Here is a 72,089-nt window from a genome sequence, read left to right as displayed (position 1 = left end):
AGCAAGCGATTTGGCTCCTGTGAATTATCCTGTATTTATTGAGTCGCACATTATGATCTGGTTGTTTTACGATATGACATTTTATTGCCGCCAATTCAACAAACGGGCTACCATTCTGTCCCGGTGGCCTTCATTGTATTCTCTGCAAGTATTCCTATCCGTATGTGTATTTTAGAAGTATGCATTTTAAGGATTGCCTATTAAAGCCACAATCAGCCCGTCTGAAGGTATTGGAGGGTAAAGTGCGTAGATAAGTGGGACGAGGAGGGTGTCCTTGCTGACTTGGACGAGGGTGTCCTTGCTGACTTGGATGTCCGTCAGTGACGCTCCAAACGGGAGGCATCAAGCTGGAGTCTCGGCTATAAGTAGATGTGCAACCTCGATGCTCTTTGTACACACAACCACGAGATTAGCAGGATGATATAAACTCCGTGTTGTCTTTCATCTGCATATTATGAAAAAGAAGATGCAAATCAAGTCATAATTTGTCCATGACGCTCATAATTGGAGTTAGAAAATTGAAATGATCCACCTGAGTTTCTGAATGTTCCAATCTTTGCATGAATACCGCTGGATAGAAATGAACCTCATTCCGACTGGCGTGGCCTCCAGAACCGGAATGCTTCCAGCCGTAATTACTTCCCGTTCACATTTTTGCACCAACCGAATTATGCATTCAGGCATCAGTGATCGGAATCGAAACTTCACAGTAGACGGAGAACGCCAACGTGAGCGGCGCAAAAAAGTCAAAGGAATAAAAAAATTGGAATTTCATTTATTTGGAAATTACAATTTTGATTGAAGTCTTCTGAAAAGACTGGGCAAAAATAAATACACCCCCCCACCCCCACTCCAAGGATTTTTATCCTCTTCTTGACTTCAATTTTGACATCAATTAATAGTTATTAAATTAAACCGACCGACAGAGGTTGTGTTGTCGCAGCTCATCAAACGTTGATGAGCAGCGAGAACAAACGCTTCTTATTTACTTTTGCCCTGTTTTTTGCACCTCAACTCGGTCGGTGACATTCCCGTTGCCTCGACGACCATCCTGACATTTCCAACAGCGTGTAAAGACATGATTTCTCACACACACACACACACTGAAAAAAAATATTAAGCATAACAAGATCTATACATATGTTGCCGGAACTCTGGCTGCTCTAAATAATATGGGAGTTTTACAAATGACTGCATATTCTGACATTATTTCTGTAACCCTAAAAATACCTGCAGGGTGAACAAATGTCAGCTGCAGCATAAGCTCCACTATTGACATTCAGATCGCAGCAGACTCAGCCGTGGAAGCAGCCGGTCACGGTAATACTTAGCCTGCTGCATTAGTCACTCGGTCCTGAAGTCATGAATTGTTACGGCAGGCTAATCTCTGTCCTCGAGGCACTTCAGCAAAAAAAAAAAATGCACCTGTTAAAAAAAAGAAATCCCCATCCGTGTAATTCTGAATTGTAAAAAGATAATCTAATATTTCGTAACAGTTTGGGGGATTATATTGGATTGTCTGTTGCTGGAAGGTTGTACTGTCACTCATTTGGTAACGCAGCTGATTTCCTGGGGGAAATGACGAAGCTGCTAGAAACCGTGAAAGCGCTCACCTGTCCGGCGTGAAACGTGCAAAAAGCAATCTGTGCAGACAGTCGCGGAAAACTGTCCCAGTTTTAATTTAAAAACAGCTGACGGACTTCCAGATAGAGGACATTACATCATGTGGCCTAATTTGTTTTAGTGATTTTCCCCGCAGTAGTTCTGGGTTGCTTCTTTTCTAGATGAAGAATGAATGAGTAGCTGAGCTGAGGCTGAGCTTGAATGCACAAATGGCTGGTTCCAGTTGACTTTAAAGATTAAAAGTGATTATTATTACATGTATTTGGTGGAGATGCAGCTGCGATTTTATATATTTTTTTGATGTTCTAAATTCCACAACACAACCTGTTTTTGAAAACCTTTCTTTTTTTTTCCTGTGGAAGTCAACTCTGTGCCCTTGAGCACAAAGGAGCAAAAACTTACTTTTTCATTTTGATCAGCAGAATGTTCTTCTCCATTTAACCCATTAACTTGCATACTAAGAAACATGTGACGCCATTATAAGATGCGTAGAACGCCTTGACCTGAGGTGATGAGCGATGTTTGGTGACGGGTTTCACTGCACAATAAGATTACACGAACGCGGCGCGAAGATCGATATTCTTTAGCGTCTTTGTCGGTTGGATTCAAAGCAGTTATTGCGTTTGGAATCTTTATTTATGTGCAGGTGAAACGTCTTAAACAATTTTGACTAAACTGTATTGATTCGCCATTGACCAATCTTAGCATGAAATGTAGCGTGGAAATTAGTTTTATTAGCTTGACTTAAATACTCGACTCCTAATCTGGCATCGGATTCGAGTCGACAACATGGACCGTCTAATAATTCCCTTTTTCTCAAAACAACAAAACAGAAAATGCCAGCTGTGATTTATTTTGGTAGCATAAACGTCAGCATGCTAACATGCTAAAATAAGGCTGTGAACGTGGCAAACTTTACACCTGCCCCACATCGGCATGCTAACAGCCTCATCATGTCAATGTTACCATCTCTGACTCTCACGCAACCTTTTACCCTCTGTTTTGTTTGACAGTTTAAATACCGAAATGTTTGCATATTTTCAAGCACAAATAGCCCCCAGTTTTAGAAGACAGGGAAAAGGGAAAAGCCACAAAGGGATGTAAAGCCTCCAGGGATAAACACGGAGCGATATGGCGGATCAGTGGTTGCCTCGGAACGGGGAGGTCCTCTGTTCAAACCGGAGCGTTATCCCTCGACAGCCTGGCAACCTGTCCGCCGTGCAAAATCGGGGTAGACTCTGCTTCCCTGCAACCCTTTAGAAGATTAGCAAAACAAAGACAGGATTGGAATACATGGGCAACATTTAATTATTAATGATTGTTTGTGTAGATTCTCTAAATAACAGTAATTAAGCTGAACAGGTGGGTGTAATAAACGAGACGCATTTCCGCTTTCTACTGTTTAACATTGCTTTTCTATTCAGAGTGCGTTTCCTGCTCTGCAACTTGGGAGATTTTATTTTATTTTATTGCCTCAGCCATGACGATGCTGCCAGGCCGGAGACTGAATGTCAGTCCGGACAATAGAGATGGTAAAACCCAATTGAAACTTTCAATCTCCCACCCGCTGATAAGAACAGAAGACCGTCTGCGAGGGGAGGAGGAAGGATGGAGCTCCCTTTCCTTGACGGCCAAGTGTCAGTAACAGCATGATCTCCATTAGGCGGCTGAGAAAAACAACATGGGCGGGGGGCACAGCTCCTGCAGCTCGGCTCAATACATTTTCTGCTGAAGAAGGTGAAGAGAGGAAAGCTTTTATTATTTACCGTGTTTTGCGAAGGCTGCTTGATTGGTGAGTATGTGGGGCTGGATTGACATAAAGCCACACGGACATGTCCAGCCTGGCTCAACAGCGCTTATCTTATTGTGGGGGGGGGGGTTAGGGTCCAGTTTGGGTGTAGGTAGGTTTGAAGAGGGCAGAAAAGAGAGGGAACCAATCAGGTGGCAGAGACCGAGGTCAAAGGGGTCCCCAACCTTTTTCCTGCCACGGATCGGTTTCATGCTGGTATTTATTTATTTATTTCTGAATGGGGGGGGGGGGGGGTTAATAAATAAGAGAGACTATGTCTCTCGGCTGACGTAGAGGAAAGTCCTCTCCAGAGACAAACGCAGGCATTTGAAAGGACACTGATGCTAGCGATGAGACCTGGCTAACACGGCTAACACTTGGCATTCCAGTTCACCGCGAAGGTGTCGGAGGCTCCGTTCTCGGTGCAGACTGGGCTAATCATTTGTCATGCACCTCGTGTTTTGCACACGGCGGGGGCACTGTCACATTGAAATAAGAGCCTTCCCCTAGTGTCGCGTCGTGTCACGTCACGGCGCCGCAGGCATTGAGATGTCCTTTAATTGGACAAACTGTGCCAAGGCTGAATGATAAGAAGCAGGCAGTAAATGTAACTTGTTATTTTCCCACCCCAAAAAGAAGTGTCCAACAGACTGATCATTATTTGGGCTGTTGAGTGCTCCAGGAAATGCTGTTTACCAGACATGTTGAGGAGTCAGTCAGGGGCCAATGCGAGGCTCCGGCTCTCCAACAACACAACACATGAAAGGAGCCGGGGGTTTTCGGGTTCACATATGCTCCCAGCCTCTGATGTTACCGTGCCCATCAGTGTATTGATCCGAGGACCCTTATCAAGCAGAGCATCTGAAGTTATCCGGGCGGAGGGGATTGATTTAACAGCTCTCTTTCCCTTCCAAGTTCCTTTTTTGATCCGAGTGTGGCCTCTCCCGTTTGTGTTCCATTATCAGCCGAGCTGTCTTCATCTCACTTTCTCCCCCTCATGTCGAGATTGTGGCAGCGCCGGTCTCTTCGGGGGTTGCTAAGCGCCACCGGAAATGTCTTTTACCTTATTCTGTCAGGCGGTGACGGATCCGGTTGGAGAAACGGAGCGTCTTTAGCGAAGTTTGCGACCCATTTAAAAAATCCAGGCGAGCCCATCAGCATATTCACGAGTCGCGCCGCCTGTTGCTCTTACATTTGTGTAATCTTTTATTGATGCACCTTATGTAACTATTGCATCATAGATTACAAAGAATGCAAATGTGGAGACATCAGTATCATCAGAATAAATGGACTAATTGCAATAGCTGCACCGTCTCCGGTTGTTTCGCGATGACAAGCACGCACCGCGCCATCGCTTCCTCGCAGCTGCACAAAGACGACATCGACAGCGATAACAAACGCCGGCCGGGGCCATCATCCTTCGAGCGGGAGACAAATCGTAAGCCATAACCGGTGCTGATGCTCTAAGTGCTCGTCCAGCGCCGTCAATCGTCAACCGGATGAATCGTTTGCCCAACAAGCCATTTATCTGAGGGCTACGGTCGGATTGCATTTCAGTTTTGCTGGTGTAAATGTGAATGAACGCAAATGAAACCGCTTCACTCTCAGATTAGCATCTTATTGTGGCGCAGCAGGACCGTCTGACATGTCGAAGGGGCGGGGGGGCTGTAACCGACACTATCTCGCTGCTCTGATCAAACCTGCTCGCCGCAATCCGTGTTAGCCGTCAGTGAGAAAGAAAATGTTCGTCTTCAGTTCTGGGCTTCAATAATAATAATACTAATAAAGTGCAGACCTCCGCCAAGCATCTCAGCCCCCCTATATTGTGATTTTAAATTATTATCCAGCATTTCTTTTATATTTATTTTTAGATTCCTTAACCGTGAAAACAAACCTTTATCAGCTGGATTCACGTTAATCTCATTATTTAGCAATTTCAGTAATGGGGGTTTCTCCTGGATCTATAGATCCAGAGGTTTTGAAGATACAACAAATCCATTTGTCCACCACTGACTTGGAGTACAACTGTTGAACTGTTCCCGCTAACCCTCTTCGGCTAAGTCGCGCCGTCTCTTTTCACACAAGAGAAAATAAACAACGATTCCTGCTCCAGCCGTGTAATCCTCCGGCAGACACGGGGCGCCGAGAGCCAGATTTCCCTGCGAGATGAAAGCGTGTCGATGGCTGGCGGAGAGATTTTTTCGGTCGCTCTAGGAAAAAGTGAACGTCGTTCAGGATTCTCCGAGGGTTCCAAACACTCGACGCCGGCGTTCTCCTTCCTGGGGAAGCCTGCTGCGCACGGCTACACGATGCGTGCTGCGTTAGGAGGCATTAAGAGCTCAGAGAATAAAACAGATTGATGGGAAATTAACCAATTATTATATTTAATGGAGTTTAATATGCTTCTTCGATACACAGTCAATTAGAGCTGGTTATTTTTACACCAGATGTTTGATGAATCATTCAGCAATAATGATAGGAACCATATTTTGAATGGCATTTTTAAGATTTGATGGGAATGAAGTAAAATGCGCCGTGATTCCTTCGCAGCGCTCATCCCACGATGAACTTGACTTCTCGAGTGGAGGAGTGGGATTACAAAAGTAATCATTAATTTTTTTGGACCCATGATCTTTTACTTTCTTTGAAGAACTCTGAGAGCCAGTTGTTCAGAATCTCTCATTCCAATCCCATGAGTTGGAATTTAACTAGGGTTTAATTCGCTGGTGAGGGACAGTCAGACCTTTTTTTAAACCTTTTTCCAACACTGGCCTGTATTCGAAGCGGGTTCACATAACTGCAAATTCTTCTGATTTTTAAGTATTATTCAAACTTTTTATTTTTTATTGCTGTGGCGGTAAAATCTTCCTGCTTTCAATTATTATTTCGTCTCTACCTGAAATAAATTTGACAAAAACAGCCTCTGCGATTATCTATCTTTATAGTGCATCACTAGTAAAATGCATTCCTGAATGTCAAAGTTGGATTTTGTTTTTGTTGGTCGAGTTTGTGCTTTTTAATTTTCCACATTGCTTTTCGCACGATGCGGCATTTGGCCATTCGCTCTTTATTCAAATGCGCGGTGCCAGAACTCGGGGGAAGAGCTGGTCGTATTAATCCACCAGAGCGGTTCAAGGTGGAGGTCAGGAATCTGGCAGTGCCGTAGATGAGCAGAAAAAGCTTCAGCACGAATGCCTCGGCCAGAGTTGAACCTTCACTTTATTCTTTCTTCGAGGTTTAAAATGCGATGCTTCGCACAACGCAGCCACAGCCAGAGCAGTTCAATATTTGTGTTATAACATCGTGACCGAACAGATAATTAGAAAGACGATTTCCATAATTGCATTTGACATTTGAGTGAATCTATAACTGTGGTTGTTTTTAGACTCATCTATGCTTTGACCCAACAATCAAAGCAGGGCGAGAAGCGAGCCTCAACATGGACAAAAATCACTGTGGAAAACGCAGTTTTAAATGTTGCATTATTATTAAAAATGTGCTTTACTGCAACGTTAACAAAATATTCAAAGTGACCCATAATCCAGGATCTCTTCTGGATCATCACCAACATGGAATCACCTGTTCCTGGTAACATTCCCAACATTTCCTGAAGATTTCATCAAGATCCGTCTCACTATCTGAGTTATCGTGCAGACAGACAGACGCTGTCACAAACACAACCTCCTCGGCGGAGGTAACATTTTGCCTCCCTCGGCGGAGGTAACATTTTGCCTCCCGCGTGAGGACTGAGAGAGTTTATGTGCTGTGAGGCTGATGAGGAGACGAGCAGCAGGTGTGCTGAGCAGCACAGGTGACGTGGATGAGCGTGGCCGGCGGAGCTACGTAGAGCTGAGATGCAGTAGATATCGTATCAAGCAAAAAATAAATAAATGTATCATCCCTGCAGACACAGCTCTGGCTCTCCTGCTCTGATTGACACCACCGACAACTGAATTTAAATTACAGCCGGTCTTTAAAACAATATAAACTTTGAAACCATCCTCTTAATTAAATTACTAAACACAACTCTGATTGCGTTTGAGCAAAAGCAACTCGGCATTAGTGCCAGGTGTTTTTAACGGAGCGCCGGCGGTGACATAGATGGATGAGCTGCATCAATACGATGATGGAGCTAACAGCGTGAGGCAAATGATAACGTGTATTTATTCAGTATTTGACAACAGTTCTCTACAACGCAATTAAGTTTTTAATATTTCAACACTGCCGTGAAACACATTTCTCTAGTCCCCCTCACATGTGGAATTAAAATTGAACGAGGGCCTGGGTGAAAGCCAGGATATTTTTTTTGTTGTTGTTCAAGAGCAGAGAGCCCATGTGGGGGGGCCCCCACCCGCCCGAGAGTGCTCGGCCTTTTTGTTCGCTTCGGGTGCATGAAAACGTCTGAACTTTTCAAAAGAGATGCTGTAGGGGGGGGTCATCGCTGTCCATGTTTTTCAGGCAGACGGTCATTAAATCCAGCTGGATCCATCCGCCCGCACCTCGGTTACAAGGAAAATGGAAGAAGAAGAAGCTTCTGCTGGTGTCTGTCCATCCTCGGCTTTATTAGACTTAAAATAGAGACAGAAAATCCCCTTTGTGGGAGCGGATCTGCTCGATATTGCTGTTTTATCACCATACGAGCTGTAAGTATGTCGTCCTGTGTAGTCAACCCTTTGTTGACAAAGCATTAAATTAGCAGCTACACGAAACACTTAGCTTTTTTTCTTTTTTGGGGGGTATCCTCTCACTACGATGCTCCTGCCAGCGCATTGCTGCCAGAAAACGCAATGTGGACAGGAGCCCTGAGGAGCGCTCGCTGGCGAGCTGCTTCCTGGTTGCACTGTTCTCTGAATTGGTTTGATGTCACTTATTTAAAAAATCATCACATTCAGTCTTTTAATCTTGAGCAGTTTGGGGACACATTTTAAAGTTTATTCCCCCCCCCCCCCAAAAAAAATGTTTTGGAGACACGGAAAACAAAAGTCGAACAAGTCCGGCAGCTGTACAGAAACACTTTGGAATTAGTGGGAAAAATACAGTCATTAGGAGTCAGATCAATGCTGGTCACTACGACCGTATTTGCAAACCCGCTTCAGAACTTCCAGCTAATCGATGCACAGCGGCGGGATGATCTTTGAATTGATTGCAGCTCTACAGAGAAAGCAAACCGAACACTAACGACATCATTGATGATAATGTTTTTGGAGAGGGGAAAACATGACATCATTCAGTGTCTGATTGTGGCCGAAAAGAGGAAAATGCACGTCCGAGATGAGACGGCGTTCCCACCGTCGCTCGGGGGAGCGTTTAGTTTGCTCAGCATTGCTAAGAATACAAATGGATTCTAAGCCGTGATCTTTATTTTCAGCATTAGCATACACGCCACCGTATTACCCCGGCTGTGTCAGGGTGTTTGTAGATTATTGAACATTTGCATAAAAAATAAGTACGGCTGCCTTCCGGTTTCACCTCACACGAGGGATCATCCGAGAGCCGTGACAAATCTTCAGCTTTGTTCATTGACCCCGTGGGGTCAATTATGTTTGCCGCGAGAAGACACGGAGAGCGCCGCGGGTTCAGAAGGCCGCACTGGTGGCATGTTGATCGATGGCGGGGATGCTTATCAGGCACGGTGCGTTACAGATACCTAATTGCACATTGATCTCCTTTGCTGTATCATTAATTGTAAATCCAAGCTCAATCACAAACTCCACACCCGACGTGCCATACTCTAAAACTCAAACGCCATTCGCTAGCGGCTCCAGATTGGTTTTCAATACAGGAGTTAACGATAGGGTCTCGCTACCAGTGTTGAGCATCACGCATGACGATTTAAAGGTCAAGCTTGACCGTTAGCAGCACAGTGACGGCATCAAGATCTCCACACGGTTTGGTTTTTAGCTTGCCAGCTAGCTGACATCTCGGAAAGGGACATTGGAAAAGCTGAAGCTAAAGGCTAATGTGTGCTATGTGTTCTTTTACATCCCACAACTTAGAATAGTTTTTTATTGTCATTACAAGTGCATAAAAGATAGTACATAAAGAAAAAATAATGTGTATTTTTCTCTTACCATAAAATACAATATTTTATGGGAATGTAGAGCTCTCCAAATATGTCACTGATCCAGGGTGGATATTATAATTAAATTGTCCGTTTGGCCATGTTAGCCAACGTTAGCATTAGCATCAGTACATCATTAATACATTTTAATATGCACAGTAATTAAAATAAGAACATGGCACATCATTTGAATAAATGATTAATAATCTGATGAACTTTCTTACTTTTATAAGCAAACATGATGCAAACATCCTTCAAGAAACCGTCTGTTCTTTCTCCCTGAGCTCCACGGCTGCATTATAAACACCTTCGGCAAATAAAAAAGCTTTCCCCTGAGCTTTTATTTGAATATACGCGCAGTAAAACCAGACAGGGTTTAAGGCGGCGCGTAGCTGTAAGGCTAACGACAGTCCTCCCTCTGGCAACAGGGTGGATAACTAAACAGCCGGATTCTCGGCAGCCTGGAGAGACGCTTGCCCAAAGGATAAACTCCTCCAGGAAGCCTTTGGAAGAAATTGCTTATTAAATAAGGTAGAGTGGAGATAAAGATGTCAGCAGTAATAATGCTTTTCATTTTGGCTCTGATCTTATTTGTTCAGAGAGGAGGATGGCGAGCCGAGCCGACTCACCGAGTTGGCATAAGGGGTTCTCCCAACCGCTGAGAGACTGATCTGTCAGCGGATGCATGACTACGCCGTCCTTGTGAAGACTAGCTCGTATAGCGGAACTGCAGACGAGGCGATTTCTTTTGAACACACTTAATACACGAGAAAAGCACTCAGGGAGCGCAGACCTCCGCCAAGCAGCTCATTCCCCTCTTACCTGGATTTACACCGTACACATGGTGATCTGGATCAACAACAAAAGGTTCTAAATTGTTCTTGGTTTCTTTATACGTCAACCATGAAAAGTTAACGTGAATCGTGGTTGATTATTTATTAATTTAAAAATCTGTAAATAAATTAAGTAAATGGGAAAATCCGGGTTTTTTGTATCATGACAGTATCTGCAATCCGTATCGGATCCGGATCAAATTTGGTGGAAAGATAGAAGTCCCCACCCTACATGACTGTGTCAAACTCCATAAACCGGGATATTGTGTGTGTGTGGGGAGGGGGGGGTGGGGTTACTTTTTGGTTTATTGTGTTTATCTCAGGCAAACATATATAACAATATTCACATATCATATGTATTTGTTTTATGGCTGCTCCTCTTATTCACAGGCTTTTCATTGCTGATCGCATCAATAAATATCAATAAAGATTTAATTTCCCGGAGAGGGACGTCGGCCAGGTATTATCCCAGCGGCTCGAATGACAGCAAACTACCTGCAGGGTGCGCTCATCATTCGGCAGTCAAAGACATGCAGGCTGGCTGGAGATCAATACGAAATGGACTCTCTTGCTGGCAGGCTCTCAACCTTCCCACTGAAATTTCGGCAAAGATCATACTACAAAAAGCCACACGGCAAAAAATAAAAAAAACACAACTACAAGGGTAAAAACGATTTACTGTAAGCCGTGCCAACTGTTAAATATTTATAGCTTGTGTCTCTTACTTTTACCAAACATCTTATAATATCAGATAAGACGAGAATAGGGCCTAAATGAAGTTTTAAGATGGGAGGCTTTGCTGAGACTTCCTGGCCTGCTCCTCTTCTCCTTACGCAGCGCTCGGATTAAAGCAGCTACAGATCCCGTTCCTCATCGTGGATCACAGGACGGATCCGTAAGCTTAAATGTATAATGTCCCGGCACAGGAGGGTTCTGTCCGGGATGGGACCACCGCGGCGTCAGGGATCAAAAGGGAAAGCCGGAGTCTATTTATGGATGCTTTCGGGATGGATGAATGGATCTGCTTTCAGAAGAACTGGGGAAACAACAAACTTTGGTCATTTAGCTCTGCCAGGTTGAACCAAACTAATCAGATTTCTTCGGCCTCTGGGAGAAGCTCCGCCTCCGAGAAATATTTATAGAACTAAAAGGTCCAATTTACTTAATGCAAATAAGCTGCTGCTCTTTGTCACCGCAGGCCTCCTCCCAACCCAACATCACTCCTCTCCCTGCTCCCCTGCCACTTGATCAAATCAATACAGGCTAAGATGCTATAAACACAGACGGTTAGCAGCCGTGTAGCTCAATAGTAAAGCTCCAAAGCTCGGCGACGTCACGTGTTTGCACTTTTACGCACACGTGCTGCGGGATATAAACACGCAGCTTGGTGAAAACGTGATCCGCTTTGACAGCTCTCGTCGCCGCTGCAGTTTGAATTCACAGCAATTACTGCCGTTAGCAGCAACGATGACAAAAGCAGCAGCAAAAGCACCGATAATTAGCAACTCGTCAACAACCAGCATCCGGACACACAAGCACGGAGGATGCTCCCTGAAAAACATCGACATGCTGGGAAGACCGACGGTGACGCTAAATTAAAGAACGCCCTGTTAAATATTAGCGATGAATTATACAAAGAGCGAGACAACATATGTTAACGTCACTGTGGGGGGGCATGGGGTAAAAATGTACACTTCGCCCAGCCGTCCCCGGAGCGAGCCAGCGGTACTGCATGTTTAGCGACCCTCAAACATACATGGGATTTCTCTCGGCTCATTATCGACGTACGACAGACGCCGTTCTGCAACGAAAGGGTCTGAGAGCAACCATATCTCCGGTGGTGATGCTGCCGCTGTCGGGAATTTGTAATATTCCGGACTTGGGAATTACAAGGCTAAGGATATTCTCTGGCTGTCAATAAGAGAGAGACACACACACAAAAAGAAACACAACAAGTTCAAAGTGACACACAAAACACTTTTAATGTTCATTCCGATCGTCGTGGGAATGCATCCAGGAGCTGTTGGGATACTTCAAAGTGTTGCCAAGCAACACAACAGAGCAGCTTTCTAACCTTGACGTGGCCTGTCAATAAAACACCTTCACCACCGATGCACTTGGCCTTTAAAGCCCCCCCCCACACACACACACACACAAGTGATTAAAGGGTGTCTTCAGACCCCGTTGCTCTCGGTTCTTCCCTTCCAGGTAAATCGATGTCCTCACCCCGGCGGGACATTGAGGTGACACCAGTCAACTCACCGGCCGCCATTCGCCTTGTCTAAAGAATGACGTGAGATTGAAAGGAAAGAATGCAAGGCTGGGGAACGATGACGCCCAGGCCTTTTTAATTACACGTCCCCAAATAATAATCCTCAGATCCCAGAACTCATTGAGCTTCGTTCCCAGCTATCAGTTTTGTCTGCGTCTCAACCTTGAGTCAAAGTAATTATGCGTCGGTTTCCTATGAAGGCGCCCGGCGGGCATCGTCCGGCTGCAGAAATGTGGGTCGTGAGAGACTCGTGGTCTTTTCTTTAATCTAAAATATATTTAAGCGAGACAGGGGCCAGACAGGACAAGAGCGCTACATCACCCAGCGGGGTGCCTGTCCCTTGCAGCCACGGGGGCCGGTTAGATGATTTATACCACAGTACCAGTGGCTGTGATGGTAATATACTACAGGTAATTGAAAAGAAAATTGAATTAGGTCAACAGGAGCAGCGACAGTCATTGTATGTCACACAAAGGCTTTACAGCTACCACATCACACTGCCACGCCGGCGCCATTAGCTACCGTGCTGCCAATTCCAATATCAGCCGACGGGATAATTGTTGCCGTATTTTATTTGAACTTCACACACCCTTAAAACCGCACCTGGACCTGTTGAGGCACACACACGGCGTAGCGCAGATAAGGACCTGAACAGGTTGTGTAAAATGAGATAAGAGCTTATCTCCTGGGTCTCCCCGTCGTGGGTGTTGGTTGTCTGATGTAATGACATCATAACAGGGTCCAGAGGAGTGGCCAGGGGAGGGCACACACCCGCCCACCTCATCTGATTGGCTGACAAGCGAGACGACAGGAAGTTGGCGTGTTAGCATCATGGATGGATAATTACACAACGTAATTAACAGATTAGTCGGGATTTACCGCGACTTTGAAGCGACTTCTTTCATCAAATTAAACAGTTTGGTTGATGCGCAGCCACAAAATCTTGAAAGTGCAACGGATGCGGATCGAAAAACCAAAAGCCGATCGGCTTGTTTTTTACTTGCGGCGCTGTCCCAACCTTTTTGCAGCATCCTGCACGCTTTACTGCACCCACCCTGGAAGTGGATTGGCACTTTTGTGATCGCTAGCATGTTGGAAATATTCATAATGCTACAATTTAGCTCTGCCAAACTTGAGATTAAATGAGTTTCCACAACTTCAGGACTTTTCCAGCTGGAAATGCACCCTTTTTGGGGGGGGGGGGGGGGGGGGGGGTCGCTAGCGCACACCTGCTGCTCAGTTATTGTGCATTACAACAACAGTCAAGATGGAGAATCCTGACTGTGGCACCTTTATGCGGTGAAACGCTGGATTATTGCAGCCGCTTTTAGCCCAGTCAGACAAAAGCGCGCAGCTGCCAGCGCACAAAGGGAGAACGGAAATGAGAATATAATATGCATTGCCTTCATTCACACAATTATTGCCTCACGCGCCGAAGACGGTAATATAAAATGTCCCCATAACAGCTGGGTCGCGGTCTTTTTTGCCGCGTGTGGAATAGATTCGTGATCTGGCCGCAAGATGCCGAGCCCGCTCCCCTTTCCTGATTCCTTACATCTCCTCCGTCCAACGGCGAGGCTGATCGACGGCGGCATCTCTGTCTGAGGGGAAACGGGCGAGAGAAGAGAGGAGGTAGAGCAGGAGCAGAGGGCGGCTAGTAGATAAATAGACTAATCTAATTTCTCTCCTCGGCCGAATGTATTCCAAATCCTCCCCCAGCGCCTCCCTGTCCCGGTGATGCTAAAACGTTTTGGCAGGAGGAGACACAACTGGGAGCGATCTGGCCCAGAGGAAGTTCAACGCCATCCCACGGTCTTCCCGATCCTGCCCCCCGTTCGGGTTGCTGCAGTGGAATGCATACACTTATGCAAATCAGACTCTACCGAATAACCAATGAAACGAGTCTAATAATGTATTAGTGGTTATATAACGCCGACGGGGACTGAAACGGAGAGATGTTGTCTCGTTAGACCAGGAACTGGTAAATGATTCCGCTCGCCGAGCCCATTTCCATTTCCTCTCCGATCAGAGGCCGTTGCCACCTGGTCAGGAAGGCGGAGAAGCCCTCCTTGACTTTTACATCAAAGTAAAGGCCTCAGAGAAAGTCCTCGGCGCCCCGGGCTGTACGGACCTCCCGGGCCGAGCCGCATGAGAAGCACAGTCAAGTTTTTGGTTTCATCTTCCTCCCCGGCCTTTATTAATGGCGGCGGGATTCTAACTCAGAGAATTGCACCGAGTTTACCGATGCTAATCGCACGTCTCTGTTTCAGACACCGGTGAAGCAGAGAAAGCTGCAGCGATCAAAATGATAGTGTTATAAAAAGGGAAGGATTGAGGATCAGGATCAGGAGAGGATGAGGAGTTCCGTTTTTAACCTTTGCCGGCGTCGTCGTGTCTCTTTAAACCCTCATTTCAATCAAATGATTCAGAGAACTGTGCAGAGAGTCTGCAAAAGTAAAGAAACCCTGGATGCTCGAAAAGACTGGAATGAAAACGGCATGGAAGCATGAAGGAAACCTGACATTTATCTTCACTTAATATATGGGTTCTAATTAAAGGGTGTGTAAATGGAACGTTTATTTGATCGTTTACAGATGTGTGAGGAGGCTGCTAGAAAGTCCTTTGTTTTTATTCATGTGATAGATCCTGTAATTGTATTGATGAAACTCTAAGCTTTTGAAGGAGCGCATAAATTTCACATCCGGTTTACGCAAACAAACAATTTCAAAAGAGATGCACAAGAGAAAGCTGTCCTGGTATTCTATTGATTCAAAGAACAAGTGCTCGATGGAATTATTCGGAACTTTAAAATAAATAAAGAAATGCTCTCGACAGATGGCTTAAACTTTAAAAGTAAAAAAAAAAGCTCCATTAAAGCACAGATGTGTCAATTTCTATAGCAGATTCCTGATCCATGCCGCGACCTCGTGTTTATCACAACTCCTGGGCGTCACGGTGACGAGATGCATTCCTTAAGAACACCGAGGGTTAAAAATGTCACTTTTTCCACACCTTTTGACGTGAAATCTTTCCACCGACAGAAGCGGGCGGACGCTTTCCCGGTGACGGAGGCGCTGCATAAATAATTCACCGTCCTCGTCAGGATAGCAAGACGATGACAACTCTATAGATGAGATGAACATTAATACGCGCTGATGCAAATGAAGACCTTTTTTGATCTGACAGTCAGAATTGATGGCTCGGTCCTCAGATCGCTGCGGCAGCGTGACGAGGGAAGAAAGGAAAGGCATTTGAAATTCAAATGTCTCTCTTACGGGGCCCGCGTGGCACAGGTAGACACAATGAGAGCGATTCATACGAGGGTGTCGTATGAATCGCTCTTTGAGAGCCTCAGTGCAATCATTTTGTGTGTGTGTAAGATCTTCATCGTGCAGTAACAACTACCCGCCGCCTCTCCTCTGCGATGATGAGATATTCTTGCCTGCCGACACTGCTGGTCAAGCCTTTAAGATTTTGTGGGCCTTAAGGGCTGAAATATTTTGCATGTAAATGTCTTATTCACAGAGTTTCTTAGTGCAACAAGCACGCATTCCCTGCAGTGTGTTGTTATTGATCAAAGTTGACAGGATAAAGACCAACATCATGATGATGTATTTTTGCTGCATTATGCATGATGGGGGGGGGGATGGTCCCCGAGGTAATGAGTCTCCCAGTACGTTATATCAGACGAATCTCAGGCCAACTCAGGAGACTAATACGTTTAAGGTCCGGGAGAATCTGTGTGTGTTTGTGTGCATGTGCTGCTGAGGTTTTATTCATCATTTGAACATTCAAAACAACCAAAACACGACGCGTCATTTAACAAATATATTTAGTGTTGATTTAATCCTGTTTCAGCATCAGCTAGAAAAAGCACTCTGAGAGCGCAGACCTCCACCAAGCAGCTCATTCCCCTCCGAGTTGGATTTGCACGTCCAATTCTCATCTTCGTTGTCTCGTCTAAATATGGTCACATATTGCTAAGACAATGCTGACTGGTTGATTTTTTTCGCAGAAAAGTACATTTGAAAAAGCGGCGAAACAAGCGTGTTGCTGGTTCTGCTGCAGCTCAACTCTTTGAATTTAAAAAGGTAATTTCCCCCCAAAATCAACGGCAAAATTCTTGAATAAAGAGCCAGCAACTATGACTTCCTGAGAAGTAATCGGCGCCGTGATTTTGCCGTTTCATTTGCAGCCGAGAAGCAAATTTTTCACTTCGCTCTCTTCATATTGATTAAAAAAAAGATGTCTTAATTATGATTATTCATTTGTTGCCCTGTAATCCACGTCCGCTGAGCACGATAATTAATCCATTACAACAAACACCTGTTTTCAACATGTTGATAAAGACACGTCTGATGTGGAACGTTGGGATGGTGGCGCATCAATGCGTGTGACGCGCGCTCGTCATAGGGGTGATTAAGCTTTGCTGATTAATGCCCCCCAATCAATCATAATAAAAGGGGCTGGCTACCCGGGCAGAATGTATAATTATGATCATCAGAAGACAGACGCAGACGCTAGCGCAGCGACAGAGAGAGTTCATCAGCTCTACCTCTATCCTTGTGGGGTTTTTATAGCCCCGTTTATTAGAGTGGGTTCACTCATAAATACCTTTAGCTCGCTTAATTCAAATTCAAAATTCATTGCAATAATAATTTGTTTTTCTGTCGAACCAAGGCGTCGGGCCTCCAGCAGAGACTGCCGGAGATTCACTGCTCGCATCACCCACACCTCTAAAATGATGATTTATTCCTTTTACACTTTCTTTTTTTTCAGTTTTTATAAACAAGATATAATGTGTTAATTGGTGCGCTACTATACATGTCTTACATTTGGTGAGAATATGGCTCTTTCTTTTTTTCCTACAAAGTTAATCTAGCACTACTGCTAACGGTGCAGCAGCACGAGGATTCGTTGCGCCGTTCTGCTAGAATGCTAACGCGAGTTTATTTTTCCCCACAATGACAAACAACTTCGTCAACACAAACTGATCACGGGGACGCAGTAAGGGCTATTTAAATAGGGGCTCTGTGAAGAAGCCAGCTTTGGGTCATGCATGGCAGCAAATGATGCTGAATAAATTCAGTCAGAATCTCAGCGACAGCGTTAGAAATAACGATGAAGTTCCGGTGAGCATCTTTCCAGCTGCTCCAGCCGGAATGAGACTGAGGCTTGTGCTGAACACGAATTCAACTATGCCTTTCTAAAAAAAATTCTGTTTAATTGAGTTTCATATCCTGACGCCGTTCGGAATTCCGAGCCATAAATGCACCCTGATCCTTAGGAAATCATCCCGGATTACTGTCAAAGTCACATTTTCCATAATTTACAATTAATTGGATTGTGGATCTGCTCGGCGTGACGTCGGACCGGTATTCCACACTGCAAAAAAAAAAAAGAATTATAGACACTGGAAGGTTTGCTCAGCTAAATATAATATGAAGACGTCTGCCAGACAGGTTGAAGGAGCATTCCTGTCATCGTTCTAAGTATATTCTGTGTTTCATCACATATTGCTGGTCAACATTCTCCCACCATATATTAAGGACTTCGCAATAATCCCTCGTGATGACACGCTCCTATTTAGCCAGCCTTTTCAAACAGCTGCTGCCTTATTGTCCTGACATTTCCAGGGAATTAGTTATTATTCAGACGTGTTTATTGAGGCTTAGTGTCTGATCTTGTATTATTAAACTCCCTCTGTTTTCACTACGCCGACTAGACATTTGACTTTCAATGGGAATAATCTGCCCTCGTCAAGAAGCAAAAATTAGATAAATTAAAATGTGTTATTAAAAAAGGTACGGGACAGATGGTGCCACCAAGTGTTACCGTCTGACTGTCCAAGTCTGGCTTAACCTATTATATTCAGCAAAAATGACTTCCCATCAAACGGCGCCTGAGACACCCTCAAAGTCCCCATTTTGGCATCAGAGCGCCAGACGGCTCCTTTGAACCCATCAAGATAGAAAGTTGAAAGAAGAAAGAGGTGTAAATGCAAGGGGGGGGGGGGGGGGGGGCGGCGGAGGACAGGGTGTCTTGTTAACAAGGTCCATCAAGTGTGCGCAGAAACTTTCGGGTTGTGTTCTCATTTAGAGTTTGATTTACTGAAAACCAGAAGGGAGGCTCGCAGCGCGACGGAAAAGGTCGGGGCGCAATTTTTTGACTAATGTTGTTTTTATCTTGCTCGCTGTCTTCCAGATTAATTATGTTCAAGATGAACACAGAGAGGCGAGAGGCGCGTGGGCGCGCGAGGCTCGGATACCCTCTGCTTAGCAAGTTTGGAATGGCGAGAGAGAGAGAGAAATACTTTTTCCTCTTAAAGTGTAATTAACTCTTTCTCCTTTGCCTTATTAGGAAAACAAACTCAGCCCGTAGCTTTCGATTTGCATGCGAGCCAAACTGGAGGTCAAATGGTTTGACAAAGACGAATTTAGATTGGGAGAAGATGCGTAGCATTTAATGCTACACAAAATACGCTATATTTTGTTTTTTAATTCATAGCATCTCACTGGAGCGAGAAACGCCCACCCACCAACCTGCCGCCTTGTCATCTCCGATTCCTGCAGCAGAATACAGCTCCATCCCAAAGGACGGGCATACACACACATTAAGAAATATTAATAATGCATACGAATAAAAAGCGCCGATAAACATAAGCATGCAAGAGTCGAAACGGAATGCAAGCAGGTACAATATAAGCACGATGCTACTAGCAGGCGTAACGCTAATAATTTAAGCGATCAGTGTTGATCTCATGTTTTCTGATTAGCATTTAACCCCATTCATTTGTGCATTAAAGGTCAACTGGTGCGATTATGAGAATCGCCTCAAAACAATTAGCATCTGTCCTGCAGGCAACAAACTGAAGATGTGATTTATTTATTTTTTATTCATGTTCCCTAGAAGAATACAAAACCTCAAACTAAATCTAAATATAGACTGGGAGTCTTTTGTTGCTCTGACTGATGTATTTTTTGGATTTCTGAGGTTGACACGCTGTCGGAAAGAGTTTACTGCCGTCATTATCATCGTTGTCTTTCTGTGATCCCCGAATGTAACTATAGTCGGATAAGGATTGACTTTTAAATCACAAGCTTTTCTACGATGGCGCCGCTCAATTCATCACCGCCCTCAGAAATTGCATTACCGCTGCTGCTGCTCTATGCAATCGCAAATGCAGTAAATCTCACAATCTTTGCCCCCGGAGGTGGAGAAAATATCGGAATGTCATGAACTTTTCCACTCTGTTCATGCCGTATGAGTATTGTTGGGGGGGGGGGGGGGCTTTTTCCAGTCATTAATGTAAATTCTGATCTTGACATCTCATTGAGCAGGAAGCCAGACTGACTGAGACAAAATAAAGGAATTCTTTAAAGATGAAGTGCCTTAATATCGAGGCGCATTCTCCAGGTCTCCTGATAGAGCTTTTCCACAGATTTGGCTGCGGAGGATGATCCCTCTTTGCCAGACACCGACCTCTAACTTAAATGAAAGGCCAGAGACGTGATCTATGAATCAGAATGATTGATTTCAGGCCCAATGTCCTATATTGGATCCATTGGTGGAATATGAGCCTTTTAAAAAAACAAAACAATGTTAGCAATTTGCTTTGAGTGATTGCTCATTTGTCTCGGAGTTTAAGGTTGGACAAACGTTCTCCGAACCGGATGAAATCCTCTCTTACGGATTTCGTAGCATTTCCAAAGAGTCCGCGCTATGTGATTGATGTTATTGTCAGAACATACCCACCGGATCATTCTTTAAAAACACCAGCAGTGGCACGCCTCCAGTCCAACATCACTGAATCGTTGCCGTCATTTGAGGGTCGCATCGGCCGTGACACGGTGATATCAGGTGCCTCAATACTTCGGCATAGATCTCGTCCACCCCTGGCGTCTTCCCACTGAGGGCACCTACACTGTGACCCCTGCCAAAGAGACAAGAAATGACTTTCTCTAGAATACTTAGAGCGCATCCGAAACCCAACACGGCTAAGTGTTTGCCCACCTGCCAGGAATCTCCAGGGCCGTCGTGTATCCACAGTAACATGAAACCTTTCACGATAAAAGGTTGTCTCAATCGTTCAGTTTTCCGACAGCACATCCTCTCTGGATTAACCAATGTGACTCATCCTGAGAGCTTATCCAACAGTCAGTTCCTGTTTGTGACCCCCTTCCAACTAAAACCTTCTCATGTCGGAATCGAGGTGGCGCAGCTGGATCAACTGCGCTTTAAAGTTCCCAAAAAAACGTTCAATCCGATTGGAATGCACTCCTGACTGTCAGATGAGAAAGCAGCCAGGGTTTGGATTTCTTTTTGAAAAAGAACACGCCCTGTTGCGTTTCTCCAAAGGTGGGTATTTTCACTACCTATTAGTGCTTTCCCTTCAGACAGAAGGCACCTTGTGAACTTGTCCTTAGCCGACAGCAGCTAGGTCGTTCCTGGGCTGCCTCTACAATCGCGTCTCAAACTTTCTGAAGCTCCTAGCGTCCAGCACGAACAGAGTTTGCTCCTTAGCTTGACGTTCCGCTTCGTTCTTCGCCATTACTCATTCACAGTCACGATCTTTTGTCCTTTTTTGCTCATCGACAAGTTGATGGCGCGGAGTATAGCGGGGGACGGGGGGGGGGGGGGTAGATGGCTAGAATTGGGTAATTGCTCCGGCATCAGGGGAACCGCATCAAATTGGATGCGCCTTGGAGGTTGGAAATGTGTTGATTGAGGAGCTGCATCAAACGAGTAGGAAGACCCAGGTGTCTATCGCCGATGTGGAACGCTGAAGTGAGCAAAGTTTGCTTTGTAATGAGCCAAATGAGAGTAATGCTATGTGGCAGGAAGTGTAGTTTGGCGGGGGAGGCTTCTTCATCCTCACTTTGAAGCCCGGACGTGTTTTCATCAAATGATCTGAACGTGCACTTTCAGAAAGGACATAATGGCGCATTCACACAAGGCATCGTTATAATGAATATGCTGCACAGGCTCAACACATTTGACAGGATTTTGATAACTCAAGGAGAAGAACAAGAGAATTCGATTTATTGTGGTCGCTTTGTTGCACCATGAGAGTTACTATGGTAAAAGGTAGTAGCAGTCATTACTGTGATAGTACAAAGAGCAAAAACACTTAATCCCAGAATAATACCCATCCCTGTCATCCTGGGAAACTGTGGACTTTTAAAAGCTAGCTAGCTAGCTAGGAATGTGGAAATGACCTTGCGGCTCCCACTCTCCAGCGCTAGCGCTTTTTTCCCCATGAATAAAGCTGAATGGGTGTTTTTCATGGAGCCACATTCTCCCAAAGACCCCGGATAATTAAGGCAGTGCAGGGCTCGGGGTGATCTTTGGATTCCGTTGCATCGCCATCGAGCCGCTCACGATCTCTCTGTCGGAGGAGAGGTCAGGACACCGCCCGGCTTGATGGAGGACTCTCGGTTCGCCGACTGCAGTCTCGTTTAATTTAATCATGCAAAACATCCTAATTTCTTTTAATGAACAAGCAAGGGGGAAATTGGTTATGCGAGTTAGTATGTTAATTAATACCCACAGTATTTTTAATCACAGATTCTCTTTAAAATTCCCCGTCATTCCGGGTGTACAAACACACACGGGGACACACAGATGTCGGTGTCTTTATGATGCACGATCGCCAGCTTGCTTTCTTTATCGCCGCGGCGTACTGTACTGCTCGGCTCGCTCGCAGCAACGTACCTCCCCTGACTCTCCGATAAAACATGGGGTCTGTCACACAGACTTGTGCTGAGGCCCGGCAGGGGAGCCCTAATGATTGCAATAAAAAAAAAAAAATGCAAATGATCACCTAGGGGGGGTTCCTTCTTGTGAGGAATCTGTCGCTCAGCCTCTGGCTGTCAGGATGGATCACTGCCGTCGTCGGTGGACGCGGAGCGTTAGGAAAACAAACACCAACTGGGCCAGCGCAGCCGGGAACAACGCAATGGCAGTAATACTGTTATCTGTTACGTCGTAGGGCGGCGGCGGCGGCGGGCTCACGCCATGTTGGGTGAGGAAGGATGCCTCGCGGCCGAGCAGCGGCGTTCCCGGCCAATCCTCGTGACCAAATACGTTGCCGTTTATTTAGCAGTTTTTTATTCGTTTCGCATCCAAGCAGTCACAAAGTTTTGTCTGGGGCTCGACGTATTTGATGCGGTCAAGTAAAAAAAAATATCTTATGTGGTTTGAGAAGATAAGAAAAGATCAATAAAAGAAACACCTCTGAAAACAGACATTGTAACTGCCTGGCGACTCATGCCGCTCCTGGTATCTCTATCACACGCCGTTACTGCGCTGCAGTTTTTCTGTGTGTTTTTTCCATTCTAGTCTCAGATTAGGAAGAGGAAAAAAAATAAACACCCTCCTCATCCATCCAATTTGTCTACTTTCGGATCATCAACAGTTCCGTTTCGTTTTTGTTTTCCCCCCCACTGCAGGCAGTGAAAATGGAAATGAGCCCCGCGCCTGCTTTCGAATGGCCAGAGTTCAATATGAGAATCTTTCAGCGTTAGTATTTAGAGTTAAGGCTCATATAAAAAAGAGTTCAGGAATTGTTTAATCATGCGTCTTAACATTTTGGCTTCCGAGGACGAGACGGGTCAAATCGACCCGGAACGGAGATGCACGGAACCGTATATCACCCAAATAACACAATAAACAAGCCGTGACTTTTTGAAATTAGGCCTTGGGGGGTGGGTGCTGCACGCTCCGCATGAAATCTCCTTGGTTGGTCCGTGGTGAATGAAGCGGAGACAATGTCAGGCTCGGAGGTCAAATCTGCCTCCAGCCTTCCATCAACAGGTGAATTGAGACTTGTGTTTTATAGACGTGAGATTAGTTCAGGGAAGGGCAAGGGAGACAGATGGATCCGACATTGTCTCTCGGAAGCATTCCCCAGCGTCAGCTCCGGCTAATCCGCTAGGCTAAATGTATGGCTCGGGACGCGCTTGTCTCAATAGGCAGTTTTGCACCCGAGATAACTCCAATAATACTTATAGAAGTTGCACAGACATATCAGATATATCGATTCAAGGTCGAGGGAGTCTCCACCGGTGGCTGTAAAAAAAGTATGAAACTGTAATATTACCGGCTTGGAATTCAAACACGCCCGCAGCTGGAAATACCTGACTCTGTGTTTTAGTTATTTTTAGTGTGTGTTTGGGTTTTCGAGTCCTTTTGGGGGGGCTCAAGTTGTCCATCGGTGAAAACAATCCAAACTATTTCATGATTGATACAGTTATAAAAGAGACTGATTCACACAGCCAGGCCTGGAAAAAAGCCCAAGAAGAAGACCTGAAATAATGATGATCAATTTGTTGTTCTGGGGGGGGGTATCATGGTCTTTTGTTTTAGCTTGTTTCGCTAACGACGTATTTCATCATTAACAGTTTCCAAATGACCAAAAGGAAAAACTCTAAAAATAAAATACGGGACTCTTCATCGCATCTTTAATTTGACTGTGATGAAATAAATGCAAAGTGAAGATATTCAACTTCACATCCTTCCTGTTCCATTTTGAGGGTGTCATTATGAGTTATGGTAAATGCTACGGCGCCGCCGCCGTCTCGAGAGCCGAGAGATGAAACATAATGCCGTAATGACTTTTCCTAATGAACTAAATTTAAATAATGTATTCTCGGACAGATTCGGAACGCTGATGCTCCCCGTGATTAGGATATATGACTGAAGAGCAGATGTGGCCGAGCACCTCCGTGCGATGCACGACACACGCTCGCATGATTAATGGCGACTTCTGACGTTCGCTCCGGGTCACTCAAACGGGCGACCCGTTGTCTCGGAGGCAGAGAGGTAAACCACGGGTTCTACGATCGCGATCGTGTTTGATGAGTATATTTTTGTTAGGATTTCCAAGCACGCAGGATTAGCATTAGCATTAGCATATGCGCGGTGTCTGACGCTGTGCAACATGGATGTATGTGCTTGATGCTAAAGGTAGCTTCTGGGCTGCATTTCCACACATCCCCAGCTTCAGATGGAGAGCAGCAAAGCATGTCCAGCACAAAAATCTGAGCTTCTTTCATCGGCCATGATGCCTTTGAGGGTTCTGTGGCGCCAGAGACAGCCGGAGGTTAACGCTTCCTCGCCCAGGCACCTGCAGCGAGGTCTTTCCGTTGGCTTTTGACTTCCTGCTATCTGGAGATGCGTTTCACGCTTCTAGCAAGCAATTAACGAAAGGCCGTTACGCCTCAGCTTAGTGTTGCGTTTCGCTCGCGGCTCTACGCAAACGCAGAAAAAAACAGCCTGCTTGCTCAGTCCTCCTTCAGACGCGGACGGACGGACTTGTAGACAGCTTGTCCTCAGTTGTTGTTGCCGTGACGAAAAGGCAGACAGAAAGCGTGTGCTTTCGGGAGAATGCGGCTCCCTTTGTGCTTTCAGTGCCGCCAACAAAGGCAGATGTGTGTAGATTTGGATTTAAGATTCTGATTTAATTAGCTTCGACTCTCGGGGCTGCCTCTAAGGTAGCTGCTCCTGCGTGCCGCAACACTCATTATGGATGAATTAATGAAGTGGGACGCACCCTTCGCATCATCCATGTGGCATGTGCTGATGCATTATGTATTTTTTTTATTATTATTTCCAAGCGTAAGTAAATAAAGTTCATTGAATGTGCATCGCGGGAAGCTAACGAGGCATTTTGATTCTTGAGACAAATTCTGGTTGTGTAAGATTTAAGCGTTGATCACGTTCACAAACACTCTGTTTGTGTTGGTCCCATCCGGTTCTGAAGTGGCATGTTTTCATTTACGGAACAATGGCGGTCCCGCCAGCGCTCGAAGCCCGTGCCGTCGGCATCGTGTAAATAACACTCGCTTTCAGATTCCCTCGATGCATCCGGGGAAGGTGCTTTACGATCCGTTTCGCTTTGCTCTGAGTCGATGCGGTTTCAACATGAAAGGCCGGAGGTGTCCGACGGGAGGCTTCGTAGAGATCGATTTATTAATAGAACCCGGAATTAAGAGAAATTAAATTCCAATCCAAGCTGCAATGAATGGGTGTTTTTAGAGAAACGGCCACAATTTTGGATGAAGAGCCATGTCTCCCGATAGAATTGTGTTTCGCTCTTATTCTGCTACGCTATATATTAAAGCTCTTCGCTTGTGGCGAGGTGTGAAAATACGTCTTAACAGCTGTTGAAGCCGGAGTTTAAACGAGACTGAACGTTGGATTTGAAGTCAAAAAAAGCAGGAAACGTGCGTAACGTATGCATCATAAATTTAAGAACCTTCTAATGAATGTGAAATAAAAGGCAGGTTTTACCAGGAGAGACCGTCGGCCTCACCTGAGCTCCGCTTTGCCAGACGACCATCTTTCACCCGTGACAGAAATCGCATGATTCAATGATCCCGTGAAAGGACTGATGGACAGCGAGCTTTAAAACATTAATAAACACGCCGTTTTATAGGGCAGCCCTTCATTTCTCACCAGCACATACAGCGTTGACCTTGTCTTTGCCCTTCCTCTGCTCGCAGAGGTTATGGCGACGCCGACGTCTGCAATTCAATTCCCACCCACTCCACCCTGCGAAGAAAGACGTGGAAGTCATTCCGAGAAGGATTCCAAGGCGGCGAGTTCTTGTCCTTGTCACTTTTGATCTCATCGATACCGGCAGAGTGTGAAAGCAAATAAAAGGATGGTTAATGATTTCCCGCGCTGCGCTTGACCTCCCGTCTACAGTAGAGTCTCCTCAATTAAACCCCCCACCCCCCCCCCAGCTCGATTCCATCATCACTCTTGCGAAAGGTGTTGTGGATGTTTGCGTGCCACAGTTTAATCCCGTTTGCATCAACGCTGGGAACGCCGTTCATCTGCATGGGGATACAAAAGTTTAACGTGACAGGAAGTTCCCAAGAAACAACAATAGGCTAAATTTTGTGCGGCGGCTTGTTGGGAATCGATGAACGATGTGCAGCCAGGAGAGATGAGTCGGGGTTGTTTTCCGTTAAAAGGTAAAAGCAGTTTGTATGAGAGGCAGTGCTGTAATTGAATTATTGATTATTATCTTTTGGGTCTTATCTCAACATATTTCATAAGAAATGAGACAAGGATTAGTTGAAGGTTATAGATGATAGATGTTGGAATTCATTCATTGTGTGAATTAATGGATGCTGTACGTTATAAGGTCTTCAACTTCTTCTGTGGCTCGATTTGTTGAGTGGGAGAAGGTTCGATGGGCCAACGCTCCAAACTGTTGGGAGGTTCCGCCATCTAGTGGACACTGTCTGCAAGTACAGACAAAAAAATGCACGTTGAAGAAACTATTGTTTCTCCTTTAACATTTTTTTAAGAGCTATTTTTTGTAGCTATTTTTTGTAAAATATTGAACAAGAAATCCAAGCCAAATTTTTAAAAATAAATTAAAAATCTATTCGATCCTGAAAAAAAACGGTCTGAAGGCACTTCTATTGCAGAAACAATCACACAAGCTGGAGGTGAAAATGTGTTTGTACAAAATGTTGCCTAATAATTATAAAAATGATCCAGCTGATTTGCAGAAAGCTTTAGTAATGGTATTTTTTTAAGAAGGGGGGGGGGGGGGGGGGGGTAAACCTCACTCTGACAAAACTTGTAATATATGCTTATGGCCACCAGGTGGAGATGCACCACTATTCTCATTCTGATACACCTGACACCCTCATAACTTAATTTTCTAACCATCGCTTTAATTAATAAAGGTCCCGTCCTCGTGAAAGCACAGCATCTTCAACTCCATCATCTCCAGCCCCGCCTCCTGCCTTGTTGTCAAAGCAACTGTCTCCAGGGTCAAGCCAGTCCTGTCACTCTCCAGTCAACCAAGAAAGCTCTAAAACTTAATGTGACATCATCATAGTGTCTAATATAATGCACAGGTGCAACAATACAACCTTGCACTGATGCTAAATGCACCACGTCTGCAAGATATATATGTACAGAAAAAATAAGCGCGTACCATCATGACAAATGTCACATGACTTTATTTTGCCATATGATGGTTCAGGCTTTATGATAATGAGTTGAACTTGACAGTATTAATATTCTGATGAGAGCAATGCTTATATATGTGCACTTTATGAGCTTGATGACCAATGACGTGCAAAAGAGACAAAAGAAAATACCTGTTTTTCACAGATTATAAAATATTGCTCACAGAGTAATTTGAGGGAAAATAAGCGGAAAGTAGTTTCCGCAGGAGAGTTTAACTGATGAGCACATAAACACGCTTTAGTGCGATTTATTTTCAGCTTCTTTGAGTGATTTGCTTGTCATCAATTTTAATGGGCTTTATATATATATATATAAAAGAGGTGACATAAATTGCGGTAAACGATTGGAGATTTAAGGAAAGAATCCTGAGCGGTGAGTGGGGGATAGTGGAAGGTTACAGCATGTTAGTCCCAGTAAGATGGTTCTGATCAGAGCGAGGAACAAACATACTTTGCATAATAAGCTATTTTCTACAACCATCACAGTTGTGCTTGTTATGTGTGACATTTAGAATCGGCCTGAAAATGCAAATGAGGTGATTAAGTAGTGCTGTGCTTCAATTCCGCATCAGGAGGAACATTTGTGAGGGAAAAACTGCAGGAACCTTCAACATAATTTCACACACGTCGGGGTCATATATACGCTGTACAAGTTTTCGGTGAAAACTATTTATTTATGATGCATTTATGCAATTATATTCTCTATGCATGACACTAAGCAGCAGCAAAGTTGCCTAGCTAGCTAGCGCATGTCATTTAATGACAACAACAACAAAAATGGATGACTGAATAACTTTTGTCTCTTGCCTCTAAATATTTTATATTTCCCAATATTGTCCATTTAACAGTCTGATTTTTCACGCTAAAGGGGATAGCTACGTTTAGCATAAACTGACGTCTGCAATTCAGAGCAGGTTCGAGGAAACGCTGAATAAGAACCAAATTTTGAGTAAACTTTATTGAAAATCCCAGCGACATTTAAAACAATAGCAAATAATACAAAAATACTCAGTAATTCAGTAACACAAGTGTGTTGTTTTCTCTCTGTGTTTCTTTAGCACTTAACCTATAGCATGTTCGTACAGTAGAACATTTCATATGTCAGTTAAGCTGCATTTTACAGCACGAGTTTAGTAGGTTGATCCTTGATGGAGTTGTCGGCTGTTTATTATTCTGTAAAGACAACCAATTTGAGGTTTGCAGTGCAATTAGCTTCTTCTGCAGGTGTTCCCGGAATGATGTCAAGAATCAAGCCACGTAAACGAGACCGTCCTGGAGTCAAAGGTCCTGCAGACGCATCTCTACCGTTAAAAAGTCCTCTCGGTCCGACTGCAAAGTATCATCGGTGCATCGGAATAGTGTTTAAAGTGCAGGGAGCTTCGTATTCCAGGACTAATACAGAATATTACCCCTCCGCTTACTATTAAAACTATACCCAGGCTATGTTATGGCGCCATTGGGGGAAAATAGCCTGATTATAGTTCCCGTAAAGTATTGGACTGAGTGTCGTGATGAATATTCATAAATTGCTTTAATGAAGACCTCACATTGATTAAGCCTTCTCTAATGGCTTGTATGATAGTGAATGCCAGAATGTAATTGGATTACGGTGACTTTGGGAAGTACTTTGAGACAGTGCCCACATTGGAAATGAAGACGTGTGGCTCCGCTAACGGCGTAATTGACAGGTATTAAGATGGATGGATCCAGGAGGAGACTCCAAAGCTCTCCCTGCCCAAAAGCAGAAGAGCCCCCCAGACGTGCCCCGTGCAGGACGGGGTCAGATTCCGTTAACTTGAAATGCCTTTAGATTCAGTCGGAAAAGAAAAGATTTGTTCCGGAGCTCAAAGAAGCGCCATTGTTAGATCTATTTCAAAAGATAGAAGTCTGTTTCTAAATTACTGATCTGTAGGTTTTTATTGCAATGGAGACATTTTGAAATCAAATTTGTACCACTGAAAAAGTGATTTGAGTTTAAAAGGGCTCCAGAACGATCATGTAAACACACAAAATATCAGCGTGATCGCTAATTTAATTACTAAGGAAGACGTTAAGACGTAGATTAAGTCCTCTTCTCTGATTGGCTACTCCCGTTTGGAGCATCCTCAGGCCACAGTATGATAAATGCAAGCCTTGGTTCTGCAGCAGAAAATGAACAGGCGTGTTTTTGTGTTTATACGCAGCAGCTGTGCTCTCTTCTATATTTTTAGTTGCATTTCATAAATTTGTTTCTAAAATCCAGGGATTTATGCTAATCAGCTCTGACTTGAAGACTCCAAAATGGAATTGCGTAAATCTCCTGGCGTTATTTAGCTGCTTTTATTTTGAAATGTTTTGACATTGTATGTATAAACTCGCTTTGTCTTTCCATTCCAAAGTAAAGCCGTGCATTTACGACTTCGTTTGTATTCCCGTCCAGCAGAAAATTAGCAAATGTCAAAAACCATCCCTGTTCAGATTTCCTAAAACGTCTTCAGGCTAAGCTCATTATGATTTAAGCACCCCCCCCCCCCCCTCCCCTCTGTCTATTGGTGAACTTTAACATATATAAAGCGTCCCGCTCTACTAAATTATGCAAATCCCTTTCTTTTTTAATCAACCCGTCGTCATTGAACCCAGAAAGCCTGCATTAGTCCTTTAATGGCGCCGTTTCCTCTGGCTGGCCGGGCCGTCAGGAAGCATCAGAAATGACTGCAGTCATACATAAAGTGCGTCTAGCATGGACCGGGACATCGCTTGTTATTTTGTCACCGGGAGAGGCAGGAACACGGCTGGAACACGTGGGTGCAGAATTCCGCGCTAATGAAGGAGGTTGATGGGCAAGTTGCAGAAGCAGAGCTGACAGCTCCCGGGTCCGGTTCAACCGCGGCTCTAATAAGCTTTTTGGCAGAAATACAGAAATGCTTCCACGTGCTTGTCGTCGTGCGGATGAACGCTTGATTCCCGTGTGGATTTTTAGCATAATGCTTGTTACGGAACCTGGAATAAACCGACTTCGGGACTCATTTAAACAGAAAAAGCGGATTCCACATTACATTTATTCCATCGCTTCACGGTGATGGAATAAAAAAAAAATCGGAACCTGTAAAATATATCCTTGAACACCGCTGAGAATGTCGGCACACGCCGGAGGCAGATTTTATTTTGCCATAAAGAGTGAAAACGACGTTCCTGCCATTAACGGCGTCATCCCACTGAGTCGTCCTTTTGCAGTCAGTTGCATGAAATCTCATTCCTCGTTATTGTGGGTTTGTCCTTTTCTGAGTTCTTCCTGTAAGCCTGTGCACTCTTAGCAAAGATTTCGTGAATCACAGCAGCGGAGAAGTTCCTCGTCGCCCGCTACAAAGGGACATTACGCAATGCCATGGCGCCGCCAATGAAGGAAACAAGCACAAACCTGCTTTTCCTCGGGCGAATCCGTTGGAAAAGATTTCCGTGGGAAAATTCAGGGAAGTGTTGCAATGCAGGATAATTATTTGTTTTAATCTCACGATCTGCTGCTGTCTTATTTTTTTTAATAGAGTTTAATCAAGGTGCGTGCAGGAGCTGCATCCACCTGCTCACAGCCGCCGATACTGAGGCGATATTATATACAGCGGCGGTATTGATCGTCTCATATCATTGATTTGTTTGCCTACAACAGACAGGTCCTCCATCAAACTGCGACGCTCCATAAAAAGAGATTTATTCGCTCGGCGTGAGCTAAGCTACTCCTGCAACACGCTATCACCGCCGAGAGAAAACAGACATCGAGCATTTAAAGCGGCCTAAATATCTACCAAGGTGGATCCTCATTTCTATCCTGATCGGGATAACTAAGCTCTACTCCGGCATGGCGGGAGCGACCTCCACCCGGATCTCCATTCGCATTTTAACTGCGCGTGCGCCGAGCGTGACGGAGGGGGGAGGAAAAGGTGTCCTAACTGCGCCTCGTTCATCAAAAGTTGGTCCAGAGCAGACAGGATTAAAAAAAACACACACATGACAAATGGGTGGGCACTCCTCGGCGTTCCCTGCAGGATTCCCGTTGGCCACGGAGGGTTGTAGATTAACAGAGGTGACAGGAGAGGTTGGGATTGCATTTGAGCGCAGAAAGAAGGGAAGTACACAACACGGGCTCTTCTGTTCGTTACGGCCTCGCCGCCGTTCCTCCCGTCTGGCGCCCCGTGATTCATACGCAGACGTCGTTCCTCTCCAGACTGACGGATGTCGCTCCGGCGGACATTCATTTCCCGGAGCGATCAAACACGCGATCGTACTCTTAACTCAAACTCTGCCATGCGGAAGCGTTTTGTCATTGATGTGTTTTAATGGGGCGGAGCTTTGTTTTCGCCGCCGCTGTCGTGTTCGACTAATGTTGACTTTTGAAGGATGCAAAAGAACAGATGAGACAAATCAGTGTTGCTTCAAGAGAGCGCCGACCCTGCTCGAGGGCCATGCAATATTAATCCGATCCGTGGAGGTCGTCTGGTTTCCCTCCCGGGGGGGCTTCTCTATTACCTCTCCCGGCTTATCGCCCATTCCTTGATACTCCATTAAAAGAAACTCTTCTGGCTCAAAGTTATACTTTGAAACTCTTCTCTTCCCCTCTCGGAGATTCTCTTTTGTATTATTGATCATTGAGTCTGCAGCTGCCTTAATGGCGTATCATGAATACATTTCCTTTCATTTCACCATCAAAACAGAAATCCCTCCATATTTCTGGAGGTCAGGAGCATTGCCATCAAGGTCAAAGGAGATGGGGGGGAGGGGGGATCCGGTGATGCCGAGTCCTTTCAATCTCCTGACCGGGGTCCGTTACAAAGCCAGTCAATTTGCGAGTTCCAATTTGAAGTTGATGGAAATTGTTGAGGTCTCATCACGCGGCCGAACAGCCGAGTGACAACCGGCGCCGTCAGACCTCAGGATGTAATCAGGGGCGGCGGCGATTGCAGGGAAAACGCACGCTTGTAATGGATGAGACTTGTCGGCATTCACCCGGTTTTGGTCGCTTCATTTAAATCCGTCTACGCTTTCTGACGCATCTCGGTGGACGCGGCGTCGGTCTCGAGTGAGCAGAGAAGCTATTGTCCTTTCGCACTGGTGGAATTTGTCCAGCTGACGTCTTTGAGAACCCAAAACCGGCCTGCAAAGAAGAACTCGCTGATGTGCAGCGTGCAAAATGGGAAGGTTGCACTGTGCGAAGTAGCTGCCGGAGCGCCTTCGCAGTCATATTATTGATTGCGGGGGTTCACTGTGTTGTTTGAAACGAGGTCTAGTTGCTTAGCTGCGTTCTGTCGCAGCATAATAATGACCGTTTGCTCGGTGAGCTTTACTTTAGGAGCGCAGCCTTCCAGACGCCGCTATCGGTGTTGATGCACGACTCGAGCGTTAGCGCGCAGACTGACGCGGCGTCGATACAGTCGACAACTCCCAACGTGCAAGAAGTCTTTGATTAAATCGCTTTCTTCTGGCGCTGCAACACAATCGGGTCCGGTTTGCGAGCCCAGCTCCTACTTTAAATGAGGGATTGATGCATGTTTACAGTCAACATCACAACAACTTTATTCTGTATAAATGTTTCTGAATGTCTTTTTCCCCCAAAGCAAAAGGCTACCTAGCATAGCTAGCATATTAGCTTTCTGAAATAGCCTCCGCGGTGGACTAATTTTGGCGCTTGACAATTTTCGTTAAATAAAAGGCAGGTTGGATTAGCTAAACTTTCATAAAGATATGAGTGATATTTATCCAGACAGGAAGCCGAGCCTCTGTTTAAAAATGAAATGTCACTTCAGAGCTTCTCTAAATTAAAGATTTGGAAGAATGTCAAAGATAACCACGACGAATTTAGGGTTTCATTACTGACTTTCATTTCATTATATCTGATTCGCTCTTCTGCGCTGCATCGCAATGACTTTGTGATTAAAATGATGAATTAAGACGCTCTGGAAGAAAAAGAAAAAAGAAAAAGACCCCCATGCCCCAAAGTGAGTTACCATCTTTAAATTTGACCAGGATGTCAAGCTTGATTAAAACAGGATGAAATAAAGTTCAATTTTTGAAAGCTGATTCCAGTATTTCAGCATTTCTAATCTTAAAAATTAACTTTCATTGTTGGAAAAAAGAAAAAAAATAAGACGTTTTATTCTATGTAATAAAGTCTTAAATTGTCAACTCGACTTCTTTCAGTTAATCTGAAGGCAGGCAGCGTTTTTGGTTTCCAGGTGTGAAGCTGTGAGAGGAAAATTAACAGCTCTTGTCCACAAGTCCTCTTTAGCGCGGCGACATCCCAACGGGCAGGAACGCTCTCCGGTTGCACCATCGACAGTTTTAAATATTTAACCACGTCTGTCACAGGATCGCACTCTTGACTTTGACGCCAACCTCCACACGATGAGCTGCGAAGTGTTTCTGCCACCGCTTGCGGCGTCTTCCTGGAGTTCCTCGCATCGCATATCAAACAGTCTGGAGTTGGATCGCAAGCTGAGTGTACAAATAACGGCTGACCCCCCCCCCAGCGTCATCTGGCTAATTTATCACTTTCTCCTGGGGATAGTCATGAGGAGAAGTCTCTGGAAGGGGATGAAATGGGGGGGGGGTAAATGAAAGGTCTGTCAGGATGCCCAGAGAGCCTGAGGAGCTCTTTGAGAGCGTGTTGCTTTGTCGTCACCTGGACGACCATTTCTGCGACAAACCGCCGGTGATCGTCGGGGGGGCCCTCTGGGGCCGATCCCGCCGGCAGCAGAGACGGAAATAGCATCCTTTTTCTCCCGTGTGCGTTTGTTCCTCGTTGTTGGCTTCTGCTTTGAAAAAAAATATATGAAAAGGTTGCAACACAATCAACAATTCAGCGAAAGAAGTGGAAAAGCAGCGACTGCATGTCAGACAAAGGCTCTCTGGAAGGCGCGGCACGGAACATGAGGCTCCCCGGGGTTAACCTGTATGCATTAACGCCACACCAAAGTGATAAACGCTCAGCAACGAATCCATCAACATTTATTTGGCCTGTTTACCACTTGGCATTATTTTCTAAGGCTTATGTTTTATTCATTTGGTCCAATTTTGATTTCAATAATCCTTTTGTTTTGCTCTAAAAAGTCATTTACATTGCAAATGAGAAAGCCGGCGTGTTCATTTTTCCTGTACTTGACAGTCTTGCCCAATCTTTCCCGTCGTTTTGCGCCGGTGCTTAATTCCTGCTCATTTTTTAATTACCACTCTAGGAGTTCAATATTATAGCCTGATTAAAACGTTATAGGACCCGGGTTCAGTAATAATTGCAGATTGGCCGGCTGGAATGTGCAGAGAAAATTATTTTATTGAGGAACATAATTGCATCTGCAAAAATGCATCACTGTGAATGGCTTAACGGCACCTATCAGTTCTGGAGGGGTGGTTTAGTGGGTCATTTTAGGAAGCCTTACCGGACATTATGTCGACTTGGAATGACTTAGGATCCTCTGCCGGGTTCAGACGGAGGATCGGAGCAGCGGGAGCTCATGGTTGCTGTTGTGGAAAAGCAGCGGAACAAATCTCCAGAAGATAAACTCTTGATATTTTCCTGATCTTTTGTGTTTCGGCCCTTTGCTCACCCTCCACCCTGCATCTGATCCTTCTCTTTAATTCAAGGAGCCTCACACAGGATGGTGTTTTGGTTCTCAGATTATCAGTACTCATTGTGCAATGCCTTTCAATAGAGAGCCCTTGAAGCACACACAGCCTGAATGACTGGAATTATTTGACTGATTGAAATTAAATTATAACCTCTCAAAGACTGATTTGATCACTTGAGTTGCGCTGAACACGTAATTCTGGGCTAAATGCTGCATAATTATTTAAGTTGAGGAGGATTTTCACCTTTACTGTACGGTTACAGCCGGAATAAGTGGGTGGGCGACATTGCCGCTCAAATTGTCATTTTAAAAGACATAATCATCTATATTTCAGCCTGCCAATTTCTTATCCGTGTGGCGCCACACAACGGAAGCGCGATGAAAGCAGCGGCAACACGTAGCCTTCAAACATCACAGATCAGAGACGAGAGGAAGCGTTTTGATGTCACATTTTGGCTCCAAACCTGAAATCAGGAAGAAAGAAACAGAAAATCCCCGAAGAGGAAGAACACCAATAATTACATATGTGCTCTTCGGTGTCTGTTTGAGACGACAAGTAAAATTTAGTATCCATTAAATAGGAAAATGAAGCCAGAAACAAGCCACAACCTTTAAAATGATCATTTTGATTATCATCCTTCCTTCCATTTAAAAGCTCACAAACTGCGGATTGCCGTGTATTGATTCTTTATCGTGCATGAATGGCAGCTGAAGCTCACAGCAGGTGGTCTGACGGGAGAATAAATGATCAACAGAAATAGTTGTTTTAAAAAAACATGAATTTGCATTGCAGGTTTGATTTCTGATGCTTTTATCTCCAGTAATATGAAAGCTATAAGATGTCATTTAGTATGAAAATCACGTCTCCAAAAGCTTTTGAGTTTCATTAAAAAAAAAATGCGGGGGGCCAAATGCAGTAATTAAGATGAACTATTTATCAGTAGCTGTTGATGAGTCGTTTGATGTCTTGATTTGAAGTCTCTTTGAAGAGATTGTGGTAATATAAAAATGTTGACTCCAGTTTCAGACCTGGAGTCGCATGTGAACGGCTGGGATCACTAAAACCACAAAGGCCAATGATATCCAGGGTGTCATCACCTGGATGAATGAGAATCAACAAGCAACGCATGCCATTTAAAATGGCAATAATTACCCAGGGCTCGCGCTGCCAAAGGGATACAAGCTGAAAAACGGCAAATGACCTGTTTCCTTTTATTTTCCAATGAAATAAAAACCCAGATTTTTGTTCCAGTAACCTTGACGAACGTCTATAAACTGGCACGACAACCAAAGAAAACTTGGTTAACCGGGTTGCTACTGATGTTTGTTTGTTTTTGCCGCTGCAATCAAACCGGTAGATTGAGAATGACATCAAATCAAGAAATCTAATTTTTAGTCTTTCAAGGGTCCGATTTGGTCGTGAGTTTATTGTCACATGTGGCGTGAAGGAAATAAATGGACTGTACTTACATAGCACTTTCGTATTTGGACTGACGACTCAAAGCGCTTTGCAATACTAACCAGCTTTCACACTGACATTCACACGCTCAGTCTTTATCTCAGTGATTGAAGGTTACTGAATCAAATTCAGTGAGTTTTCAGTGGCTTTAATGTGGCCACACTCCGTGCAGAGCAAACACCATTATGAGCAGCCAACCAGCACAGGAGCCGGCAATCCATAAAGAGAATCTGATTGATTTTCTCAGGAATGAGCTATTTATCTGAAATCAGCGGCCGTTAGATGAGAAAGGGACATTTAAAGAGACACAGGAGAGGAAAATGTAGAAAACAAACTGCATGATGTGGTGGGTAATTCCAAAAACAACAGGATGCGTGCAGAGACGGACCGATTTCGGTTTACACGTTATCAACGAGCATTCGAGACGTATCTCGGGCTCACGGGATTATGCTGCATCCACAAATTATGTTTCAATTATTGATAGATTTTAATTATTTGTGGTCTGATGTTTTGCGTTCTTGAGAAATGAATTCACCTCGTCTTTTTTTTTAGCCACCCAGACTGCTAGCGAGGAGCAATATGAATGCTAAATGATTCCAGTCTTGCGTTTTTCACAAGCTATTGATTGGCACAGAGGTTCGCACAGATACAAATTAATGTTTTCTCATGAAGAGTAAAGGATGAGACTTAATGATTTTGGTTCGGGAGCTTTTCATTGGAAAAGTAGGGGAGAATCGTCAAAACGCAGGTGACGAGGTCCTGGAGCACACAGTTGTAAATGTGCTTAAAAATATGAGGCGACTTCACGTCTATTCGGTGCCGGGATGAACAGAAATTTGATTTTATAGACCTCCTCTTTAATGCGAATATAACAGGGAAAGAATTTACCCTGTATCCACTTGGTTTAAGTAGATTGTTAAAATTATGACTCTTTGTCTTTTTTATTACATTATCCTCGTCTAGCGTGAAAATACTTTCCACATTTAACTAACCATGAAAAGGAACTAAAGATATTATATATATATATATATATTAAAAAGTGGTTAAATATTCACCAATTCAGGAATCCTTTATTTTGCAGGATTTTATTCCAGAAAGCCTAAAACCCAAAGTCCTCATGATTGCCTGACGTTTTACTGCTTTTGTCCTGAGGGGAATACTTTCACTCCGTATCCTCGTAAAAGTTTGATGCGGGGAAAATGAGAGCGCTAGAGTTGTGTTTCGTAAAAACGCAGCATTCAAGTGAACATGTGAAGTGAAGCGCTGTCTGGCGTTTCAGCGGACATGGACATGTGGTTAATGAGCTAAATTATATGCGTATTGAAGTCGGTTAATTCCCCGAGGAGCCGAGATGCTTTCACTTCAGTCTGAGGCGTAATGGATTACATGGATTCGTCTGGGCCCGGAGGGCGTGGAAGATGAACGAGCGCAACAGTTTTCTTAACAATACGTCGATGGAACAGACGTTCTGTGTTGTTTTCTAATAATATGCATTACAGTGAAGAACATATTTTAATTGCACGCCCCTGTTTAGCCTGCAGAGATGCTACCATGATGTAAATAAATGTGTTTTGCAACATGTCCCCCCCCCGTCATATATCAATAATTAATGCTTTAGCCTTTAACTAGACGTTCAGGTAACCTCCTATATCGGGCGAGAGGCAGGGTTTGCCCCGGATGAGTCGCCACAGCCGCACAGGTAGACAAACGACCACACACTCACACCTACAGGCAGCGGAGAGTTCTCAAACTGCGGGAGGAAGCCGAAGCACCCGGAGGAAACCCAGGCCCGAAATAGCCCTCTGAAGGTTTCCCGTTGAATCTGGCGCCACGACATTAGCGGCCGGTCTTTCTGGTTCTCTCGATTGCGAGGCTGCGGCCTCTGCGGATCAGACTTGTTTGTCCGACTTGAGATCAGGGGATTTTTGAAGGCCGAGTTTTTCCATTTCCGTCCCGCTGCTCAGTAGCCCGGTTCCGAAGCTCAGGTGCCCGTTGTAGGTCGGCTTCAGCGTTCTAACTGGGTTGCAGCTGACCCAGCAGGAAGTAGCGCAACACAATAGAGCATGAATAAATCCGGGACACCCATTTCCAGGATCTCTTTTGGTCGGCACTAAGCAGAGACCCAACAGGGAAAGTGCGACCCAGGTGTCTAACATCACAATGTGCTCCTTTTATTTCTATATGACTGATCCCTTCTATTAATCTAAACATAAATCATAAACCTTTCATAACTTCATTTAGTCTGCCGCTCAGCGCAAAATCTCCCCGGAAAATTAAAGCTGAGCGTTGATCCATTTCTGTCTGCTTTTCCATTACGGTTGAAATGAAGCTTTTTATTCCATTTTGTTGGCGGCTGCTGCTTTTGGAGGAAAAATGGGAAGCGACCCGCCATTCAGGTGCGTCAGCGCGGCGGCGTTAAGTGACACTGTAATGAGCTTGAGAGCTCAAAGAGTTCAAAAGTCTTTGCAGGCCTGCAGGATGCCTTGTGATGAAGGTAAACAGCGCTGACCACAGCTTCAGCTCTGGGACTCATTATCCCACTCTGCCTGCCACAGAGCCAGACATCCACACACACGGCTTCTCTCTGCATGTCGCAGTTTCAGCTCCTCACTTTGCAGTTTGAAATCTTTAGACATATTTGCTCATTTGCAGCACCCATGGACTAAATGGTGGTGCAGAAATGTATTATATTTTCCTGTCACATACTCTTTTAGCAGGACAATCGTATCGGGGCTCTGCTCAATGTGCGGAATGCAATCCCTGCGTACGCAAGTTGGCGAATGTCACATCTAACCAAGGGGTGAAATGGTTATAAGCACTTAAAAAGTGAGTTAGACTATATACTATAATATATTTTCATTTTTTTGAATTGTAAATCAATGTGGGCTGTCATTTGTTTCTGGTGTTTGCCAAGAGGGTTTGTAATTTCCCCTGGCATGGCTTCAAACGGAATCCTGACGGCAGCCTTGATGGCTCTTAATAGGAGTTGAGAGAGGAGAATGGGCTGAATTAGCATGATGACAAAGGACGGAACGGGAACGAGATAATGGAGGTTACATCCCAAACCAGTCCTTGGACCCTTCGAAGGCCACATTGTGAGACGGTAATGGCACACAAAAGCCTGTCCAGAGCCAAAGACCAGAACCACGTGGACCCGTTCCATAGATCGCAATATGCCATTTAATTTCTAATGCCTGACTAGAATGAGCCCAATAAATTAGTCAGAGCTCAAGCAGTTCCATGAATGCAAATCCGAGCTCATGCAATTAGACTAATTTAAGCTGAGGTGAAGTTCGGTGCATTTTGCAGCGATCCTCGAGCATCCCAAGAGGTCGAACGCGGATTTAATCGATTCCACCGCGGCGAGCAGCAGCAGTAAACAGCGATATTCACGCCACGACCATGACCAAAAGCAGAGATGAAAACTTAAGCGTGTTATTCACCCGGACCGCGCTCATGTGAACGTTGTCATTTCCTCTTTGCGGCGCGTTGCCTTTGCAGGATAGCAATCAGAACGGCGCTATGCAGCAACTGATTAAGCTGTTGGAGCAAAATGAACCCACTTACTCACCACACACACACACACACACACACACACATCTCTGCTGTGGAGGATATTTTCAATTAATCAGGCTCTCTCATCAATAATGTATGGCCCTCGCAGCCCGTCACTCTTCTGCAGCCGTTTAATGAGGCAGCCCAAGCCAGAGCGGCCCCGTCCTCAGATTATTCCTATTATAGGCAAAGCTCGGGAGCAAAGCCGCTGTGACCACCGCCACTTATTAAAGTCACGGCAGCCTTTTAACGCCTCGCCGTCGTGTCGAATCTGAGAAAAGACTGTTTGCAAAACGACACAAATTACCATAAGTGTCACATCTCAATCATCAGGACAAAAAAAGAAAAAAAACCTCGGGTTAATAAAATATAGCAAGGGTGCAATGAAGTTTTAAACCCAACTTTTCTGCGAAGGAGGAGGAGAATGTCCTGGTTTGAAGACACAGACACCCGAGAGTCCAGAGAGCAGCTGCTGCTCATAAGCGTTGAATAAATTGCCGATGGCGCGTTTGGTGAAGCCGTTGAAACGTCTCTGATCCCCCACATCAGGGTTAAAGCTGAACACTTTGCTTCGGCGCTGATTCCAGGGCGACCCGGGCGAGAGACGGTGGTCTCGGCCGCTCGGGGGGAACTTCAAAGGGTAATTCAGCCATTGAAGCTGCATCCTTTAACCACATGTTATTTCCATTTGCTGAGGAACATTGTTTTGCTACGTTCTACTTCTTCTCGTTTATTGCCATTATGCAAGCGTGTCTGCATTTTAAAACCACAGCGTTTTATGTTGGGAGGGGACCAACATGTGCTCTGCTGTGGGCTCGGCTCGGCTCGGCGGCAGTCGGTTCTTATTTGAATTCAAACACACCGCCTCTTCTGCATGAAAATATTTCTCTAAATCATTCTCATGATACCAGATTTGCAGACTAGAGAACGCGCCTGTAAACCGGGAGCGTACGAACTGAGGTAAAGGTTGTTTTTTTTATTTATGGGAGTTAAACATTTCTTTCTGGAGAAGCTATAGTCACATTCAAAGTCTGGGACGGAAATGAGTTGTGTTAATCCGTAACAGGATCTCATAAATGTAACCCATTTTTGTTTACTCACCGGCCAACAGCCGGTTGCCAAAAGTACACGAGGTGCTAACGGTCTTAAACTGTCTCTGAATGTCTCAGAAACTCACTCCCATCTCGACTTTTCTTTACATTACAGAGACGCATCACATGTGGGAGCGGCACCGGCGTTCCCGGGGCAGGTGGTCGGGTTGGACGGCGGCCTACGAAGTCTGGGACTGGCACCAGAGGCTTTGGGTTTCCATCCAAACTCCTGTCGCCTGAGGTAACGAGGACACTCTGGATATCGTGATGGAAATGCTCTCTTTTACAAAATGGCCCTGAAAATAAATGAAGCGTGTTCTCAATCAAATAAATCAAGCTCAGCCGAGGAGGTCAAGTCGACGCCGACATTTGTTTGCCTGTCTGTCAGAAGGATTGCACGAAAATGAGTGACACGATTCCCGGTTCCAGTCAATTTAGCGTTATTTATTATCCTTACACGAGGGTCAGACGATCGCTTTCCATTATTTCCAACAACAGAACAGGGAAAGTGAGCGGCGCCCTGCGAGTGCCGTCTGGTTTAATTATCCGCTCTCGATCAACACTCGAGTGGCACGGATTTAATGGGCCCGTCCTTACGGATGCGTCTGCGCTCGCTGAAATGATTGCGTTTCGCGTTTCATATGAAGAGACGAGGCTGGTGTTTAGAATGAAAATGAATGTGGGAGGGGCTTGCAAGCTTGATGTTAACTTAAGGACACAGTCGGGTAAATCCAGGCGATATTCTCGTCTGGATTACTTCCTTTCTGTTGATTTGATATATTTGACGATGAATCCATGATTGAAACGCTTGCTAAACCGAAGTGCTGTTCTTGCTCGTTTCTTATTGCTCAGCATCCCATCGCTCTTACATTTCATTTTGCCAACGGGGGCAAAAAAACATTGATCCCAGAGGGACGCCGCCATACGAGCTGAGGATCCGACCATCTGGCTCCCTTTGCAGCTCATTGCGGGGGGGGGGGCGTCCCTCCCCTCGCGCCACCCATCAGCGTCATGGTGTCTCTTCTAGTGCTGTCAGAATCAACAGCCTTTGACATGCTGGACATTTACCGTCTTTCCATCGACGCCGAAGGAATCCGGATTCTCCTTCCGCCGCCGGCAGGAAGCGGCTTTCCCATTTCTGCTCCATCATCCCGCATTAGTTCTTTCACTTCTAAAGATTTCACATCAATCTGTTGCTCTCTGCTGTAATTGCAAAGGCGCGCTGCGACCGATGTCGCATCGAGCGCCGCTTCCCCTCGAGACATAAATCACGTTAATTAGCGATCAATGACTCATGCTTAATTTAATTAGGTCAAATGAGACACCCTCTAAAAACTCTGACATGCACTCATCTCCTTCCTCCAAACATAAAACATGAAAATGTTCCCGCCGGCTGGCCTGTCCTGCCTAGACATGGTCCAGGAGAGCGGGAGCGCCGGCGGCGGTGCCGGCGGCGCTTTGACAGCCGGGTTGTGGTTTCTGGGTCCCAGTAATGAAGGACTACCGAGTGTGTCATCCAGGAAAGGAGCCTCTCCCTCATCTGTCTTTTGGCCAGCCAGCTGGAGTCAATTCTCAGAATAACAGCGAGCCTCAAACGCTGCAGCGCGGCCACCCTTTGCTTTAACAGGCAAAACCAGTTCATTAAATCCCAACGCCGGCTAACCCGTTCCATAACCGACTCCGTAAAGTCAGAAAACAGCGGATTGTTTCAGTTTCCAGCTAATTTTTGCACGGCTAGCAAACCGCGGTGTTTGAAATAGGAGAAAGCGGAGGAGCCTTACATGGAGCAATGCCGGCGCGGCTGAATATCCAAGAGTCAGGGATCTCTGTCTGCCGTGCAAACTGTCTGTGAAATACGGGGGATTAACCGGAGGGTGACAGGTTGAGGGGGATCAGAACCTACTGAAGGGTCCAACATTCAAAGTCAAAAACTTCTCAGAGATAAGTCGTTGGTCACGGGATCGCATCATGTTGCTAAGTGAAGAAAATTCAATTTCCACAGACTTTCATTTGACTTTCAGGAGACGGGGGGAGAGGGGGGGGGGGGGGGCAGTCAGAGATGTGCAAAGCTCTTGCAAATGAAGTAATCTGCACCGAAAGCATGTCTGCAAGTAAACACACTGGACCTCAAAATCCTCAGAGAACATAATACTTCGGTTAGCGCTGCGCTCAATGTGGAATTATCTCGTTCTGTCAAAATTCAGCCGGTGCTTATATATTCCTTAGAACTGGAAACAGCAAGAGGAATTGGCACCGAGGACTCTACTGCGCCTGAAGGAGTGAGCCTGCATGCCTCGGCGTGGAGATTTGCCTGAAGTCAAATTTAAAAGGCTTCGTTTGGTGCGATTTCCTGGACGCCGTCAGAGCAGACTGGGCTTCATTAGCGGATTCCGCTGCGCCGCGTCGCAACGGAAGATCCCGTTTTCACTGCCGTCAGCTTCAAATTGACAACGCGGCATATTTCCGTGCAAGCCGACTCTTATCAATAGGGGTTCCTGGGATCTGTGCCTCTCCGTATCCAAACGCAGCAGCTTCATCAGCACAGGAAATGTTGGGAACGTTACCAGGAACAGGTGATTCAATTTAGGTGATGATCCGGAAGAGATTCTGGATTTCAACATTTGCAGTAAATGGAGCTTGCGTTTCAGCCGACTGTGCATTTAATATTAGAGACACAGATTTGTTTTCATGGTTCAGGAATATAAAAATAGAGATAAAATAAATGTCTTCTTGGTGGACGTCTGCACTGCCCCAGTGCTTTTCTAGTTCAGTTTGGAATTTCTCAACAATGATGCTGTCTACAGTATCAATAATTACCCCTCTGCAGGATATCAGGTCGCTCTCTGACTGATGGCGGCTGCAGCAAAAGGTTAATGAATGAGCCGTGGCAGGAGCCACGGCTGCCGGCGAGGGAGAGAGTCTCCGGGGGTTTTGGATTCACCGGTGGAGAAAGATAAAGGTGGAACAACCGAGGGAACGACAACTCAGCTGAAATTGAGTCCCTTTCTCTACCCGGATAACCTCCACGCACTTAAAAGTCTGGGAACGCCACCTGATCGCTCACCAGGTGCAGAATGGAATTAGATGAGGCAGCTTTTTGTGGTTTCGTCCAAACACCCCTCATATTGCATCACACATCAAAGATAATCTACCTAAACAAACTAGGTCTGCAATGCTGCTGCTTGTGATCAGACATCAAAAGAGTTGCATAAAGCGCGTTTTCCTCTGCGTGCTGCTGATGTCGGCAGCGGGTTTTTTTTCTTTTTCTCAACCCACAACAGCATTTTTATTTATCACGTTTCAACATTATCGTTAAATTCAACTGTAAATAATGAGACATGTTTGCATGTGTGATTAAAAAGGTGCATTTCTACGTGAAATTCAAGGCATCCGCTACCTCGAAACACAATTCTGCAAAAATCTACATTCATAGAAACGAGGCAATTATTGATGTCGAGCGTATTTTTGCACAAGTGACATGATCAGAACTTTAGGCTGCAAATAGTGAGAGCAAGTCTAGGCTTGCAGAATCCTCCCTTCCAAAGCATTTGACCGTTTTATGTTTGCGTGTATGTGAATAGTGCGCCTCTGCATGGAAGGATTACACATGGAGAATCCTGCCAAGTATTAAAGAGTGTTACAGGAAGGATCAGGAACAAATGACTGATTCATCGAGACGCCTTCTGAGACGTGCTGCTGTTTTTTAAAGCTCATGAGTCGGTGCGTGACTTAGAAATCCCCTGGCGTACGCGATAGTTGCATCCACATTGCTCCTGGAAGTAATTACGCTCCCGCCACCCGATAAAACGGAGATTTAGCTGCTGCAGAGCTGCATAACTAGATGCTACTTGCGCTAACCACAGAGCGTTTTACCTAGCCCGGCTGAATATATCCTGTGCACCAACGTTTTGTGCATATCAGTCAAGTTAAAAAGTTCTTTTTTTTTTATGTACCAGTACCTTTTTGACACAACGCCCCACCCTTTCCAGTTCAGCGGCTATTGCCTCATCAATCAAGCTAGCTGACTAATAGGGGTGACAAATTTACCTCCAGGGCGATGCTATTTGAAATTAATTACTTTCATCTGTAGTGAATAATTGTAGAAATTTTAGCACGGGTGCAATACAAACTAATATATTCATGTGATAAAAAGGATTATATCATAATGCAAGACAATTCACCGGCTGCTGATATATTTAGGAATTTATTATTATTTTCTTTACATCTTCTCCACTTCCTGCTCCAGAGCCCACAGATAGCCGTCATGAAGTAATTATTGTAATGCAAGGTCACAGAAGCAAGGAACACCCCCCCCCCCCCCCCCCCCAACCCCCCACGAGAAAATTACAAACAGGATTGCAACACCAAAGTGAAAGCATGTCTGCCAAATCGACACAAACATCAAACGGGCTTTCCAGGCGAGTCCAGGGTTTCAGCGTTCGTGAAGGAGAAACAAAGCATTCCAGCCGAGGAACGACGGGAACATTTCAAGCAGGAGTGTGTTTTATCTGTGTTAGATAAATCTATCATTAATTCACCGATCAGTAGCATTAGTTATGTCATGGTTCTTTCAATGCCATTTATAATCATTTCCTTCATAATCTATACTCAAGATATTCATAAAGTATGTGACAATCGTGTATCTGTTATATGCTGACTAGACGGAAGAAGTGAACACTTTGTGTTGTCTGGAAGAGCTATCTGCTCAAGGTTGGAGTCTTCATGTCTGGGTGATTTACGCATGTACACATTCTTATCTGCTAATAAAACCAGCTGGGAGAGGACTGTTTCTCTGAGAATCAAGGACGAAGCTAGCAGCAGCCACTCTCCCTTGCTGAAAGAAAGATACGAGTCTCGTTTCTTACCGGAAGTCAAGTAAATGTTTAGTGGTGTGGAATCTTTGGGGCTTGGTTCTGATTTTCTCTCTTTTACAGTGTCACAAACCTGACAATCTGTGTTACGCAATCGAGTGAACCATCTGCATGGTACATGTGACCCATGTTCTAAGCAAGAATGCATCAAAGGTTACATGGCGCGCACATTTTTGCAGAGTTGAAATGGTCTCTGACTTTTTTTTTCTCCCTTTAATATTCATCGCCTGTTCGGGCAAACGGCTCGCTGAGCTCCTTAAAGACAAAACCCCAAAGGATCATTGGATATCTGATTGACCAGGACAGCAAATGGAAACTTGTGCAGATTGAAAATAGCCCTGCCATTAAAAAAAAAAAAGAAGCCCCTCAGTTATGCCATTTTTGCAGATTAACATGAGTAGCTGAGGGGGATGCTTTGGAAATTGCTTTGACTAGAAATGTGTCAAGTCTGACAGGCTTTTTTTTTTTTTCTTTTCTCCCCGGTCTGATCCCTGTTAAGCACTTCCCTCTGATCTAATTCAATAAATGCCAAAGGGAGTTATAATAATCATATTCACTCCCGATCCTTTGGGATATGTGTCTTTGAAACCCATAAATACTCCCAACTTTTTTTCTTCTAGACATAATATCTTCAAAGGTTTATACATCTCTGGGGGGGTTTTACATTTCTTTAGCTAATCGAGTACATACAGTAAAGTTTAGCTTTGGAAAAAGCGCTCAATCCCAAATACAATCAAAAAGGAGTCCCCGCGAAAGTGCAAAGAGCCGAACCATCCATCATGACATCTTTGAGCTACAAATAAAAATCACTCATTCATTGGAACAATACAGCACGGCCATCGTTTTTTTCTCTGCTTCACAATAAAGTTTTTTTTTTTTTTTTAGCTTTAAAGGGAAACAGCAGACAGAGCTAATCAGATATTAAATTCATAACAACCACTTATAGTGCTTGCCCAAATATTGTCCAAATAAGTCTTATTCCTTAAGCTTCGTAACATTTCGGTTTCACATCTGTAAATACCCCTCAATCCCCACAGCAGAAAATATAATCCCAAGAATAATAGATTTCTTTGCTCAAACAGCCTTCTCTGAGAAGCAAAATAAAAAATACAAATAAAAAATGCTGAGATTCAGTGGCGTAAGACAAACAGGGTCTCAGATCTCATTCAATGCAACAGTGGTACGAAGGGGGGTCGCTGAGGGGAGACATAAAACAGGAGCTCCCTTCTGTCTATTTGAATGTCAAACTTTCACCTGCTTTACGACACGCTACATAAACAGGAAATACTCAAACAGGGAAAAAAATGCCACCCCCAAAAAAAGAATTAAGATCAGTGCAAAAAAAAAGAAGAAGCACATTTATGACTCGATTCGACAGTAAACAAGACAATCAGCTGACCAGCAGCAGGAAGTTAACTGGCAAGCTTGGCGTAACCCAGCCTCTTCATCACGCTCCCGCACACATCCTCAATTAGTCTGACGTCTTTTCGAGGCATGTTCTGTCTCCATTTGTTAATGCTGGCTGGAGAAATGTCTCCTTCATACATCAGGCTGTACAAGTTGGTGGAGGTGGTGAACAGAAGCTGGTTGAGGGCGGCGGGTGAGACGGGTACGCCCAGGAACGTGTGGATGCTCTCCGCCGTCTCCTGCGGACGGTTGACCACGTCCTCAAACCTCACTCGGAGGTAGGACTCCTCCGGCAGGCCCTCGCTGACCCTCAGCACTCCTGCGGTGTGAGCCGACCACAGGTGAGACAGGATGAGGACGGGGTTTGTTTCTGAACGGCGTAGCAGGCTCCGAATTACCTGGAACTCCGGAGCAACGGTCGGACACGCTGCATTGACCGCGTTCTCCTTGAATATCAAGGAAATGTGCTGCGGGATGTTTTTGAGGGAGTAAAGACTGGGTTTGCTGTTATAGACCATGAGATAAATCCACGCGCGAGGGTCTCTCACCAAGTAGACTGTCCTGAGGGAGGGTCCCACAGCTTCCTGAATGAAAGGCAGCTTGAGCGCCCAGCTTCCACTCTGCATATTGAGCACTACCCGGGCATTAGGGTACTCTGCCACATGGCGTCTGATCTCCCTAACATACTCCACATCTCTGTCCAGACTAGCTCTCAGCTTGCCCTTCAGCTCCGAGGCCGGCTCTCTCCATCTGGACCTTTTCTTTCTGTCCCTAGAGGGTCCGGCTCTCTGGGCCTGTTTGACCCTGCTAACCTCCGCCAGCTGAATATTCTGCAAGTGCATCCTGGTGTTGTAAACCAGCGAATGCAGCCAGCCCTGAATCATTTTGAACCGCCCATGCGCGGCGTCGGATCTCGACCACTCGCAGGCGTCGACCAGGGAGTCGATCTCAAACTCGCTTTCGGGGATGTCAATGTGCTCGGTGGGAACTCTTATGTAAACGAAGTCTGAGTTGTTGTAGAAAAGGTGCTTGAGAATGTCCGATCCCGATCCGGGAAGGGTTGTTATGACGACGGTGGGCAGGGGCAGCCGGCTCTCGTACAACCTTATTTGTTTGCTTCCGTCGCCGGCGGCACCGGCGCCTTTCCATTTTACCCCACAGAGCAGCTGATCACAGCTGTTAGTCACAAAGAGCAGCGCTGCTATCCACAGAATGAGCAAAGAAAGGAGCGCGTAGTGCATCAGCCTGCTGAACCACACGTAGAACTTCCTCTGCTTGGTCATGAACCCAATAGCCATGCACAGGACGACGCCTACAATCACATTGACTGTGAACCCAAGGTCAAACAGCTGATTGTCGCTGCTGATCTGTTTGGGGACGAGTTGCGTCCCAAGGCCGTATCGTGTGATTTGATTTTTGTCCTCAACTTTACAGTGACCCGCAAATCCCAAATAAGCTAGCCTAGCTCCTATATCTTTATAGTTTGTGGCAATAGATATTATCTTCTCTGTGTTATTTATGGTTAAAGACAATTTTGCACCATCTTTGCTGTCATCTATGAATTTAGGGCTCGCCACTTTGACATACGGCCCGTGAAACACGTACGCTACTCTGCTGACCGTGCCTGTCATTTCAAAAGTGACATTCACGTACTGCGTCCACCTCTTTTTAAACTCAGCCGCCTGCTCCGCCTCCTGTATCCGAGTGTCCGGGCTTTGACCCCGGCTGTTAAACCAGAACATTTTATAATGGGCGTCCCAGACATCCATCATGGCGCCGTTGTATCTTCCCATAAATCTGAAAGGAACGTATTTAAAGTCGATGTCGAGATTGTGGAAAAACGCACTGAGGGATGTAACAGGTGAGTCATCCCACTTCTCTACGTGATCGAGTACCAGCAGAGTCTGGGAGTCGAGCAGAACCAAGGCTCTGAACACACTCTTTAGTCTCATAGCAGGGGAATAAGCCGAGACCGCTTCGCCACTCACGAACATGGTGTTCGAGTGCGAGGAGGCGGCAATCACCTCACCTCTGGTGTCGCCCACTCCCTTATCATTCCATCGCAGCCACTTCGCACACTCCCCTAACTGACCCTCCCACGGACTGTTGCACTGGCTCGTGGGAGACGGACCGAACACCAAAACATTATTCAGATAGGACTGTTTTGGACCATAAAGCGCTTCAGACACAAACACTTGGCCGTTAGGAGCAAACGTGAAAGAGTTCTGATCGGGGTGCTCGTGACCTGGGTTAAAGCTGTTCCAGCTGTCCACCCAAGAGTAAGGCTTGTCGTGGACAATGTCATAGACCGCACGGCCACCCAGCCGGCCAGACTTAAAGGAAACAAACGTATTACCCTGACCAATGGGCAGCCCTGCGCCGTAGGTAACCACACCCCAGTTAGAGAAAATATGCATCCGAGCTTTGCCAAAGTCCTGCGGAGGCTGCGGCGTAAGGTGATGGTTGTACCAGATGTACTCTGTGTGAAGTGTAGCCCAGCGCTGGGCATACGAGGTCCCCATGGGGCCATCCTTCGGTCGGTGCTTCCTAATTTGTTGAGCCAGCCAGTTGCCCGTTCCGTTCCTCATGACGAAAGCGTCGAGAAAAACAAGCTGGCTCTCCGGACCATAAAACCAGTTGTAGTTGGAGTCAGCGATGCCAACCGTTCTCTGAAACCCTGGGAACAGAGTGGCGTAATAAAACCAGAAGTGTCCCTGCAGCCAGTTGTTGTGCAAGTTGTCGATGTTGAAGTGGCGCTGAGCTAAGAAGACATACTGGGTGATGGACTTGGCCGTGTAGCTCCCGTAGGCGACCCCCTCATCCAGAGATCCATCCACAACGTGATTCAGCAGAAACAGATTCTTCTCCATGTAGTTCACTGCCACTTGTTTCCAAATCATCGACTCTGGGTCACCGTGTGACCCGAGCACTATTGCACCAGTCAGGATGGCTAATATGTTGGTGGTTTGGTGATTCTGGAGGTACTGTTTACCCCAGGACCTGCCCTTTGAGAGTTCATACATCTCCTCTGTTTCAGAGCGGATTTTCTTGAGGTAAACATCCCTCCTCTGTTCATCGAGGTAGGAATAAATAAAGTCACACGCAGTAGCAAACCCAGTAAGAGAGTGTGCGGCGGGGACCTCGTCGTTTGGGGCGGTGCTCACCTTCCAGTCCGGGTATTCGGCCATCCTGTCCATGAACTTGATAAGAAACTGCAAGGCAGCGGAATCGTCTGGGGACAGCAGGCAGTAGAGAGCCAGAGGAGGAAGGTTGTTCCCATAAATCTCGTTCCACTTGCTTGTAAACTCCTCGTGTTTCACGGGGGGCAAGTAAGAGGCGGCGTTGGACAACATGGTGAGGGCAGCAGCCCGGATGACTTTAAATATATGATTGTGGGTTGTGGAGGCTCTTTGCCTCAAGTGCAGCACATCCACTTGGTCAAAATACAGGTTTGGGTGGGAATCAGCAGACATGAGTTTCCTCTTCTCGTTCCCCGTGTCTTGCGAGAGCTTGACCTGCAGCAAATCACCGGGAAAAACGTCTCCGCCGGTGGCATTGAAGACGCCGGAGAACGCCGTCCCCACTGTGGCCAGCAGCAAAAAAAAACAATATACAATCCAGTTGATCGCCATGCTGAAAGACAGGCGGGAACAAATCTATGACTGGGGTTCAAAATGTAGGAAAAACGACCGTTTTAATAATGTTCCAGAACTTCAGTTGTTATTTCAGAGTAAAAGTCCACGTGGAATATGTTAATCCAAGTCCATAAATAGTCTTTCAGTCCCAAGCACGAAAGAGAAGAGAAAAAACTTTAGCGTCAGAACAGATGCGCTCCATATCCACTTGTAGCGATGCGAATGCACGTGAATAAATATTAAAGTCTTATCTCTCCTGTCTGCCTTGAATTAACTCCAAAGAGAGGAAGGAAAAAAAAGTCCTCATCCGTGCGTGATCCTTACGCACTTAGAGTAATAGGTGAGCTTGTCGAGACTGCCCCCCCCAGTCGCATGCGCCAATAACTCACATCGATCATCTCCTCTGTTCAGATAACGACCGGTTAGCCCCAGTCTGTGTCCGGTCCAATCACAGCCGCCCAAGGGCACCGCGTCCAGCCCGACCGAGCCGCAACATCCGCGGGCAGGAGCCTCGGCGAACCGCGCATCCCCGCAGAAATCTCGCTCTGCTCCGCCGCGGACCTGAAACCGCTACTCCTCATCGGTGAATAGATCCGTCCGCATTGTAAAAGTCCGCTTCTCTTCGTTCGACCCCCCCGCCCCCGCTTTGTCTTCCGTGATTAGTGCGGGGAAGTCTGGAGAAGGGGAAAGTTGCCGTCACTCCTCAAGTATTCAAAGAATGAGACGCGATCCGCGTCGCGCGCAGGAAGCAGCTGATGATGGACGCTCCAGATGTGCGCGCTTTGCGTCCGCGGGGGGATAACTGCGCATCCGCACGCCGATTGAGACGCATCTCACAAGTGCGCGCGTCTCCGGAGCCCGTCTCGGTTGCGTCCTCCCTGAACTGACTGTTCAACGCAGTCACTTTGATTGTTTTCCCCGCACGAATGGAAAACTTCCACTGTACGAACTGCAGAGGGAGCCGTGAGTTCAGGCGCGCAGCGGAGAGGGGGCTGGCGTGGCGTGGAGACTCGTTACGCGCAACCTTTTCCTCTTCCTCCCCTGCAGATCCAACAGGCCACGTTAAATACTGTCGATATATTTTCCCTGTTGGTTTAGGAATGGGGATGTGGATGGACAAATAAAGTTTCCATCACCGTTTTAAAGTCAACTTGCACGAATCCTTTATTTTCTAATTCCTCGGTTTGAATCAAATCAATTAAAAGGCGTTTATTTAGTCTGCATCTATTCATCACCGATATTGCATGTTGGGCTGCAAAAGTTGCGGGGGGGGGGGGACCACGCAGGCGCAGGATAACCGATCAGAAAGGTCAGAGGTCGGGGGTTTAAACCGGCCCCTGTGAGGAAGTGACAATGAACTCTACTCTACAAGAAAATAATCAGTTTAATATGAAGCAGCGCCGATGACACATTAATAAGGACTGTTACAGGCTTATTTTAAACATAACATTGTTATAAACTGCTGTTTTGTGCGTCATTCCATCGCAGGTCTCGGCTGCTTGTCTTCTAGTGCCGCTCCTGAGGCGACAGAAAACGCTTTGAAGCCTCTTCCCGCAGAAAAACGTGTGACATTTGCCCGGCCTCATGCTCGGCGCTGCGCTCTCATTGATCACCTCGCTCTGTGTGGATTAGATTCCGTGCAGCACCTTCTTCCAATGACGGATTACCTTTTATACACCCAGTTCACAAGTGTCTTCTGCAGCATGCGATCCTACAGAGACCTCTGTTGCATGCCCCCCCCCGTACAGTTTAAAAGCACAAGCCAGAGGCACGCAGTCGGCTTTATCAGGGCCGCTGCAGGAAACGTGCGCAGCAATCACAAGTCTTCCATATGGAGAAGAGATGTGCTGCATAAAAAGCCTCCCGAACCGCCATGATAATCTTGAATCAGTCGCATCCCTTCATACGCCTAAGGATTATATCTCAGGAATCAGCAAGCGGCTCGGACTGTAAACAAGTTAAAGGTTTTCACAAACTTTAAGATTTAAAAACTTAAAAAGATTGGACTTCTCAGCATCGGACAGCGGCAGCTGCCCGGCCTTCGAAGGAACTAATCGCACACTGACTCGTCTTTTTTACATCTTTAGCTTCAATGCTAATGAAGTAATATAGTAGCTGGCTAGAAGTCGCTTCATTTCCTGGATGCTAACGCTCGTTTATTGGAGCCAAGTGTGGCAAATGGCAGCAGCAAGAATTGAATTTCAAAGCAGATGCTCCGCTTTTTTCACGAGGAAGTCAGAAAGACAACAAAATGTGTCATTTCCCCAGAACTTCACACGACGAGCCTGTCGGGTCAGATTCACGCATTCCTCACACGTCTCACGGTTCTGTTCAGGTGTTGGCGAAGGTGTAACGATGTCACTGTCACCCCAGCCCTCGCCGTGGCAACAGCAGCTCAGAGGTATAAACGTAGGGAGCCAGAAAGGTGACAACGCAGGTGGAATGGGACGCTCTTCCTCGCCCTCAGACTTCTGCATGCGCTCGACTACAGCTACTCCGATGCTCAGCTATCGTGTTATGTATAATGTATAATCATGGCGTCCCTCTGATGCTCATTTCACGCGTGTGGATTTTGGTTCACAGCAAGTTCGACCTTCACTGGCGAGAGCCGCAGACTCCACAGAGCCTCCTTGCAGCTGCTAGTCTGCTAGTCAGACAGAAAGTAAGAGCGGAAAAATACGGTTTCTTTCCATTTAAATTGGTCCTTTTCCTTGATTTGACCGAGTCCTCCATCTCGTCCTGTTATAACTTACCGGATTCTAATTCTGATGCAAATTCAACCACTTGAGAAACAGCGTTTGGCGAAAAGTCTGATTTTCAAAAGCAACTCTTAAGCAGGCAGTGAGCGCCCCCCCCCCCCCCCCCACACCCAGCCCCTCGCTCCCGTTAACTGCCCATCTGTTCAACCTCCGTGTTTCTCAGCAGAGTACTTTTGACTAATTTGATTTTCATTTCGTTTCCCCCGGCTTGCATTAATGTCTTTCGCTCCTCGGAATCGAGGGGAAATGGTTACCCGCGGGAACGCAGCCGCCGTGCACGCCAGAAGTTTACCTCCAGATTTACTGGAATAACTAATCAATAATTGCAACTATGCACGCATTGATTCCTGTCTGGCTCTCTACAGTGGAGAAAACACATTTCAAGATGAGGCTTCTAATTAGGCAGGCTCGGTGTGATGGGATGATTGACTGACGCAGTGATCTCACGCTTGCATCTCTATTCCCCGGCAGCTCGGATTGTAGCGCCCGATGGGGGGGGGGGGGGGGGGTAAGCAGTAACTTGCAGAGAAAGTTCCAAACGGAATGAATTGCACCTGTGATTGACAGGTGGCGACAAGCATCCGAGCGCTTGCTTGCAGCTCTCCAGCTGTTTACACTGACTGTTTGATGATTTGCAAATCACGGCTGGGCTTCGCCGAGTTAAACAAAACCTCCAGCCACACGTACGGAAAGGAGACGCCGTGAGCCAATGCCCTTATTAAAAAAAAATACGCCATGCTGGGAGAAAAGGGAGCTGCAAACCGGGGTCGTGAAAGACTCCCGTCTTTCTCAAGCCCTGCAGAGAATCTCAATATCTGCAGAGCGTCTTTGGTTGCTCAGCATCCAACCCTCTGGCGGTTGGTTGGAGGGAAACCGCCTCCAACCGTTCGAGTCTCAAAGACGGTCTCGGTGCCACGACTATGACTGTCAATCACAGAAGTGATTCCCAAGGTGCGTTCAGAGTCACGCCCCCCCCCCCCCCCCCGCGAAATCATTACATCTACCCAGCCAGAGAATAAGAAGCGCTTTACATGATGAGCCTGAAAACGTTCACGCTCGGTGCAGAACAAAGGCGACGTCCGCCCACAGGCGGGAAAACACCGCCGTGCTGGAGGAAATATTCTTGTGGGATTTGTTTATCCGGGCAGTGGCGCGAAGTTTCCACAAAAGGACAGCGGGAACCGGAGCGTGGAAATGTTCCGGGTTGCTTTCATTGGCGTCACACCTGTTTGGAAGCTGCGAGACGGTGCAGCCCCATCGGCCTCGGGACGGAACGTCTGCGAGTGTGAAACGCTCAGGGAGGAGGAGGCCATCCGGCCGTGCTTTCCTCTTCATTTATTACAGCTATATGCGTTTACGAGGCTCCATTCGTGCCACAATATCACTGCTGTGTGCACATTTTTTATGGCGTAATACTTTTATGTGTTGTTTCATATTAGCAGCTTGATGCTAACGGCTACAGAGCCGGCTGCGTCTGTCTGATGTCCTTAAAACCGGCCGCTTAACTTATCCAAAGTCGCTTCGGTTTACACATCATCGCCTCTGTCAATTCCATTTCGCACGTTTCTTTAGGCGTTTGCCGTGTTTGCACGTCGCTCGCTACGTTCTCACATAGCTTCCTGTCAGACGGAAACGAAGGGCGGCGGTTTACATCGAGAAGCAGATGAAAGCATAAAGACAAACAGAAATGTCATGTTTGACCGACGTGAATCAATGCTACGCTCGCCAAGAGGAAAACCTCGTGCGAGTGGCACGGCGGTTAGCGCAGTCATCTTGTAGCAAGAAAGGCCCGGATCTATTGTCTCCTTGGTGCGTCGGTTTCCTAAGCCGAGATATGAAGTCCCTGTCGCGGGTTCTGGATCTAGACCCACTTGGTCTCCTCCCAGGTGGACAGTCCTGGTAAACCTCCAAAGGGGGGTCCAGGAGGCATCTATGCAAATGGCCGACCCACCCCTGAGCTCTTTTGCCTTTCTCCGAGGTGTCCTGGCTCGACCCAGAGCTCGCGACCGGAGGCGAAGGGCAGAACACCGACTGGTGAAGGCAGAGCTCTCACTTCTCTTTTCACCATAACTGTCTGATACAGCGCCTGCATGCACCGCTGCCCCCCCCACACCAAACTGTCTGTCCTTGTCATGCTCCATTTTCAAGTCCCTGATATATTTAAACTCCTCAGCTTGAGGCACCCCCCAACCGAGGGGGGAGTAGTCCAACGATTTCCAGCAGGGAGCCGCGTCCTCCGATTTGGAATGCAATCCTTTCTCAGGCATGACTACAAAGCGATGAAGGCAGCCTTCGCCTGGGCGGCTGGTCGGGGGGGCTATTGATTGGATATTGCTGCACAATATACTCTGTATTATGGAGTACTTGTCAATAAACCTGGCCTTACTTTATAGCGTGTATCGCTGCTCCAACATTACTGCCGACGTTGTGAACATCGCATCGCCGCATCGCAGCTCCTCATTTGCACCCGAGTCGCACCGCAGAATATTTAACCTCCCTCCGGGAAGGCCGGGAACAAATCAAACCGGCCGCTGTGAGACGGTGAAGACGAAAGGTTAGTCCCCGCAACGGAGCGGAGAAGAAAGCTCTCGATGCACCGAGCAAATTACCCCGATATCAATCCCTCCAAATATTAACGCTAATAACTGAGAACCAGAACCACCTCGGAAAGGGTCAAGTATCAGAACCCAGAACCCAGAGATGGAGACTCCGCCTGCTTCCTGCAGTAGCACAAACACACAATGTAGGTAAAAATAAGCGACAACAAAATATCACTGTCTGCTGAGTTGTACTTTCTGATGAAGTTTGACTGGCTCCACACGGCATCCTTTATTTTAATTACGCACCTCTCTGCTGTAGCCATTTGGGTGTTGTGCAAATGTTAAAGAGACAAAATGATGACAAATGAATCAGCAGCCGAGTCGCCGAGTCTTTTCAAAGAGTCACTATTGTGCAAAATACACTTTTCCATATAAATACTGCAGAGGAGGAAGGACGCCGTCTTTTGTCTGATGTCTGAAGCTCAAAATGTTTCTTGAAACCTGCTTTTTCTTTAGGAACTGTTTAGTATTATTGGACCCGTTTCACATCAAGGATCGTTGCACCAAACTTCTGAGAGATATAATATCTATACTATCTATCTAATATCTATCTAATATATAACAGAAACAGAATCATTACAAAAAAAGAAACATTTGAGAGTGGCGACAGCAAAGCAGATGAAGATTATTACAAAGTCTATCGGGAATGAACCGAGCATTCAGCCGACTCCCGAATCCCCGCTTCCATCGCGATGCAGGACCTCCTCTGCTTGCATCGATTTTACGCCGCTTCGCCATTCGCCGATGCTGCTATGCATATATTGGTCTGTGGAGATGAGTGTCTCATGTCACTCTTGGCAGCCTCCAGTGGGGAACTGCAGCGCCTCTGAAAGGGGGCTGAGGATGAGAGGCAGCGCAGCAATAACGGCCGGCTTCGCATCGTGCACACTTTTTGGCATTCGAGCGCCTCTCTATTCCTCAGCCGTCACCGGCGGCCCGGCTCGCTCAGCTTGGAGCGATGCACGTATGCTGGGGCGAGAGGGCAAACATTCATGGGACTGTTTGGCCCTAATTAAAGTCTAGAAGCAAACGAAATTCAAAGTTCATTTGCAGTTCACAGCAAAGTGTCGTATTGATTTCCCGTTCTCTGAGCTGCAGCTGGAGAATTCAGAACGGAGGACTTAAGACAAATAATAGTCCCGTCCGGAAACTCCCAATGAACAGTCACGCCACAAACGTCTAACCTTCACTGTCCCTCTTATCGTCTCATTTCTAATCCAACCTGGTCACGCCCAAGGAGAACCTCAGCATTTTCATCTCCTCCACTTCTAGCGCCGCCTCCTGTCTTTTCCTCAGATTATTTCTTCTCATTTACACACACACATTCTCCTCTACCTGCTGTCACTGCAGGAATAGTCACGGCACAAAAAGGTTAAAATCTCACTTTGTGTTTTCACCAATATTTTTACTGTTTGGAGGAAAATATCTCCGGAGGCCACGTCCTTGTTTTCAGCCATGCAAGCAGCGGTCGTTGTCTCCAGAGGTTGACTCTCTATCTCGATAGATGCATAGATATAGTATGTATTATATTTATATCGTTTGTTGGTTGATAAGAGACAATATAGTGGCATTGCCCCGTTTCCATTCCCATCTGCCGTCTGATGTTTGCAGCCTTCCTTAGTGCCGGGCTGCCATCGGCTTCTGTCAGGCAGACACAGAATAAAGCTCGGAGGGCTGGACTGAAGAATCATCTCTGCAGCCCAGACGGACTCGGACTGCAAACAGCACCCCTGTTAGGAGTGACCAGCAGCAGAATGCTCCCTGCATAATTCTCCTGGCAAGGCAATAAAAAAAATACATCACATGCCTCCTGTTTGCTCATGTGGCGAGTCGGACCACGATTTAAATGCATTTGATTATGTGGCCGGCGGACATTTCTATAAATTGTGAATCTATATACGTTTGGAAATGTAATTTATATGCAGCAAGTCGTGTCGTGAAGTCGGTTGGAGGAAATCTATAATTCCTCAAGTTTAAAATTGCTTAGGTGGAGACCGGGTGGAATAGAGTAAGTGATAAGGATGCGAGATCCTCTGCTTAGATGTGTGTGTGCGCAGCGCACTGAGAATGTTGAGGTTAAAACACACTTTGATGAAAAACAGAATCATGAGAGAAGGTTTGTCCCGAGCCCTGAACTAAATCCCTGAACATCTATGATTACTGTTTAATTCAGAAGTTTCCTGCAAAAAAACACGGAAACTTTCCCCTCATAGGGAAACATTCTTTTGACTGCGGGGTGTGGGTTGACTCAGCTGCCTTTTGCTGACAGATGATGGGATGAACGCCAAAAGCAGCTGCCCGTTTGACAAAATTCATAAATGTGTCATTAACAGATTTGTGTTGGCGTTTTCCTGCCGTGGCGTAGAAGCACACTGCTCTGGCAGCTCTAATCACGACGTGCCGTATTTAGTAATTAGAGATAATCCGGGTCAGATTATTAACGACGGCATCCACTGACAACGCTTGCACAAAACACATTTCGCAGACGAACGCACGAACGCGAAACATGGTTTGCAGATTCTGAAGAGCAATATTCACTTTGCAGATCTGAATTTTTAAACAGTGATCTCTTCTTTTGCCTGCTCTTTATTTCACCACGTGTGCATTAAAGAATAATGCCGGCGCACCACTGTCTCATTCCGTTTCATTCTCTTTTTTCTTTGCGTGCATAAAAGAGAGGAAAAAAGAACGTTAGAAATGTGATTGAAAATTCCCGTCTAATAAAACAGACTGTTTGAACAGTCCTATTGAAACAATCAATGTTGTTGTCAGGCTAATGGCAGCGTGTCATTAGCATTTACTTCTCATTCTGATGTAAATTCGGCAGCGGAAGTGAGACAGGCGTCTAAAAAGAGCCTCCGACAGACGTTTACACGTGTTACAGTGGCGCTGTGATTTATGCAGACTGCAGGAGGCGAGTGAAACTAATCATCCAACAGGCTGTCAGCCGGCTCAACCCTCGACAAGGAAAAAAAAAATCACATCATGGCCTGCTTGGATTGATTAGCTTCAGGCTCCCGCTTCTTGATTGGCAGCTTCAATTCGGCGCCACTCAGCGGGGTGACATCATATCAGGTGTCAAATTTCTCCTCCGATTGAGCGCCGTGGACCACAGCGAGGACAGGAAGTAAGACGCCAGGTCCGGGACACGTCTTCTAGTATATTTCAGAGCTGTATAGCTACAAATAAGAATCCTGGGGTCACGGCCTTTTAGGAAATCCCAGTATTTGAAATTTACTTTTTGTGACAAATAAATTATTTGTTTTTCTATTTAGAATTTATGATTTCAAGTTCCCTCAAAGAACCAATCTGGAATGTATTTATTTTTGTTTAAACAAAAGCAGATGTGGTTCTGAAATTAACGGGGAGGACATCTGCAGATAAATATAATTGAGCAGTTTTTTTATTTTTATGTATATATATATATATATTTAACGGCTGAATAATTCAAACAAACAGAAATGTCCCGAGTGTCTTTCAAAGGATTTATTAAGACATAAACGTTGCTGCTCATAAAACGGGAAGACACAATGCCAACATTTTAATCTGCCTTGTGCAGCCGCGATATGCGAAGACGCCGCTCTCACGCGGTCGACAAGGAAATTCCCAGCGTCGCAGACAATTAAAATCTTTTGCATCACTGCATCCTGCAATATGAAAATGTCACACAAGTAATTTGATGCTTTTCATGCTCCAGCCTCGTGGGAAACCGCCACGCGGCCGTCTGCTCAGAGAGCCGCCGCGCCTTCGGCCCAATGAATCCGTTTTACAACATGGAGCTATTCCTCAGCTGGTGAAGGCTCCCGGCGCTCCCATCGCCATGGGACCATATTCCTCATCATCTATTCCCTGGTGCTTCTCCCTCTTTACGTCACTCGGGGTGCTGGAGGAGTTTTTGTGGCGTCGATCTCCTCCTGAGCCCCCCCCTCCATGTCTGATGATAAACAGGGGTAGGGCATGTGATCTAATCTCTCCCATTGAGATGGCACCTGTAGTCTGATTACTTTCATCAATATGGCCTCGAGAGTAATTTGCACCGACTCATTGATTACTTTTAACATCAATTAACTCTTTTTGTTGTGTGTAGCAGTTCAGGCCACTTAGCATTTCTAGCATGCTTACCCCAGCATATCTGTTGCCTTTGTTTATTCATTAGCCTGCTCTATAGCTTAGAGGTCACCCCCCCTGGTGAAAAGGTTGCTTTTACACACCCTCCCCAGCTGAGTCGATTAATCAACATCAATTAGTGCAGCTCAGAGCGGCGTGCACCAAGAGCCCGGCGAACGGTCTCTTCAGTTTAGCCTGGGCGACCGTCTTTCCGAGGATAAAAGCGCCGTCATGCCCCCCCCCCCCCCCCCCCCCCCCCCCAGTTATGACGTCACCTCATACATCAAAGGACATCCGGGTAGTTTTATCGTGACGGCCTCCGTCTGAAGTCATTCTGATAAAACACCAAGGATCCACAGATCTTTTTCTTGCTTGTGTTTCCTATAATTTCACATTCTCGGGGGTGGGGGGGGGGGCAGCAAGCATTTGCATGGTTAGACAGAGAATACTCATTTATCTTAATAAGGACTAATATCACCACCGGGGCGATAGAGGGGCTGAGCGATCCATCACATTCCTCCCGTGTTTTCTTGGGGGTGAGAGAAAAAATCCTTTCTATAAATCTCTGCGAGCTGATAAGTCCACCACAGAGACCTGGAGCTTCATTACTTCAAAAGGGGCATTTGGCGGGGGTGGGGGGGCTGCCAGATCAAATTCCATTTGGGATGAGCCATTAGCTATTGAAGAGCTCAGAGTCCTCGCTGAATCAGAACGGTTCTAATGTTTCTGTCTCTTTTCCATTCTGGAGTCGAACCCTCCACCGGCGTTAGCGTCGCACCGCAGCAAAAAGTTCATGTCTCCCTTTCAAATCGCAGCGCTCTCATTTATCCGGGAACGTAACGGCATTTCTTCAGCGATTAATTCGGAAGTGATTTGAAACGGCGTCACTTCCCCTCGCTCACTATTTAGATGCGCATTTCATAAAACCGCTCTCGTTATGAGCGACAGTCTTTTTGAGAGCGACTAGAATCAAATAGCTGCAGTTATTTAGAATGCGAATTTCCTGTCAGACGCTGTCAAAGAGCGGGCGTGGCGCCCGAGGGGGCTCTGACAGATAGACGCGTTTTATGGTCTCGTAAATGTATATTTTCCCGCCAAAGTGGTGCACGCAGAGCCGTCGACACATTTCCATCTCATCCGGCGCCGGGAACCCAGCGGGGCTGATGGCACGTGTCAACAAAGCAACGCTCCGCTGTCCAGGAAAAGTGGAGGAACCGCCGGAACTAAGACGGGAGAGATCAACCACGGGCCTGACACGGCGAACCCGGGCCGCGGCACCGGGCTCGCCGGAGCCTCTCATTCCTCGTCGCCATCGATCCACGGCGGACCGACCGTAATCCCACTCGCTCAGATAAATAATGAAATAGCTGCAGCCCCACGCGGCGGCAAACGGCCAGGGTGGTAATTGCTGCGTTTCAGGCCGGATCAGACGGGCTCTGTGGGAGGCTGGCTCGGCTCCACCGTGACCTTGTGCGCGTCTGTAATTTTCCAGAAGCTGAGCGGACGTGCAGCGAGCACGGGCCCGGGAGTCTTTGCACCGAGGGGATGCACCGAAGCCATCCGGGTCAACGCCCGGGCGCCATGAAGCCTCTCACGGCTAAAAGAAAGGAACAAAGACACGGCAGCCACTCAGCTAGCGCGCAGCGGTGAAACACGTGTTCTGGCCTTTCCGGCGCTCCGTAATGCGTCTTGTTCAATTTGTTTACCTGCCATGCCTCGATGCCTCACAAGGCCTTGTAGAGGGACAGGAGGAAATAAATTCTACCCTCTAGTTGAACTTGGATTTTACTCTTCAGCGGATTAACCTGCAATGTCAGACCTCTGCGTTTATCCCGCTCGGCCGGGCTGTCCCCGTAATCTCATTATCCCCGACAAAGTATTCCACTATGCAAAATATTCCCAATGTCATCCTGACCAGCAAAGCCGTGGCTCCGGGCTTTTGTTCATCGCAGCAGCATCGTGTGCCATCGCGAGGCACTGGCAAGCAGCCTTGATTTGCAAGGTGAACTATTAGAGCGAGGCCGGTTTTCCCTATTGGTCCAAACGGCCGGTCATTCCGGGAAGCTGTGGGCTGTTGTCAGTGAGGTGTGATTGCAGTGACGCTGACGGCCCCATTGTTCAAACATTCACCGGAGTCACGGAAAGGTCGCGCCTTCTTATAATTTACAATGGCATGTTTACATCTGTAGGAAAAACGAGATCTTTGATTCAGCAGCAGGACAGAAGACAAATCCATTCCAGAATACAAATCCATTCCAGAAGACAAAAGGCATTTATTTCCGATGAGAGGCGGCGCATGGAAGCTAAAATGCAGCTAACAATTATTAGTGCAATCTGTTTGTGCGTCATTCCGGGCAAACATTGTCACGGATAAAGGCCGAATTTAGACAAATATCACTGACCTATTCTGGAGATTTGGGATCTTCCGCTTCGGGATTCGTCAGATATCCTCCTTTAATGTTAAGAGTTTCTAGTTGAAAGCAAAAGACGCGACCGAGGACGATATAACCCGAGACATGTGGAGACGTCATTTAGGTCCGCATCAGACAGACCATCTCTCACCGCGGTGACAGAGGAGCATTTTGTGTGATAAGTCTTATTAGATTTCTAATTGCATCACTCTGACAGAAAAGTGCAATTTAGAGATAGATACAAACTTTTGGCGAGGAGCAAACTGCACCGTTAAGACGAATCGTTGAGCCAGCGAGTTGGAAAATCAATGAACAACGAGCAGGTTTGTTTGTCTTGTCACAAAGTATAGACTTTATTTAGCAATCCAAGATTCCTTCGACCCCTGAAACCTGCAATCTTTGATTCATTGCTGCCTCTTCGCTCTCATTCCTTGCCCAACGCTTGGCTTCCCACCATCATCCATCATGCATTGCTTTAACAATGTCTCCCTCGTGTTCAAAGGGCCCCGGACCTCTGCTAGCTCCGCAGCCAGAAAGGTGAACCTCAACGCAACCAAATGCGAAACCAAATGCAGCCTGTCGTGCAGAAGAATGGCGATTGCTTGTGTTGCTAGAGGAAGAAATAAAAACACGCGTTTGGCGTCGGTGAATCGTCTTCGAGAGAGGAACGCTGAATGAAATTTCCCCCGGTGTCGTCATCCCGGGCTTTCAGCGAGGCTATTTGAGCGGCGCTAAAGCTGAACACGAGGCGGAAGCAGAACAAATGATCACATCCCTGCAGAGATGTGCAGACATGCAAAACAAAGTCCGGCTACATCACAGCTCCGTGCTGCAGAAAGGTGTGTGTGTGTGTGTGTGTGTGTGCGTGTGTGCTCTTCTTGACCATGCAGGGCTCGGAGAAGTTCATGGCTCGGCGGCCTAAAGGGTGCCGAGCCAATTGAACGCGGAGAGCTGCGTGCAAGGCGGCAGATAAGCATCCCGGCTAACGGCCGGGAAAGGAGAAGCATTGGCTCGGGTAGCTTCCATTGTGCTTTGTGGTCATTTCAAACATAACGAACGTGACATCACTGAAGCGTTGCCATGTTCACTTTTGCATGAGCCGGAACTATCCAATTTGCATTTCGTACGACCCAAGTTTTCCGCGCCAAAAGACATTTCGTGCCATCACAAGCGCGGCCCGTGCTGCCTCGCGGAAACTCCTCTCCAGACGGTTGTCAATCCGGATGCGCTCCAGTGCCCTCGGAGGGCCGTGCTCATTTCAATATTTATTGAAATGTTATCAAAACCACTCAGAGCAGTTCGTGGCAGGCGGGTGCTGCTCTGGCTCGGCGCTGCGGAGGCTGGCATTCCCGCTCTCGCTGCCTTTGTTTGTCTTCATGCTATCCGCCCTAATGCCTCTGAAGAGAAAAGAGAAGGAGTCACGCCTTCAGAATCCCCCCCCCCCCCCAGAGGATGCTCTGTCTTAGATTAAATGCCGACGGACGACAATGTTTTTTTAATTGACAGAGCCTATAGTGCCAGGATGCAGAAAAGTCCAGGGCGTGCCGTCGACAAGATCGAACCTGCAGGGTTTCGATTTATATTTCCAACCGCTGCCAATTTCCTCTCGTGCTCGTTAGAAGCAGCGTTTTGGCCTTCAGAGCGTCCTCCGGCACATTAGCTGGTCGCTGCTCCGGTTCTGAAGAACACAAGCATGACAGAGAACAACAGGATGTTACACCGAAGAGCAATAAAGAAATAACCGACGCCACACGATGACTGAACCAGTAATCCGCTGGGTGACAGCTCTGGATTCCTAGCGTGGTCCCGCGTCAAAAAAAAAGGAAGACTGGATTTTGCTTTTGGGGCCTAAGTGGTCTGAGAGGGGAGGGATTAAATAATGAGATAAAGCCAAACCTCGGGACCACACGGGTCCCGTCTGCCTCGGCAGCAGGACGCCAATGATCCCGTTTGCATCCATCCAAGACCGAGTCCGTTCCCATTCCGATGAAATCGGACACCGCCTCATTGATGCAGGAGGGAGTCGCACCTAACAAACGGTTTAAAGGTTTGTGTGTCGGATGCATTTGCGCCGTGGGAAGAAGTCGGAGCATCTGAAAGAGAAACCCTGCAGATGGAGGGTTTCCATGTGAACTTCCTGGAACCGGCGACCTTCTCGCAGTGAGGCGGCAGCGATGCGGCAGAACGGCCACGCCAGCAGGAAGTGAAGTTCATACGGGCTCAGAGAAGGCGTAAAGAATCGAGATTCAACGGTGGCTTGTGTGAAAATGAGCTCCAGCCCAACCCGAGGCCGGTCTGAGAATGAGAATGTCAGCGTGGAGACCTCTACACCTCATGCATAGGAAGGCAGTTTAAATTCAGATGTGGAATGGCGGACTCTGAGGCCAACAATAAAATCTAATATTCGAATATGATTACAGAATCTAAAAATATGGAATGGCTGTTTCTCAGGCATAAAGCTGAACATGGGTGGGGGGGGGGGGGGGGTTATTTCACGAAAATGTCAAACTTCATGCATAAGCAATCGTTAAAGAAATAACGTTTCTCATACTTTTTCAAGAGGTTGGCAATAACATCGACCCAAATACTTCCAGCAATGATCAAACCCGGAGAAATGTCCTAATTCCAACCTGGTAATGATGCATTTTTGTTGTTGATGATGGTCCCGAGATCATTTTCTAGCATCAGGCATGTTTTTAGATAATAGCAGCACATACCTGGCGGCTGCCTTGTAATGGGTTCTATTGGATTCTGCTGGTGGAGGTGATGCTGCCGTCTGTCGTCCTGTGACGGATTTCCTGCAGCGTGATTATCGAACGTGGACGGACGGAGGAGAGAGAGAGAGAGAAACTCGTCTTACCTCGTCCTTCTTGCCGAAGATACTCGCAGAAATGTTTCTTAATTAACCTCGAAGATCACTTTAAAGATCAACCTCGCATTTTTAGAAATGATTGAATGCAATAAAGCGATAGTCAAGAAATGAAAAACCCCGAGCTGGACTTTGAATAGGGATCCGGGTGTGTCCCAGCAGTGCATCTAACGAAGCCTTTTTGTGTCTTTTATTTTTCTCATGACCCTCGACATTTATAGATTTCTTCCTCAGCACAGACGTCTATATAAAAACTTCACTGCACAGGTCGGGCTGGAAGTCCATCATTGCATCCCACAGATTCACTACGGACAGACAGCGAGCCCGGGATCTCATGGAACGCCAAGCAGATGGCCAAACCACACAGCGTCAGCACACCCCCCACCGGCAACCTGAGATACTCTGAGATATTCACGCTAAAATCGGCCATCTGAACGAGATTCCCTCCACTTCCAGCCGGAGGGATGTCATAACACGGGAATCTCACACGGAACCGTGATGGATTTGTTCCGTTAAAGTCACGGTTGATGAAATAAAGTTTATAAAAAGGAAAACCTCAGAGAGAATTAAAGACAATCTAGTTTAAAGTGTTTTAAATGGTGTCTTTGCACCTTTCCCAGGAGATGAACTTCACATCTAAAACATCTGGAAGGCGGCGTGTCAATGCATGATGTGTCGTTTGCCCAGTCAATGTTGAGAGGGATCGTTCCCTCGCTGGTGCATCGATCCTCTCCCAGTCTAATTCCGTCCCGTCCCCGGCGCCGCTGGAAAAGGTGGCCGACATCCATCACACGAAGCAAATGCTTTGTTGTGTGTGTGTGAAACGATTGTTTATTGTTTTCCAGGCCAACTTGTTTCCTGATGAAGTTCATTGATCCCTAAAACAATCGCCGATCCCCGGGCTGCACAGCATCCGTTCCTCCGTTGAGATGAGCGGTTTGATCCGAAGGCCCGGCGTCAGCTGTAATTACTGCGATGGGTCGGCGTGACAAATGGTCATTTGACTTTATTTGTCTGGGCCTGACTTTGGCTCTCAGCGCTGCCCGTCACCGAGGTGTTCCATTTCCTTTGCTCAGCATCGCGCTCACGGTGACATATCGAATACCTCTTCCATCACTCCAACACAAAATCTATTCATAACAACGGCACGACGAGTCAATTTCATTTCTCCCAGGAAGGCCTCGTGTCTCGTTTTGTCAGAAACTTAGTTTACCTAAACTTCTAGCCCCCCAATTCTCCAAACACATCGCCTGAGAACAACATTTTTATTTATTTTTTCCCATTCGGTAGCAAATCGTTAAGCCCGGTCACGCCGGGAATTCACCGGAGGAGAGACACTCGCATTTGCACTTCTCTGGAGGAGTTTTTGTGCATCGATGAATACCGCTGCTGCTCCTCGGTGACCTTGGCCCTCGACCCTGAGAAACAATCAATTGTTTCCAGACTGCCTGCGCCGGCTGTTGGGATAGAAGCACAATGCTAGCGACAACAGCGGCTACTATATTCAATCATATCTGTCCAAATGGACGCCGCAGTAGCCAGCCAAAATGAGCGTGCCGCTGCTGTTGGCGTTGAAAAGGTGCGAGCCGGCCGATAGCAACGTTATCTCAACTGCGCTTTCACCCACGCGTTTCACAGTGCACCTTTCACATCCTATCCATTAGCTGCTAAACGAGCCACGCTAGCATGTTAGCGCTCTCCTCAACAAATCAGAGTTTATATCTGTTCGTTCATTTTTCGCCGTGCAGCCAGGCAGCAACAAAAAACTAAACTAAAAAAAAAAAAAGCTGCAGAATTTCACGTTGTCAAACCTGTAAGAGAACATTTCTCTTCGCTTTTGTGTGGCCGTGCTCTTTCCAGACCAATTATTCCAACTAAAATAAGTACGAGGAGGCCATGAAATATTAAAGCGGAGCCTGAGCAGGGGTTGAAAGCTTCCCCGACGCGGGGGTGTTGTAGCTCTTTTATTTTTTATGACGATGGAGCGAGCGCAGCAAGGAGGAGGCGCTGCAGTCACTTGGGGCCGTTTCCACGGCAGCTAATTTAGTCAGCAGCCCAAAACCTCCAGATGAAGAGCGGCAGGACCGAAGCTTGTGGCCCTTCTACTCACCGTCTCCTATCAGCTGAGTCAAAGCAGCCCCCCCCCCCCCACACACACACACACACACACACACGGAATAAGATGTGAGGCCGTTGCGTGTTTACTCTGGGAGCCTCACGGCGCTGCCGTTTCATCGCCATCCTTTAGCTTAGCACCAACAAGACGGCTCACAGCACCCGTCTAAATGAGCAGGTTTGTTTCCCCTGATTGAAACGTAGATCAAACCTCCAGAGCAGTCTTTTGCACGGCGCCCGATAAATAGATTCCACCGTGCTGGGGTTCTTTTTTTTTTTTTTTTATGCATGCTGCAATGTAAAATTAATGCAGATTTAACCACATATCTCATATATTCAACACCTTTTGTGGCTTGAGCCCACACGGGCCCGACGCACCGCCCTTGGCACGAAGCTCAGCACGTCTATTACCTTGCAAAGTGGTGCATAAAAAAGTCATGAGTCAGCCTATTCTCACAGCTGTTAGCGTTTTCTATTCTCACAGCTGTTAGCCTTTGAACAAAGCCGTCCACAGGTCACCGTTTCCACAGCTGCCGCGCTTTACGTAGCTACAGCATCCTTTATTTCATGGCTGGCATCCGCACTGTGGGAACGCTGCGCTGGCGCCTTAACCGACAAACGTGCTCCGACAACACCTGAGCTGAACCGTGTCTGCGAGGAAGCAGGCCCGTCTCGCTGATGGAGCTTCAAAGCGTATTGTTACCTCTGTATGCGAGCACAGCATCCGTCTGTTCCACATCAAACACTTCATTTGTCATGCCGGAACGGATGTTGTGAGGATGGATTTTTTTATTCATCATCGACGGTTCACCGACTCCCTGGAAATGCATTGTTGGATTTGATCAGCGATACTCTTTTTTTTTTTCTTATCACTGCGACTTTGCTTGAGTCAGGAGTTGGAGGTGAGATAAGGTCGTGCAGGATGCTGAAGGAAAACTAAGTGTGGTGGTGTCAGGGTTGGATGTTCATGCCCGCCTGCCGCGGCGTTTAGTTAGCAGAACGTCTCGTTCGGGTTTTGCTACTGGATCAATAGAAGCTGGATAATCCCAACATTTTGAAAGGAAAAAAGTGATTGTCGTCTTGCGTCATTAGAAACGATGAAGAAAAGCCGGCTTCTCACGCAGTAACCATTTTCCAATGGACATGAGATCCAAGCCCTGATAATTGCTTTTTGAATTATTCATCCAACCTTGTGTGACCTGCGTGCGTGTGTGCTTCCCATCATCGCTGCATTATGTGTATAAACACACACACACACACACGAGATGTCGTGCTGATGGTTTGAGGGATGTTTGATTTGATTTCAAGCAAAGTGACCATTTGTTTTTATGTGTTTCGGGGGGGATCAACCTTTTAAAATACATTTAGCTGTAATTAAGTTAATTAGGTACCTAGCCATATTTGATGCAGTCCATTACAAGCGTCGTATAATAAATCCCACCTGCAGGAAGCTTGTTCGGTTATTGCAGGTATTAAATCCGCTTCCTCCTTCCTCCATAAATCAGCTGGAAGGGATACGGCGAGTCGGCTTGGGTCGGATCTCCGGCGCATTTCATCATGCACTTATTCTCTGTCTAATGATAAGACAATATGATGTGATTACACATGACGCAGTAATGCATTTCACCCCCTCCTCCGCTCTGAGCGATGCCAGGCCCGATCCATTAGGCTAATGTCCATTTCCAAAAAAAAAAAAAAGTCACAAGCTGGAACATGTTTGGGAAGCAAATCCACACTGATGTGGAATAACATCCGGATATGCACGCTAGCAGGCCGAGCCCTGTACTGCAACCAAACGCTGAATTTGCTGATATTTCCAGAGCGATGAGTCGCAGGATAACTGTTCCTGTTAGGTGTAAACAAACAACGTAACCGCGAGATCCGGAGCTGGAATGACGCGGAGAAGGAAACTGCAACAGGAGCAAATTAATATTTAAAGAGACCTCCATTATGCGAGCTGCAACGCGTCTCTGGTGAGGAGGAGGACGGTTCACGTGCTACCGCTAAGCTTACAAAATCAATCTCGCGTTGTGAGTGCAGCCAAACAGCAAGCTGGACGCCTGCATGAAAGAAATCAAACTAGGTCACAATTTCTTTGAAAACATCAAAAAGATTGGTTCCCTTTCTCGCCGAAATCCGATCTATGGGATGACCTCCGCTACCGAGCTGCTAATCTCACTGGAAACTGACAAAATTACAGCGTCCAATCCACTCCACTGTTCATTTGTGTCGCACTTAATCACAGTTATAGCCTTGAAGGATCTCTATACGCCTACAATGAGAAAAAAATGATGGCAATAAATGAAAACGACCCCCACCACCAACACCACATCCACCCCTTCAGGCCACACGGGGAAGAAGAAGTAGAAAACCCCCATTAAGAAATTAGAATCAATAAAACAAAATGAAAACAATTAGAAAGCGACTCCATGTTGGGTTTTATCATCAGCTGTTTGGCAGCATGCCACGCCCCCCCCCCCCCCCCCTCTTGCTGCATGAGATCCGGTTGTTCCGAGTCGGATCCCCCCGTCCCTTCATCCTGGAACACAGAGCAATCAGGCCGAGCCGGAAGCAGGAGTACAGAAACCTAATTGAACTCTGTGTGATTCCCTCTCGAGGGCTCTTCTCACCGCTCATTATCTTACCCTTGCCCCCCCCCCCCCCCCCCCCGGCGAAAGTGCCGAGGACTTCGCTGTGACTTTGAACTTCTCCCTCTGAACGGGCCACTCGAGCTGCGTCTGTCCTTTCATCTTCCCTTCGGCTTTCATAAGGAAGCAGGCCTCCGAGTTCCCTCCCGAGGGGGGGGTTGCATCACCTCCGAAAGCTGCCGGCGCCGCTCCCAACAAGGGATAATCCGGGCAACTGCGTTCGAATCACTTTGGACATACCGAGTACGCCGGCACACTAGGATATACGTAAATGTGAAACAATGAATGTCAAGGATGCGATTACTAAAGAATTCGGAAGCACTTGCGGCTATTTAAGTACAAATACGGCTGCACCGTAATCCGGCGAATATTAAAGTCAGCGGATGCACGACAGCCTGATTAGATCTGCATGTTCGATATTCATCCGACATTCATTTGGAATTGCTTTGTCCCACAAAGCCTGATCTTTGGCATCAATGGATGATAAATAATAGTAATAATCCTCGATGCGACAGACGCCGGCATGATGAATGCACCCCTGGAATTTGACACGGATTGAAAAAGGGATCTTTTTCCATGTAATTTCCTGTTTTATTCTGCCACGTTTCCTCAAACCCAATCAGATACGGAGAAAGATGCCCCATTTAGGGTGAACTCAGCTGCCGGGGAGTGAAGAGGAGCTAAAGCGTCACGCCTGCGTTAGTTTCCATTCATTGGCACCCGGTGCGGGTTCAGCATCGCTTTTAACATCTCACTGCTCCTTCTCCGGTTCGTTACGCGTCTGTTTATCTGAACTCGTACGAGCCGGTGAGGAGTTGGCGTTCCTCGGGGAGAGGCTTGGCTGAAAACCAGAGCCGCTGAACCGTTCACATTCAAAGTCCCAAAGCTGAGGCGTGAGATGCCCGAGAGGTAATGAGAAGGAGTCGCCTCCTTACAGAGTCCCCTCCTAAGAGCCTGTTTTGTTTATCCTTTTATCATCTTTTTTTTTTTTTACTTCCGCCATGGCGGTAAGACAAAAAAGGCTACAGACTGATCTCAACAAAAAGGAAATGCTGTGAATGTCAGCAGGAACAGATGATTCCGTTTTGGTGATGATCACTGGATCACATTCAGATCCCCATGTGGACGGAGTAAATCCAGTTAGGAGGGGGATGAGCTGCTTGGCGGAGGTCTGCTCTTCTCGTTCGCTGATGTTCTCAGATTAGATTTTATTTGTTTGATTTTATTGACAATCCCTCGCCGGTTTCTTTTCTTATTGCTCCATAAGTAAAGATTATTATAATGATCATCTTCCAGCGGGCAGCTCACAAGCGAAGTTGTCAATTTTCTAACACAAATATATGGCGTTCCGCTCAAACACGCATCGCCCGCCGCTTCTTCTGAAGCTTCTTGCGAG

At 46.4% G+C, this 72,089-nt stretch overlaps 1 protein-coding gene across 1 annotated transcript; it reads right to left on the bottom strand.

The window, feature by feature from the left end:
* Positions 1–45,608: 45,608 nt before the first annotated feature.
* On the bottom strand, positions 45,609–51,181 carry LOC137903818 (dermatan-sulfate epimerase-like protein). Its single transcript, XM_068747973.1, has one exon. The coding sequence runs from the start codon at positions 51,179–51,181 to the stop codon at positions 47,555–47,557; it is 3,627 nt and encodes a 1,208-aa protein (XP_068604074.1). The 3' UTR covers positions 45,609–47,554.
* Between the last annotated feature and the right edge of the window lie 20,908 nt (positions 51,182–72,089).

Source organism: Brachionichthys hirsutus, chromosome 14 (genome assembly GCF_040956055.1).
Source record: "Brachionichthys hirsutus isolate HB-005 chromosome 14, CSIRO-AGI_Bhir_v1, whole genome shotgun sequence".
NCBI classification, from domain to species: Eukaryota; Metazoa; Chordata; class Actinopteri; order Lophiiformes; family Brachionichthyidae; genus Brachionichthys; species Brachionichthys hirsutus.
The sequence above is the reverse complement of the archived record's forward strand: the minus strand, read 5'-3'. Positions and strand labels throughout refer to the sequence as shown.

Bases quoted from the DNA above. Each gene is read 5' to 3' on its own strand.
- LOC137903818 (XM_068747973.1), bottom strand. From the start codon at position 51,181: ATGGCGATCAACTGGATTGTATATTGTTTTTTTTTGCTGCTGGCCACA.